Genomic DNA, 71,885 nt, shown 5'->3' with positions numbered 1-71,885 from the left:
TCTTCGTAAGAATCTAAAAAACACTCAAAATACTTGTTTTTCGTTAAATTTTATGTTTTTTCCATAAAGTTTATTTTATTTATTTATTTATATTTTCTTTTTTCATATAGGGAGTTTTCATGTTCTTTTTCGTTTTGGCGGTGAACACTCATAAACACTAAAAAGATATGTTTTTGGAAATCTCGTTTCCTTACCCCATATATGATGCGTTGCATGCATTTTTGGCATTTTTATATCTAACAATGTGAAATATGCTTAAAATTTGGTAATGTTTTTCTTTTTTTTTTCATATAGAGTGCTATTCATGCGTTTTCATGTTTTAAAGAATAAGAACCTCAAAAATGCTCAAAATACACGTTTCTCGTAAAGTCTTTTCTTTCCTAATTTAGGAGTACATTTTTGTAAGGTTCAAAATACTTTTATTTGCTAATGTTATTGTGTTACTCTATATAACGCGTTTTGCATGCGTTTTATCGTTTTCGTATGTAAGTAGTTGAAAACACTCAAAATCTTTTTTTTTTTTCTCCATGTAGGGTGCTTTATCTTCATAAACACTCAAAACATACGATTCTTGAAATCTAGTTTTCTTTGCTTAATGAGGATGCTTTGCATGTTTTGTTACCTAACGATAAGAAATACACTAAAAATACACGTTTCTGGTAATTTTTTTTTTTTTTTTTTTTTCAATATAGACTGCTATTTGTGGCTTTTAGTGTTTTGTTACCTAAGAAACTTAAAATCACTCATACGAGAAATACGTGTTTCTCGTATCGTCTTTTCGTTTCCCCATATAGGGTAGTTTCCATGGATTTTGATGTTTTTCGACGTAATAAAAACAAAAACACTATTTCTTTTATGATAATGCTATTCTCTTTTTCCATAAAGTATGTTTTGCATGCCTTTTTAGCATTTTTGTACTTATAAAGTTCAGAAAGACTGAAAAGACACATTTTTCGTATCTTCATATTCGTATTTTTTCGTATGGTTTGTATCGCCATATAGAGTAAATTCCAGGCTTCTTAGCGCTTTTTGTGCTTAAGATTCTCCAAAACACTCAAAAGACACGTTTCTTTTAATATCGCTTCGTTTTCCTATATAAGTAAGAACTTTGCATGCATTTTGTCGTTTTCGTACATAATAATATGAAAAACACTTGAAATACACGCTTTTTGAGAATTTTCTGTTTCTCCATATAAAGAATTCTTTATGCGTTTCAGCGTTTTCATACCTAATAAGCTCAAAAACACTTTTAATACACATTTCTTGTAATATCTTTTCGTTTCTCTGTACAGGGTACTTTCCATGCATTTTGGCGTTTTTCTACCTACCAAGATCCGAAATACTCAAAATATTTGTTTTCGGTAATGTTTTTATGTTTCTCCATAAAAGCTGTTTTGCATGCATTTCAGCATTTTAGTACGCCAACAGCTCAAAAACACTGAAAAGAGACTTTTTTTGTATATTATTTTCTCTCATACAGTGATTTTCATGCTTTTTAGTGTTTTAGTGCCTAGTACTCTCATAAACACTCAGAAGATACGTTCCTGGATATCTCCCTTCCTTTCCATGTACAAGGTACTTTGCTTCTATTTTTGCGTTTTGGTACCTAACAATGAGGAATACACTCAAATTACATGTTTTTGGTAATGTTACTCTGTTTCTTATATAGGGTGTTTTTTATGCGTTTCAGTGTTTTGGTACTTAAGAAGCTGGAAACACTAATAATACAGGTTTCTTGTAATGTCTTTTCGTTTCCTCATATAGGGTACTGTGCACGGATTTTAGCTTCTTTATACGTAACAAACTCAAAACAATCAAAATACTTATGTTTGGTAATGTTATTTTGTTTCTACATAAAGCGTGGTCTGTGAGGCATTTTAGAGTTTTCGTACGCTGAAAAGAAACGTTTTTGGTAATGTTGTTTTGCTGTCTTACATAGGTTGCTTCCCTTACTTATCCAATTTTTTATTGCCTAACACGCTCATAAAAACTAAAAAAAGACACATTTCTAAAAGTCTTGTTTATTTTACCAATATAGGGGGATTTACGTACATTTTGCCGTTTTAGTACATAAGAATATGAAATACATTAAAAATGTTTTTTGGTGTTTTGTATTATTTCTCCATATAGATTTCTATTCTAGCGCTTTCGAGTTTTTTTTTTTTTTACCTATGTTCAAAAACACTCAATACACTTTTCTCATAATGTCTTTTCGTTTCGTCATATAAGGTACTTTCAATATATTTTGATGTTATTATACGCAACAAGCTCATAAACAATTATTTTTTTTTTTCATAAACAGTGTTTTGCATGTGTTTTAACGTTTTGTTACGTAAATAGATTAAAACACTCAAAAGACACGTTTTTCATAATGTTTTATCCTCGTATATAGAATGCTTTATATGTTTTTTATCTTTTTTTTTCTGGATAATACCCTCATAAAAACTCAAAAGTCACGTTTGTGGAAACGCTATTTTCTTTCCACATATAGTGTGCTTTTCATGCATTTTTCATGCATGCATTTCCATACATATAGAGTGCTATTCAATCTATTTCAAGTTTTTGTACCTAAGATGCAGAAAAACATTCATAAATACACGTTTCTCGTAATGCCTTTTCGTTTCCTCATATAAGGTACTTTCCATACATTTGACTTTTTTGTACGTAACAAGCTGAAAACACTCAAAATACTCGTTTTTGGGAATGTTATTATCTTTCTCCATAAAGTGTGTTTTGCATGCGTTTTATTGTTTTGGTACGATCGAAAACACCCAAAGGAAAAGTTTTCCGTAATTTTGTTTTGTTTTGGCATACAGGGTGAATTCCATGCTTTTTAACGTTTTCGTGTCGTACACGCTCAAAAACACTGAAAAGACACGTTTCTGGTAATGTCGTTACGCTTCCTCATATTGGAGGCTTTGCATGCATTTTCACGTTTTGGTAATTAACAATGTAAAAACTATCAAAATACACATTTTCATTAATGTTCTTGTTTTCCATATAAAACACTATTCATGTGTTTTAGAGTTTTAGTAACGCTTATAATACACGTCTCTGGTAATGTTCTCTCGTTTCCCCATATAGGGTATTTTGCATGCATTTCAGTGCTATAAATACTTATGTTTTGCAATATTATTCTGTTTCTACAAAAAGATTGTTTTGCATGCGTTTAAGAGATTTGGTATGTAAGAAGCTCAAAAACGTTTAAAAGACATCTTTTTTGTAAAAGTTTTGTTTTCTCATATAGGTTGACATTCTTTTTTTTTTTTTTTACGTTATGTTGCTTAACACATTGAAAACATTCAAAAGACATGTTTCTGGAAATTTTGATTACTTTCCTCATGTAGGCTTTATTGCATGCTTTTTGGCGTTTTGGTACCTAACAATAAGAAATATACTTATTATTCTATTTCTCCTAGAAGGTTGTTTTCCATGCGTTTAAGTGATTTAGTATATAAGAAGCTCAAAAACGTTTAAAAAGACATCTAATCCGTAAAGTTGTTTTCTTTTCCCATATACGTTAATTTTCATGCTTTTTTTTAACGTTATGTTGCTCAACACGTTCAAAACATTCAAAATACATGTTTCTGGAAAACTTGATTCCTTTCCTCATGTGGGGTTTATTGCATGCTTTTTGCCGTTTTGGTACTTAACAGTGTGAAATACACTCAATATACACGTTTTTGGTAATGTTGTTCTGTTCCTTCATATAAAGTGCTATTTATCCGTTTTTATGGTTTTGGTACCTAAGAAGCTCAAAACACTAATAATACACGTCTATGGTAATGTTCTTTTTGCTCTTTATATAGATTATTTTGCATGCATCTTTCTTGTTTTTGTACATAACATGCTCAAAAACAATCAAAATTATTGTTTTTGGTAATGTCATTCTGTTTCTTCGTAAAGGATGTTTTGCATGCGTTTTAGATTAAAAACAGAAAAACTATAAAAAAAAAAAGTTTTTGGTAATGTTTTCTGATATGTTGTGCTTTCCATGCTTTTTAGCGTTTTCGCGCCTAACATGCAAAAAAATAAATTAATTAATAAATTAATAAAAAAAACGCAAAAAATCAGTTTCTCTGAGTATCATTTCAATACTAAATGTAAGGGGCTCTTTCTATGCATTTTGTCGTATTGATATCTAACAATGTGAAAAACTCTCAATTTTTTTATTCATTTATTTTTTGGTAATGTTCTTTTTCTAATTATAGACGCGTTTTCTAATTTCCGTAAACGAGATGCTGAACACTCCATATAGATATTCTTGCATGCATTTGGGTCAATTTTCGAGGTAACAACCTGAAAATTCTCTAAATTCTTGTTTTTGGTAATGTTATTCTGTTTCTCTATAAAGTGTGTTTTCCTTGATTTTTTTTTTTGTTATTTTGGTATATAAAAAGTAAAAAAAAAAAAAACTTAAAAGATACGTTTTTCGTAATGTTTCTTTTATATATATATATATATATATATATATATATATATATATATATATATATATATATATATATATATATATATATATATATATATATATATATATATATATATATATATATATATATATATATATATATATATATATATATATATATAATCATATAGGGTGAATTCTATGCTCAAAAACACTCAGAAGAAACATATCTGTTAATTTCGTTTTTTTTCTCCCAATATAGGAGACTTTGGATGCATTTTGGCGTCTTGGTTACTAATAATGTGAAAACAATCAAAATATACGTTTTTGTTTATTTTATTCTGTTTCTCCATATCCAGTGATATTCATTCGTTTTAGATTTCTTTTTTTTTTTTTTTTTTTGCTGAAAAAACTGTCATAATACATATTCTTCGTAATGTCTTTTAGTTTCTTTATGTAGAGTACTTGACATATATTTTATAAATTTTTCTACGTAACAATCTGAAAAAAAACACTAAAAATACACGTTTTTTTTCGTAAATATATACTGTTTTTCCATTTAAGGTTTTTTGCATGCTTCTCAGCGTTTTGGTATATAACTCAGAAACAATGAAAAGAGACGTTTATGATAATATTGTTTACTTTTCGGTATATATGGTGCTTTCCATGTTTTAATCGTTTTGGTGCCTATATCGCTAATACCTATATCGTTTAATACCTAAAAAGATTAAAAACGCCCATAATAGAGTTTTTTTTCGTAATGACTTTACGTTTCGCAATATAACGTATTTTGCATGCATTTTTGCCTTTTTTTTTTTGTACGTAAAAACATCAATAACACTCAAATTAGCTCTTTTAGGTAATGTTCTCCTGTTTCTCTATAAAAGGGTGTTATTGAATGCATTTTAGTGTTTGGGTACGTAAGTACCAAAACACGTATGTAAGTAGTCGAAAACACTCAAAATTCACTTTTTATTTTTCCATATAGGGTGCATTTTCTTCATAAACACTCAAAAGACACGATTCTTGAAATCGTTTTCTTTCCTTATTTTTTTGGGGGGACGTTTTGTTATCTAACGATAAGAAATACACTATATATATATATATATATATATATATATATATATATATATATATATATATATATATATATATATATATATATATATATATATATATATATATATATATATATATATATATATATATACAATGCTATTCATGGCTTTTAGTGTTTGGTTACCTAAGAAACTTAAAAACACTCATACGAGAAACAAGTGTTTCTCGTAACGTCTTTTCGTTTTCCCATATAGGGTACTTTGTATGGATTTTGACATTTTTCTACGTAATAAGCACAAAAACACTTTTTTTTTATGATAATGGTATTTTGTCCAACGATTGACTCGTTTACCGATGAACAATTAAGGCACCACGTGGAAAATAAAAACAAAGCTCCGCTACAATATTAAAGTCAATTAGAAAATCAAATTACCTGAAAGATTTAGAATAAGAGACAAAAATGAAAAGGTAAAAATATTAACCACAATATTGAAAAAAGAGCTACACTTAATGGAAAATAGAGGCTTTCTCCTTAAAGAGAAATGTCTCTAGCATCTGAGAGAGAGATGGAAAGTTCCGTTTGTGAGGTGAGAGGCGGCCCTCCTTCAAGACAAACGTGAAATTGACTCATTAGTATTTAACTCACCGAGACAACTCACGCACTTAAACACCGACACAACCCTTTCTGAGACGAAAAACAAAGGGAACGTGAGTGTAGAAGCGTCCACGAGATAAGAGATCAAAGGGGATAATGAGCTAGCACACTACCTTAAGAAAAGAAAGTAATTAATTACAAAGAGCCAAACGTTACTTAAAGGTCGAGGGAGACTGGCAAGGGTGTACAAGGCTGAGGGCTATTTGAAGGAGCAGACGACCTGAAGGGAAGGGAGGGGGAGGGAGAGGCAGTACTTCTTTGCTAATTGCCAAACATTACAGTGACGTGCTTGGGTATACAACGAGAGCCCCGAGGATGAATGAACCTCCAAACAATGCCATCTTGCCTTCCCGTAGCCAGGTGCAGGCCATTTGTGTTTGATTAGTTGTGAGGAAGGGGAGAGACTCAGAAGGGGAAGAGAAGAGGAGGAGAAGCGGAGACACAGGGATAAAAGAGAAGGGAAGGGGAGAGGAGAAGAGAGGAGAGGAGAGGAGAGGAGAAAGGAAAGGGAAGGAAAGTTAAGAAAAGAAATGGAAAGGAAAGAAAAGAAAAGGAGACGAAAGGAAATGAGAGAGAGGGGAGGGAGGAGGAAAAGAGAGAGGGAGAGAGGAAGGAAGGGAGAGAGGGAGGGAGGAAGGAAGGGAGAAAGGGAGGTAAGAGAAGAAGAGAGGAGAGGCAAGGAAACTAATGAACAGTGAAGGAAAGGAAAGGAAATGTAAAGAGAGAGAGAGAGAGAGAGAGAGAGAGAGAGAGAGAGAGAGAGCCTACCCGATTATGCTCCTTTCCTTCCCCCCCCTCTCTCTCTCTCTCTCTCTCTCTCTCTCTCTCTCTCTCTCTCTCTCTCTCTCTCTCTCTCTCTCTCTCTCTCTGACCACGTGCACCTGTGTTTTGTTACCCCCTCCTTTCATCAGTCTTTCATTAATGCTACAAACTTCACCTATTTCCTTATTAACGTGTTTACCAGAAGCACCACCTGTTGCGTGCCTCATCACGGACACAGCGGTGATGATGGTGGTGGTGGTGGTGGTACAAGGGAGTGCAGGTGACGGATGTATACAAGTCCAACGAAAAGAAAAAAAAAAAAAAGAAGTACAGTAGGCGCAAGATACAACTGAGATTACAATATAAGGTAAAAGCAATAGCAGTAACTTAAACTCTTGAAAATGTAAAGTCGCCACGGTTGGAAGTGAAGGAGACTAGCAAGAAATAGCTTCTAGGAAATAGGTGCTAACATGCATACTAACACCAACTTTATGGGACGTTCCGACAGCTGTTTTAGCATCTTCATTCCTGATAATGTCCCCACTGAAAATTATTCCTCACACCTCACACTTCTGTCTGAATTCCGTACTCGCTTTATCAGAGAAAAAATATATAGATTCCATCCAAGACACACCCTAATTCGCCCACTCGCACCGCACACCGCACACACTCCAGCCACACACACTAACGGACCATACCTCTTCATCTTGAGTCCGCTCCAAACTTTAGGCCACACGAAACATTGGCAGACACCATAACGAGACCATAAGACTTCCTGATGTCTGGAGGGGCACGCTGCGACAAAAGGAGAGAGAAAAAAAAAACACTAAACAAACACCCACCCAACCACCTACTCACCCACACACACACATACACACACACAAATACATCAGCTGATAAAGCATCATGTGTTAAATAAAGGAAGGTACGTCAAAGAAGCGAATATTTTGCCACGTGTATTCATGTAGCAAGTTAATTAGTTACCTCCTTCATAATATTTTGCTCGGTTTGCGTCAGCCTGAGAGATCTGAGTGGCCTTTAATATTGTTTTCGCCAGAGAGAGGCTGTATCAAGGGTGAATAGGAGAAGGAGGAGGAGGAGGAGGAGGAGGAGGAGTAAAGGGAGAGGAGAAAGAGGAGGAGGAAGGGGAAGAACGAGGAAGAGGAGGAGGAGCAGAGGTTATGTTTCCTAAGATTAATTTCGAAGTTCTTGTTTCGTCCTGCTGGTCGATGACCCTCAACACAATTACAACTTAGGACCAAGTGCCGGGCTTTGTGGTCAAGGAGTGAAGGGAAACGTGAAGCGAGACAATGCGATTCCAACATGATACACCCTGAGGTGATAATCTTTATGTTGTGGTTTAGGCTGCATGGTGGTCTTTGTGTTGAGTGTTACAAGGAGGTAGTGTATGCGAGGTGACATGGCAAGGCCATGCCGCTGTGTTGACGCAAGCCACCATCACAGTCCCAAGCATGCAGCTCCTTGCCAACCGCCGCACAGGGTTTGATTCAGACAAAACACAACACAAACATGTTCTTGGCAGACTCGAGCCCAAAAATCTGACGGTCAAGGCCCATCGCCGCCTTGACACAACAGTTGAGAGGCTTGCCATCTAGCAGGGAAATTTACAGCCTGTGGGAGAGTGAAAAATTTATGGCGACTTTTACTTCTCTGTTTACTCGAAGAGCGAGTTCGAGGGAGTGACCGACGAATGGCTGAATGGACAGGTGACTGCGGGTGGCGGTGCTCTATGGCTACAAATGAAAGGGAACCTTCACAACACACTGGGTATCAGGCACTTCGGCAAATCTTACATGTCAACTGTATTATATATATATATATATATATATATATATATATATATATATATATATATATATATATATATATATATATATATATATATATATATATATATATATATATATATATATATATATATATATATATATATATATAATTACACACAAACACCCACTAGTACAACGCAAGGGTCTATGATTCCCTTGCACGCTCTCAGCTTGCCTTTGAAAGACCTATGTCCTGGCCAGAACACGTCACCCAACACACCTGGCACACAGCCACCAATCGCTAATTATTTATAATCCATCCAAGCAGTCTTGGCACTGCAGACTGCACGGTACCAGCTGTTCCTTGTCCCAATCTGGCGGACGGTAAAGCAAAATACTCATTTATCTTCTTGAGAATTATAACTTGAGCTGGTAGCAAGGCATTTATTATCACTAGCAGGATGATATACATTTGACTTCACAAAAATGACGAAACATACTGTTACAAGCAATAATTTTTATAAGTTGCAAATATAAGAACAAACACACTGGCTAGGCAATGCTCCCACTTTTCGTCTGACACACTGAACCATTCGAAGCATACATTCCTGAACCACATGTTTAGTCAGTGCAAGTCTGCCTTTCAACACCTGCTGTGGGAGTCCCTCGAGTGCCTTAAGGGTGAGGATTGCAAACCAGCGCCTCACATCCCAGCAAGGAGGTGAACAAGGTGTACAAAGAAGTGAATAGAAAGCGAAGGAAAAGAAGAAAAGAGACAATAATGAGCAATGGAGAGAGGAAGAAAAAGAGGAAGGCAGGTGGAAGGAAGAAGCCTGTTCAGTGCGTTCATTATCCTGTTCATCAACACATGCAAGTCGACGTGGAGAAGTTTTGTGGCCTCCCTGACGACTTTATTTATTCATTTGCTGACGAGTGATGTGTGTGTGTGTGTGTGTGTGTGTGTGTGTGTGTGTGTGTGTGTGTGTGTGTGTGTGTGTGTGTGTGTATACGAGAGAGAGAGAGAGAGAGAGAGAGAGAGAGAGAGAGAGAGAGAGAGAGAGAGAGAGAGAGAGAGAGAGAGGCTGACTATGATAAACACAACATATACGAGAAAAGAACATTTCCATGAAGAAACAGGCGTCAACGATGTTATTTTAATTATAATTCAGCGCAACCTGTAGAAACGTTTTCCTTTCATTAACATTTTTATGAAAGAGCGGCTCTGGTCAAAGGCAACAAAAGAGGCACAAAAAAAGGTTCATTGAAGACTGCAGTCCCTAAAGATTATCGAAATTATCCGAGATTGTGAGAAGTGTCTTGATAACTCCCTCTTGAAAAAGCGTTTGTCATGGCTTTACCAATACGGGCCAGATTGTCACCACTCTCCTCTTTCCACGGCCCCTCCCACGAGCCTCTCGGGTGTGGATCCGTACTTCCTCTTGATCTCAGTGGTGAGTTGTGCTCTCGATCTCACCGGTGACTGTAGCTGTTGTGTACATTATATAACAAGACTATTCACTTTTAGCATTAGACACAACCATTCTTACGCTATGACCTGACACTCTAAACCTAACAATTGCTATAGACTCCGCACAATGCTTTGAAATTTTTATCTTTTAAGGGAGTACTAATTTTACGGCTGTTTTTAGATATATTTCACTCTGGAAATGTGTCCGTTTGCTCAAATTAAACATAGGGAAGATGAGGAGGAAAACCAGAAGAGAGATAAAGGTGTAACTGTACGAATCCTTTATCAATAATATGAAATTCTGTTTGATATGAAAGCTTTTACGATGTTGACAACACACACATTCGTAACAGCTTCATAAAAACGGCAGGATTTCTTTTTCCTTTTTTTTTTTTATCCATTTTTTATATGATACCGACGAAACTGAAAATCAAATCCATTAACACAGACTACATCGCTAAGAAAAATGTCAGGTATTGTGTCACGTGTTGCGTCACAGGCTGAGAGATTCAAATACTCTATAGAGCTTTGGTTGATTAAAAATTCTAACACCACCACATCTCCTTCTCCGTTTTCATTCCCGGATCCTTTCTTATCTTTGAGGATGATAAACAGATGAACTAATATGTCTTGGAGGACGATAACATTTATAATTCAGTTTAATGTAGGCTTCCTTAAAAGGCGTTCTGTCTTGTGCCATACTCAGAATATCAAGGACACACTGTGCTAGTTTTGTGGCAACAGTTATATTATCTATTATTCATTTATTTATCTAAAATGTTTCCAAACCTTTACACACGTTTATGACACCGTTCTCCTGCCACCCTTGTACCTGTAATTATGTTGTGACAAACGAAATGGAGATGATAAGTAAAGTTAATTAATCATGGATCGTTTTCTGGTGATGAGGCCTGAAAGGGAAACGAGGTCTCATTTACAGTCTCATGTAATCAAATGATAGGCCGCTTTGAAGCAATGCGGTACAGTCGTGGCGTAACAGCACAAGGTTAGCCAGGCGTCCAGCTGTGCCCAAGGTGACTTTTCGGTTACAAAACAGCTGGTCATTGCCTTGCGTCGCTGGTGGGTTGTTGCTTGAAGATGTGAGGTGGTTGCTTTGAGGGGGTTTATTTTCTATTTTCTTATTTTTATTTTTATTTTTTGAGTTGTGCAGGTTATGGAAAGGCAGAAACAAAAGAGCACGGTGGATGCTGTAATGTTTAAGAATGCATGTGATGATGGGATGACGTCAGTGGTTAATGTATTTGACTGAAAACTACTGCATGCTTGTCTTTAGCAATTTATTATACACCTCCTTTTATTTCACGTTTCCTTCTCATACCCTTTGTTTTATTACCGATGACGAATGGAATGAAAAATAATTAATGAAAAAGAAGCTGACCAAGAACAATTAGGCGACAGACGAGGCTACTCCCAACACAAATACGAAACAAATACGACAAAAGAACGATTTGGAAGCTAATATCGTACATTATTCTTCAGGGATTTTCTCGTTGAACGGTTATGAAATAAGGAATGTGGAAAAAAGCGCCTCGCATTTTGTGGCTCCGTGATACATTTAATTAATCGAGGAGAAGATGTAAAAGAATAACACTTTTTCCGTCAGTCTTCATATATAGTTCCTTTGTTTACCCAGAGAGAGAGAGAGAAAGAGAGAGAGAGAGAGAGAGAGAGAGAGAGAGAGAGAGAGAGAGAGAGAGAAAGCAATATCTATGCTGCCTCAAGAGCTTTCCTGCCGGTGGTACTCTGTTTTCCAGTCTTCCACATCTCGTCCCTCTCCTCCACCCTAGCTCCGCGCCCTCACCCTCTCGGGCGCAATCACTGCCCGCGGTCCACCACTGCTACAGCCGCTCAACAGCCAATAAGGAAGAGCAATTACTGCCCACAAGTGTACCTGGAGGTGGAGGAGATTTTATCAAAAGATATTGGGTTGTCCTCTATTGTAGAATGACCTATAATCGATACATTCCTCAGCAAACACACACACACACACACACACACATAGCATGGAGCCCATGAATCCACACTTTGGAAATCCTTGCGTCAGCTTAGACTACTTGCTGTGTTCAGTGAGTGCAGCTACAAAATAGCCTTTGAATATGTACTGGCGTAAGAAAATCGTATTACATTATAAGAACCTCTAATCAGTGGAACTATTCATGCTCACGTGCAATGCTACTAGTTAAAAAGTAATATTACAGAATATTACGAAACGTCTGAGAAACGTCGGATCCCGCTGCCAGTATGGTGAGTGTTGCTGTCCATTACTTCTTGTTACTTGTAATGTGATCCTTCCTTCTCTTCTATACCAATTGTCTCTTCTTATTCTTACTATTCCTAAGCCACTCAATGCATGCCCTGTAGCACAAAAGAAATCGGCGACCTTTTTCAGATCAAATTTCATTCTCTACAAAAATAGTTCATTAATTTCGCAGATACGGCCATTCGCTCCTTAATTGCACATTGACGCCGTGCAACTCTTGTTTATTTACTTTTTCTTTAATTGCAGTAATTTGGCCAGCTATTGCACTTGTCCGACTCGTTATCCCTCGCTGGCTTTCTCTTGCGTTTAATACTAGAGCGAACGATGGCGGGAAAGCGGATCGAGAAAGGATCACAGAAACACTTTCCTGGAGGTAACAAGTTGGAAGAGGGACGTTACAAGTAAAGGTGAGCCTGGGGGGAGGTTAATGACGGCTGGTGAGGCGGACGGGAGGATAACATTAAGTAAAAGAGGCTGGGGAGGAGAGCAATTTGTTACAGTGTGGACTATGACGGCTTCAGGTGCTGGGGAAGTTACGGGAACGAGAGAACACGAACTAGGGACAGGAGGCTTGGCATTAAGAGGACTCGTAAAGTTTAAGAGGAAGAAGAAGAAGAAGGAAGAGAAGAAACAAACAAACGAATAAACAAACAAAAGGAAGGAAAGGAAGAAACAGGAATATAAAAGTATGATAAGCATATACCGTGTCTTTGCTATAAAACATCTTCACTATCTCAAAATCGATATGTTAAAATTTATCCAACTATTTGTGGAAGTTTCAGTACAAAAGCCCAGCAACACGAGGATGGGAGTGGACGCTTTTGTGATCAGTGGGGTTCAGAGTGTCATCAAGCCACTTTGAGGGCAAACCCAATTGTGGGGAAGCAGAGCCAATGACTCTCACCAGGTAAACAATGAAGTTTCCTCGCTAATAAGTACCAGTAATAGTAATGCTACTTTGTACTACTACTATAGTGTATCATCTAGTCAAGATGATGTTGTTGCTGCTGCTGCTGATGATGATGATGATAATTATTATAATGATGATGATGATGATGATGATTAGAATGATGATGATGATGATGATGATAAATAATAAAATAATAATAACAATAATAATAAAAATTATAATATACTACTACTACTACTACTACTAATAATAATAATAATTATTATTATTATTATTATTATTATTATTATTATATAAAATAATGATAATTATATAATAATAATAATAATAATAATAATAATAATAATAATAATAATAATAATAATAATGATAATAATAGTAATAATAATAAAAAACTGATAAAGGGAAAGGATGGGTGAATGTGATTGGCCAGATGGGGAGAACGGGCGCACCTGATTGGCTGAGTCCCTAGCAGAGGAGCTTGGAGCTGAGTAAGAGCTTGCCGAGCCATCATTTCATGTTAAATATTACCCCCTCCCCCATGTCTGCCGTAGCTGCCTAGCTACGGCAAGACTGACTGAATCTTGGGTTCCAGGAAGATTCTCAATAATAAGGAGAAGCAAATCACTGGCACAGATAATCCCAGCGCCTGCACAAGCATGGTAAAGCAGCGGACCCAGCAGCTTCCACCACAGGGCGACAAGACTCAATACAAGACCACGAAGAGTCCCTCTAAGACTGACATGGCGCCGCCACCGATCGGCCCAGCACGCGTGGCGTGGGCCCGACGGGAGGCCGCCAGGAAACACCGGAGGCGTGTGAAGGCAGGCGAGGAGCCCAGGAAACTGGCTCCTCCTCTGCAAGTGTGGATCGCTCCTCAGCAGGATATTAAGAATGAAGAGGCGAATTGTCCCGCTATGGAGGCGTCTCTTGGTCTAAAGGAGATAGAAGGTATCCGAAAAGAAATTCCGTCTGTTACTACAGCACTTTATCCTACTAAAGAAGTAACGTCTGCTGTTGAAGAATTACCGTCCATTCCTGAAGAAGCAATTGTAAATGAAGTGATCCCTTGCGTTAACAAGGAGGACTGTACTCCTAAAGAAGTGTCGTCCACTGGAGAAGTAATGCCTGTTTCTGAAGAAGAGATGCCCTCTCATGAAAAAGTAATGTCAAACCCTAAAGAAGACGACACACAGTTTTTGCGGCGACACGTCCCGTTTTTGACAGAGGAACAGCTGCACAGCCTGGGCCCTGGACGCCACCTGGGTGCTGGAGGCTACGGCTCCGTCAAGCAGCTGCGGTATGAGGGCACTGAGGCGGTCGTTAAAGAACTCCTGCGCGATGGCGACCCAGCGCCGTTGTTAAGAGAGGCCCGCGTTCTGGTGAATGTAAATGGTGCTGGTGGAGTGCCACGGTTGCTGGCAGTGTGCCAGACTCCACCAGCTTTGCTCCAGGAGTTCTTAGGGCAGACTTACGACTATTATTTAGACGAGTGCTCGGTTGAGCTATTCCTTAAATCACTTATTAGCATTTGTCAGCGAATGGAAGAAGTCCATGCCAAGGGATACGTTCATAATGATATCAAGTACAATAACATCACGTTTACCGGCGCCGTCAGCGATCCTGATCTTCATATCATTGACTTTGGCTTGGCTTGTCACATCGGGGAAATTCTCTATAAGCGTCCATTCGACCTGACTGAAAGGCATGCGAAGGTTTCACGGAGGAAAGCCAAATACGCAATAACTGGGGATACCTTTGAAAAGTTTTTAGCATGCTTCGATGATAAAATCACTGATGAGGACCAAGGAAAGGAAAACAAAGAGGCCGACGACGACGAGGTAGAAAAATGTCCCTGGATGGCACCCGAGGTGCTGGGAGGAAAGCCAGTGCTGCCATCTGGGGACGTGTACAGTTTTGGTTACTTATTGGAGTTTTTGATGAAATATTCAACACAGTCCTTCGTTGCGAGCCCTCTCAGGAGACTATCACATCTATGCACCGCCTGGGACGCCCACGCACGCCCCTCCCTCACCCAGGTGGTTCAAGGAATTGCAACACTGCTTCAACATTTGACTGTTACGCAACTCGCCGAAAAATTTGATATCGACGACGGCAACGAAGACGAAGAAAACAAGTCTGTCAATGATGAGGTGCCGTGTGTTGCCCAGAAAGAGTCTCTTGGTCTGGAAGAGAAAGATAATGTTCTCGAGGAAAAGCCTTCTGCCACTCCTCTTGAAGATGTAATGCATAGTCTTGAACAAGTAATACCTGCTCCAGTAGAAGTAATACCGAGCCCTGAGGAGAAAGATAATGTTTCCGAAGAAAAGCCTTCTGCCACTCCTCTTGATGTAATGCATAGTCTTGAACAAGTAATACCTGCTCCAGAAGAAGAAATATCGAGGCCTGAGGAGAAAACTATCAAAGAAGAGGTTCCGCTTGTCAGTGAGGAGACACGTAATTCTCTGGAAAAAGCAGATTGCGTACTGAAAAAGTCACTGTCTGGAACTGAAGGATTGTATGATAGTGAGGAGCCAATGCGTGTTATTGAAGAAGAAATACAAGCGCCTGAAGAAGTAATGCTCGCCGGTGAAAGAGTAATGACAGTTGAAAGCTTTGAACTGGAGCACGGCTACGAAGTGCCGTGTGCTGCCCATGAGGCACCTCTTGCTCTTACTCTTCTTCTGTTCTTCTATTGCCGAAGAGGTGCCGCCTGCCACACGCGTTGAAGAGGTTCTCTTTTTTCTTGAAGAAGTAATACCTGCTCTGAGAAACGACAATGAAGACGAGGATTGAGGGAACACTGATGAAAACCGTGATAAAAGTGAGAAAAGTGTAAAAAAAAGAAAGAAAAACAGTTGTCGCGAAATTATGTACGTGTGAGTAAAAAAATCTTGTTGGAGGATAAAAAAGTAAAAGAAAAGTTAAAAGGAAAACAAAAGAGAAAACATCTATTAGACTTTGTATACGTGTGAAAAACGTATCTTGAAGAGGATAGAAAATAGTAAAGAAAAAGAAAATACGTAGTAAGATTATATACGTGAAAAAAGTGAGAAAAGAAATATGGTGTTTCTAAATCACATAAATGTGTAAAAAAGAATAAAAAGAATAAAGCATAAAAAAGAAAATAAAAAGAATAAAAAGAAAAGAAATGAAAAATAAAAAGAGAAAGGAGATTAAAATGTTTTGGAAAAGAATGATGTATATGTGAGAAAGACGTAACTTAAAGAAAAAAAAAGTATTTAGCAAGATGATAGGTGTGTGTGTGTGTGTGTGTGTGTGTGTGTGTGTGTGTGTGTGTGTGTGTGTGTGTGTGTGTGTGTGAAAACTAACTTGTTGAAAATGAATAAAAAAGAAAAAAGAAAATAGTATGTAATGTAATAATGGATGTTTCTGTTAAAACCGTAACTTTTCAAGAGGATAAAATAAAACAAAGAAAAAAGAATAAAAGAAAATGAAATAAAGTAGTAAATTTATTTATATACGTATGATGAAAAATTTTAAAGAGGACAAAAAAAAAAAAATATTTATAGTAAAATTATTGATGTATGCGTGAAAATCGTAACTTGGAAGGGATGAAAAAAAAAATGCAGTAAAATTACGGATGCGTATATGAAAAATTTGTGTTTTTTTTTTTTTCTTACATAAATTTGAGGCTTGCTTTTCATGCAGCAAGATCACTACCTTTGGGAGAAAGAGAAAATGAGGAGAAAAAAAAAATAAAGAATGTTGCGGTAAAATTTCTACGTATAAGTGAAAAATGTTACTTCAAAAGCATTAAACAAGAAAAAAAGAAAAAAAAAAGAATGTTGCAGTAAAATTTCTACGTATAAGTGAAAAATGTTATTTCAAAAGCATTAAACAAGAAAAAAAGAAAAAAACGGAAAATATGTAGTAAAATAATGGATGTGTATATGGAAAAATACAAAAAAAAAAGAAAATATACAATAACTATGGATGTTTGTGTGAAAAACGTGACTCGTGCAAAAGGATAAAAGACAACAAAGGAAAAAAAAAGAAAAGGAACACAATCATCTCATAATGTAATAATGTATATAAATGTCAATCCATAACATGTTCAAGAGGATGAAATAAAGAAAAGAAAAAAGAAAAAAAAACTATGTTGTAGAAAAAATTATGTACATAGCATGTGTGAAAGAAAAAAAATGATGATGAATAAGAATAAGGAAACGAAAAAAATAAAATAATAAAAGTAAATAAAAAGAATAAAAACGTAACTTATAAGATAAAAAAAATAAAGAAAAAAAGAAAAAAAATTGGATGTTTGTGTGAAAAAGATTACTTGTGCAATAGGATAAAATGAAACAAAGAAAAGAACTAAAAATAAAAAAAAAGTGAAAAGTATAACTCCTTGAAGAGAATAAAAAGAAAAAATCTAAATTAAAACGTGAAAAAAAATGAAAAAAATCTTTTAATACAATGATGTGTATAATAAAGAAAAAGAAAGAAAAAAAAGAAAAAAAATAAATATATGTTCTGGAAAAAATATGTATATAATATGTGTGCAAAAGGAAACTTAATGATAAAAAGAATAAAGCAAAAAATAATAAAAAAAGGAAAAAATATGTAAGAGGATAAAAAAAAAGAATATATAGTAAAATTATAGAAATTTGCAAAAAAAGACAATTGTTGAAGAAGATGGCAAAAAAATGAAAATACAAAGAAAAGGAAACTACGAACTATAATTATGGATGTTTGTGTGAAAAGAGCAACTCGTTCAAGAGGATGAAATAAAAAAAAAATAAATAAATAAAAAAAAATGTAGTAAATTATGTACGTGTGAAAATCTTCACTTGAAAAGGAGAAAAAAAATAACGAAGAAAAAGGAAGAAAAAAAAAGATAATATAGATGTATGTGTGAAAAATTGAACTTTATAAAAGGATACATGTTTTCTTATTCACAAGAATTTCAGTTTTGTTATTTATGCAGTAAGAACATTGTTTCCTTGAAGATGATAAAAAGAAATGCAAAAAAAAAAAAAAATGAGGAAGACAGAAAAGCAAAAAGATTGTTGTTGTACAAGAAAAAGAAACAAAACAAGAAAATGTAGAAAATAATTGATGCATATTTGAAATAAAAACTATGTTGGAGAATGAAAAAAAAATAAAAGACGCAAAAAAATAAAGGAAAAAGAAAAAGAAAACATCTTGAAAAAAAAATATCTATATAGGAGTGAAAAACGTAACTTATTCGATACGATGAAGTAAAAAAAAAAAATATGTATACATCTGTGAAAGAGGAAACTTGAAAATTTGAAAAAAAAATAAAAGCAAAAATGATAAAAAGGAAAAAAAAGTGTATTAGTAGTAAAATTAAGTATACATATGTGAACAAAAAAAAATCAATATGGTAAAAATAAAAAAAAAAGACATGCAGTGGAATTATGGTTGTACTACATGTAAGTTGTTGAAGAGAACAGACTGTCTTTCTCCTGCAAGTATTTGAGTTGGTTTTTCATGCAGTAAGGTCATTAATTTTGTTGCATTAAAAAAAAAAAAAAGTTCATATGCTACTCGCCTTGAAGAGAAAAAAAAATAAAAAAATAAAAATATGTATTTGTGAAAAACATAACTTGTTGAAAAAGAGCGAAAAAGAAAAATACAAGAGTAATAAATAAAACACAGAAAATAAATAGAGGAAGAAATAAAACAGATAAAATAAGAAAATAAGAATAAAAAATGTAATAAAATTATGTATATACATATGTGAAAACCATAATTTGAAAAGGATAAAAAATAACAAAAAGGAAGAAAAGAAAGACATTATGGATGCATGAGTTAAATGTGATGAATTTCTTTTTACCAACAAAAATTTGAATGCTGTTATCCATGCAGCAAGAAAATAATTTTATGAAAAAAAAATGTAAAACAACAAAGCGAAAAAAATATAAAAAGAAAAAAAAATTGATGTAATACAAAAAGAAAAAAAAAGGAAATATGCAGTAAAATAATGAATGTAGATGTAAAAAAAATTTTGTAAGAAACGAAAAAAAAAATTATATATATATATATATATATATATATATATATATATATATATATATATATATATATATATATATATATATATATATATATATATATATATATATATATATATATATATATATATATATATATATATATATATATATATATATATATATATATATATATATATATATATATATATATGTAACACGCAATATAATTATGGATGTTCTGTGTGTGATAAACTAAACTTGGCGGCAGATATGTCTGTCAGTCGCCTTGAAGAGGTTCCCTTTGCTCTTGAAGAAGTAATGCCCGCTCCGAGAGACGCCACTGAAGAGAATTGAGGGAACAATGATGAAAACAGTCAAAGTACGTGAAAAAAAAGATTAAAGAAAAAGAAAATCAAAATAATGTACATGTGTGAAAAAAAAAATGTAATTTGTTGAATAAGATGGAACCCCCCCAAAAAAATACATAAGAAAAAAATGCTGCAGATTTATGAATATGTGTGGAAAATGTAATTTGTTTAAGAGCATAAAAGAATATAAAAATAAAAGGAAAACGATAAATAAGTTGTAAAAAAATTACATATATCTGTGTGTGAAAACGGAAATTTGTTGAGAAGGATAAATTGTTCTTTTTACACACTATAATTTAGTTTTTTTTTTTTTTTTCCAAGCAAACACATTATTATTTGTCGCAATGAAAAAAGAAACAAAAAATAAATAAACAATGTATTTCAGCATCTAATTGAAATTAAATGACTGCGTATGTTTAGCAACGGTGTGTTCGCTTTACAATGATAACAAAGGTGAGAGTATAAGAGGAGGAGGAGGAGGAGGAGGAAGAGGAGGAACTGGGGTAAAGGGATTTAGACACACCTGGCGTGTGGTGCTGGCTGCCTTGCGAGTTGAGGAGCACGTATGGAAGGAAGTTTGCGTGAGAGAGAAGCTGCCACAGAAGTTATCAGAAGAGCGAGGAGCATATGAAGCAATCACATTATCATGCTTCCTCTCGCGCCTTTTTCCGTCTCTCTTCTTTACAATGCTTTTTCTCCCTTTACTCGTACTTTCATTTTTCCCTTCTGCTATTCTTCCTTTGTTTGCTTTCGTACTTACTTTCTCTCTCTGCACGCGTTACTTTCCTTGCAGTCGTGGGTTAGTGGATGTGCAAGGCAGGGAGAAGGATTTGGTGTATATTCTTCCTTTGAAAATATCCTTATACTGTTTCCTCCCCTTTCTTCTCTCTCTCTCTCTCTCTCCCTTCTCTTCCTCCTCCTCCTCCTTTTCTTTGTCTACATGGTTTTTCTACTTTTTTTCTTTTTATCTTCCTCATATTTCATTAATTTTTCCTCCTTTTCTCTTTATCCTTTTCTTGCCTTTCTCCTTTTTCCTCGTCTCCTTTTTTTTTGTTGTTCCTCTTCTTTTTCCTTGTAACTAATTTCTTCCATACTTTCCTTTTTTTTCCTTGTTTTCTCCTCTTATTCCTTGTATTCTTCTCTTGCGTCCCCTTCTCCTCCACCTCCTTTCAGCTTCTTCTAATCATTATTGTCATTATTGTTACTATCATTATAATTACTACTATTATTATTATCATTAGTATCAGTATTAGTATTATTTTTTCCTCCTCCTCCTCCTCCTCCTCCTGTTTACCCTCCTCCTCAGTACTCCACCCACGGTATAGGAACACCCCTTTGTGCACTTTCACCACTTACACTTACTAACCCTTTGTTGACGCCGAGAGACATCCACACACTCATCCAGGACTCCCTCCCACACAACCTTCTCATTTCAGCACATTTCCCAGCCGGTATCTCCCTAATCCCATGGAACCTCCTCCTTTAAGTCCCCCTCATCCGACAGTCCCGTTTTTCTTCTTTATTCTTAGTCCAGCTTCCCTTTTCCCTGCCGCTTGTTTTCCGAGTATCAGTTTACACGTCCTGTTTCTTGCTGGCCTCGACCTCTGCTGCCCCGTGCTATATCAAAGTTAATCAACTGACGCCGTTTATAATGTAGTACGTGGTATCAGCCCCATTATGACTGTGTGTGCTTGTGTGTATGAAGGCACTGCTGTTTATGCCTCTGGGTTCATCTGTCTCTGCCATCTCATTGACTTGCTGGTTTGTATCACGGTTATTTAATTGTTCCCGTATACTGCTATCTTATTTGTTGCTGTGGCTTATGAAAAAAAAAGAAGAGAAGAGAAAGGAAAAGACTTTTGTTGCCATCTCTTAATCCCGCCTCTTTAAAAATAAAAGACTAAGAATCAAGGTACTCTTAAAATATTAGTGTATATTTTTCTCTGTCGTTGTGTTCCTTTTATCATTTTGTCATTCAAGTCAATTTTTTTTTATAAAGATAATTGTACCTTCAACCAAAAAAATATCTAACTATATAGCTTTTTTTTTTATTTGTAATACGTATGTATGAATGTGTGTGTGTTTGTTTGTCTGTCTGAATGTGGGAGAAGTAGTACGAAGCTCTGTCTAAATGTACGTATGTTCCTGTTTGTCTGAATGTAGGTATGTATGTTTGTCTGTATTGAATGTGCGTCTCTCTCTCTCTCTCTCTCTCTCTCTCTCTCTCTCTCTCTCTCTCTCTCTCTCTCTCTCTCTCTCTCTCTCTCTCTCTCTCTCTCTCTCTCAACACCCCACATTAGCACCTCAACGGACCCTAAACACAACTGACAGCCGCACCAATCATGTTCTTCACGTTTAACATCAACACGAACTCATTTCTCTGCGAGACAGAGTACTGGGCACACATGTACGTGAGTCTGGGAACAGCAAGGCGAGGAGCTAATGTATGTGATGTTCAATGTTCTATAATAAACGAAGTACATTTTATAGTTAATGTTGCACGTGAGAATGGTTTACATTTGTCTCAGGTCTTTTCTATATTAGCTTAGCGACACTTCCGGCTTACTAGGACCAGCTGCTGTTGAAGGCTTTTATGTATACTAAGTGGAAAGAAAGAATAAGACGCTGGGAAACTGAAGAAAAATATGATGAGATCTAGTAGTGGAAAAAAAAAGCAAAAACGAAAGTAATGGAAGAAAAAATTAGAGAGTTTTGAATACACTTTTCAACTCAAAGATAAATACATGAGCTCAATGGAAGAACGAACAGCAGCATACCTGATGGCCCTTACGAGACTGTTTGTGATAAGCTACAGTAATCTAATGTAAAACAAGAGATGTATGATGGTGAAGATGAAAGAAACTTGGGGGGTGTTGGTGAACATTCTTATGCTGCGACTGTAATTATAAAGTTATTAATTATTTAGTCACACCTGCGTTTACATGATCACCCCCCCCTCTCTCTCTCTCTCACCATCACCACCCCCTCTCCACCTCCTGTTACCAGCAATCACAATCAAGAGAACCACATCCTTGCTCCCACGCTCCGCCCCTTCCACCACCCCTCCTCCTCCCATTCCCAGCCCCCACCACCACCCCTTCCCCTCCACCCCGCAGGACGCGACTGGCATAATCTCTTCTACTTGTCAATTCCGTGACGAATCGCCCCGAGTCCTTGTGGCGCCGGCTGGACACAGGACATGACGGTCGTGTGTGTGTGTGTGTGTGTGTGTGTGTGTGTGTGTGTGTGTGTGTGTGTTCATGTTGAATAAAAGGACTGATAGACAAAAGAGGGGCTGTGATGAATGGGATTGCTTTTTATGGATGTGTCACAGTAGAAGTAGGAGTATTAGAGTTGCAGTAGTAGTAGTAGTAGTAGTAGAGTAGTAGTGGTGGTGGTAGTAGCAGTAGTAGTAGTATGTGCTGTTATTGTTGTAACCATCGTCGTCGTCATCACTGTTGTCGTTGTTGTTGTTGTTGTTGGTGGTGGTGGTGGTGGTGGTGGTGTATTCAGGGTTTGTGTCCAGGGTGTACACAACATCCTAACACATAATTTGATTTATATGTAATTCTTGTCTGAAACAATATTTTACTAGTTACAAAATGATCACTTCATCCAGTCTTTATCAGTTCTCCTCCCAGAACCCTTCCTTAAAAGTTTTATAAGTTTGTTGCCTCAATTCATATTCAGCTCAATGAAGAGGCTGTCATCGATGAAAGATGTATAGAACATATGTATCTTAAGAGATGTGAGTGAGTCCATTATCAAAGAGACACAGGGAGGGAGAGAGGACGGTGATTCGTGTGGCGATTGAATTTGGAACGTTTTTCTCACATAATAAATTATGTGTGGGCTATATATATTTTGACTTTACACGTCACTCTCATCCTGATGTTTCTTATTTACTATTTATCACTTTCTTTCATCAAACTCTCACTGTATAAGGAAAAAAAAAAAGCTGTACTTGGCATAGTATTTTCGTAAAAACTAACAATAAGAATAAAATATTGTTATTCCTGCGAGTAAGAGAGAAAAGGACTGATCGAGATACGGAAAGACGCAGCGACACATGGTTATAAGGAACAAAAGCATAGAAAGGACGATAGAGGAATGACTCTGTGGAGGAACAAGGAAGGGTTAGGGCGCGGCGAGGAGAGCGAGGCAGGTGTGAAGCAGGAGAGAAAACACCTTGATGTTTAGAAAAGTCAGGCGGTGGAGGAAGGAACAATTATGAGACGAGTAGCAGTGGTTGGAAGAAGACACGAGTGGGGCTGAAATTCTGTGAGAGGAGGTTGGGAAGGTGCAAGAAAGGAAGGGAGGGAGGGGCGCCGGAAGGGAAGGGATGTTAAGTGGAACCATGCTGAGTGGAGAGATGAGTGAGGCTGAGTGAGTGAAAGAGGGAGAGGGAGAGTTGGAGCGATACTGAAGCTAAAGTGAGTGATTTCACAAAAACAAAGTGAGATTAGGAAACAGGATCATGATAATAATAATAATGATAATAATAATAATAATAAATAATAATAATAATAATAATAATATGAAAGCGAGCGTCATTATTCAGAGAGAGAGAGAGAGAGAGAGAGAGAGAGAGAGAGAGAGAGAGAGAGAGAGAGAGAGAGAGAGAGAGAGAGACGCTAGGCTACAGATGTGTCATTCACTCAAGAGGTACCAAGGCCAGAGAAGATGCAAGGTGTAAGGTGGGAACCCGTGGTGGCTCATGAAGGGGGGTGCGGATGCTGTGGAGGTGGGGGAGGCATTGGGAGGCGTGTGGGTGAAGAGGAGGGAGAATAAGGGAGGAGGGTGGGAAGATGAGGAGGGTGGGAGTGCTACCGGGTGCTGTAGAGCCTTATAAGCACTTCACTGATGCCTATCGTGGATGCTGCACTGTCCATTGTATCCCTCCCTGCCTCCCTGACTCCCTCCTGCCTCTAATCCTCACTGTACCAAAGCTGCTCCCAACTTCTCACTCATCTATTTTTATCTCTCGCTTTCATCCTTTCCCTCTCTGTTACTCATCGTTTTCCTCTCTTCCTCACTCTTGTTTGTTTTTTTTTCATTTGTATATTTCTCTTTTATTTGATATTTCACTGCGTTTTTATCTTTTATTTTGTGTTTTATTTATTTTCTTATATTCGTTTTTTTTTTCGTTCTTCCATGACTATTGTGTTTTGTTTTTCTTTCATTCCTATTTATCCGTTCTATCCTTCCAGTCCTTTAGTGTATTTATATATTTTTTTTCTAAGTTTCTTTCCTACCTTTCCTTTCCTCCATTTCCCCGTACATTCATACATCACATACCTCTTTTCCTCTCACATATATCTTCCCTTTCTCTTTTTTGTTCCCCTCCCTTTCCTTCCTCTGTAATGTCTTTTCCTTTTTTTTCTTTTTTACATTATATTCATGTTTATTCACGTATATTTTTTTTTCTTCCTCCCTCTGAACTTTTTAATCCTTCCATACAGTCTGCTTCCATCTCTCATGTCTCTCTCTCTCTCTCTCTCTCTCTCTCTCTCTCTCTCTCTCTCTCTCTCTCTCTCTCTCTCTCTCTCTCTCTCTCTCTCTCTCTCTCTCCACTGCATCCCTTCACTCTTCTCTCGTATCTATATAATGTCTTCCCTTTTCTCTCATTTTACGCTTTCTTTCACATATCAAACTCCTTTCCCTTGACATTAATTCCTTCTTTAACTCTTAAATTCTATCTTATAATCTTTTATCTATATAACTCATTACCTTTCTTTTAATATTCATTTGTTTATACGCTTCCTATCATCGTAATGTGTGTCTGCCTTCACTCTACACAGCACATTACCATAACAAGCATTTATACTCTCCAAGTGGTTATAGATGTCAACTTCTTTTTATTTTATTTTGTATTAAAGTTATTTTCTCATCTAGCATTATAGTTTGTGTGATTTAGTATGGTAAAATGTAACGGCCTAATCCGCATCTAAAGGCCTGTTGCTGTTAGAAATTGTTAGTAATTCCCTGTAATAATCTTTCTACATGGCGGTACTCCTCAGTCACTACACTTAACCCTTTTCAATTTTTCTCTTGTATCTATGAAATTCCTTCCCTTATTCTCTATTTCATCTTTGCATTCTTATGTTTTAATTTTTTTTCTCTTGTATATGTCAAATTCCTTCCCTCACTCTCTAGTTCATCTTTGTAGTCTTTTTCCTATCTTCGTATTTCACTCATCTCCATACCACAAACTTAAGATCCACGTCTCAACAAATGAAACTCTTCGCTCCTTCCTTATCCTCTTCACAACACTTGCATATGCTGTTCCCTATACCTCCTTGTACTTCCAACCCTTCCCGCGCCGCACCCTCACCTTCACTTCCCCGCCAGCCTTCCCTTTCTTCACACTGTCATTCCGCTAATTAGAGGCGATGGGGTCAGATGATGTACCGCGCGGGGAGATCGACACCAAGACTATGGGGAGTCTCCAGGTTTGGCGAGTGGGGAGGGGGCAGGCCACGAATGGGGCAGCCAAACGAGGCGTGATGTGAAGCCTCTATTTACTATGCTTTCCTTCGCCGCGTGTAGCAAAGGGAAATTGCTCCTAGGGTAAGGGGCGCGGAGGTCGTGTGCAGCCTGGCGGGGTCTCATATTTTGAGTGTCTTCATTAAAATGTTACTGTTGGTCTTACTGCTTCCTCCTGTTATTGTTGTGGGTTGTGACTCTCTTTTTTGCTTGTTCTGTTGTCTTTCTGGTGCTCTCTCTCTCTCTCTCTCTCTCTCTCTCTCTCTCTCTCTCTCTCTCTCTCTCTCTCTCTCTCTCTCTCTCTCTCTCTCTCTCTCTCTCTCTCTCTCTCTCTCTCTCTCTCTCTCTCTCTCTGTCAAATACTTGGATTTCATATATTCTTTTCTCTCTTAGCCAAACATTTATTAATTGTTTTCTTGTCTTGATAATGAAAAAGAAATCTCGAGACGTTAACTTGACAGACGCAGGTATTTGCTAAGAACACCAATCACAGCCACAGCCACGCTCTGTCTCGCTCGCAGCTTCACCCTCCCTTGCTCACCTTACCCTTCCTCCCTTACAGTCTAACCATCCCTCCCTCACAGCCTCACCCTTCGTTCCTCATAACCTCACCCTCCCTTACTCACCTCCTCACTCTCCCCAACATCCTCACTCTACCTCCCTTACCTTCACCCTCCATTGCTTATACACACATCCTCCCTCCCCTACATCATTACTTATATCCGCACAATCTCACCTTACCTCCCTCACATTGTCACTAACTCGCTTACATCCTCACTTTCCCTTACAGCTTCACTCTCCCTCCCTCACCTTCACCCTCCTCAGCCATCGTTGTTCGTTACACACACACACACACACACACACACAACAACAACAACAATAACAACAACCAAAGAAGAAAATGTTGCGCTTTTAGATTCAGGTTTGATTACTCTTCGCGTTCGCTACACGTACAAAGTTCTCATTCTCGGTATTATTTTTGCGAGAAGTCATAAATACTTGTTACCCAGTGTGAATATATGAATGCCAAACACTGAGGGATAAATGTAAGAGGAGACCTGATATTTGTAGCCTCCGTTAGTAAAATATACACCACTACGTACTTCTTCCACTGGTGATTCTGGTTTGATATTCGCCTATCAGTGTTTCTACTACACTTTCGTCACACTTCCCATCCTTCCCTCAACTTAGATTTTCCCTCCAGTAAAAATAAATATCACTACTTCTTGCTCCTGTGATTCTGCTTTGTCATTCGCCTCTCAGTTCTTCCACCACCCTTTAGTCACACCTCCAATCCTTTCCTCCAGTTTTATCTTTTCCCAACAGTTCCTTTCTTTTTGAGAGTCCCTCCTTACAACCTTACAATCATCTCTCAAGGCCTCTGATTACACACTGCACCACCTTTTCCAGTCCGCCCTTTCTGGCAGTTTGTTCTCTTGTCCCTTCTTACACGCCTTTCACCTCTACTCTCCCTCCCTTCCTCGCTCCTTGCTTCCTCGCCCTCTACATCCTGCTCAGCCCCTCCCAGATCCTTAAGGGCCAGCGGGCAAATGTGTGATGTACAAAGCGTTGGGAAGGAAGCGCCATACATCACGCCAAGCAGACACCTTAGATTTACTGCTTGTTTACCTGCGAGGAGACTAATGGACATGACCTAAAATGTGGAGGCTAGGACACCATCTGAAGGAACTGTGTTTGTGTGTGTGTGTTGAGACAGAGAGAGAGAGAGAGAGAGAGAGAGAGAGAGAGAGAGAGAGAGAGAGAGAGAGAGAGAGAGAGAGAGAGAGAGAGAGAGAGAGAGAGAGAGAGAGAGAGAGAGAGAGAGTTATGAATTAATTTAGCCGCATTTATCCTTGCTCTCTCTCTCTCTCTCTCTCTCTCTCTCTCTCTCTCTCTCTCTCTCTCTCTCTCTCTCTCTCTCTCTCTCTCTCTCTCTCTCTCAAACCCCCTTTCCTTCCTTTCTCACTATCCCTTCCCCCATTAACTTTCCTCACCCACCACCCCGCGATGGCTACACAGATTAACTCATCACAGCCCTCCAGACCCCCGGCCCGGATGACAGGTATCCCCCCGCAGCTCCTCCTGAAACCACCGCCTCCTCCACGGTGACTTGGGCCAAAGCGTCCTCGATGCCGCGCCGATAAGCGATACACGAGCGAGGACTGTGTTGGTGCTCTTATCGAAGAAGGGTTTAGGGTATTGATATGTAATCTAGACGTGGGATTCTGTGACGCGTGAAGTTTTATGTTCATGTAGAGTTTGTAGACTGCAGATGCGTTGTTGTACTGTGTTTTTATGTGGTTAAGGTGTACATGATCTACACGCAGTACAATGTATACTAAACGTACACATTACCATATCAATATTTATTTATAACCTCTCCCCTAAAAACAACGGTGGCTGCAGCAAACACCATCTCTTTTTTCCGTTGACGTACTGCGGTTAGTTTTTAAGTGTAATACCGAATAGTGTTGTGGAACCAGTGAAATTAAACAGCTTATTAAAGACTTGAAGGATTTATGTTGTTATAAAACTTTCCGTAATTTTTTGTAATGAAATAAGAAGAGCAACCCTGAGATGCATAAAATATAATCCCATAATTAAATAAGGTAAACAAAACTGAGATGCACAGAAAAGAGGAGTTAGGACCCACATCCTTCCTTTAAGAGGTGAAAGGCGAAGGACGGCCACAACACCAGCACAGTTGCCATCTCCCCTCGCGGATTGCAAGACAGACGTGGAGTTCCGTTTCATGTCTGTGGTCAGCTTAACGCGGGTTACATAATCTTCCTCCTTTGTACCTCAATAACTGACTAACTCCGTGCTCTGTTCCACTCCCGCCTTTCCTTGTTTCGCTATCTCATTAAAGCAAGAACTAGCTAACCAATAATATTTTTTCACCACAATGTTCTCTTCAGCAGCGTCTTTTTATGTAACAGGTGCACTGGCTAAGGGCTACAAAACTATAATCACAATGTAATTTGTTTTTTTCTTATTTTTGCTCAAGACTCTTAGAAATATTAACGGCCTAGAAAAGACAGAATTGAACTGACTCACTTTTTTCATTCTGCATGTCAAAGCAAACATTGGTTTTACAGTAATCTGAATTTTGACAAAAGGTGCCCATAGCAGTGAAAGGGTCAAGCATCAGCGGGATAATGGAGCGGAATGTGGTGCGCAACTGTTGCGTGTATACCTGTGCGTCCAGGTATATTGACATGCGAAGTCAGGGCAAGCCACCCGGAGAATGGCAGGCGGGGCAGCAGGCGTGGCGACTAGTATGGGGGGGAGAATGAAGAATATACTTAAGTCTTCTCGACGTATTAAACTTATGACTCCATCAACACACACACACACACACACACACACACACACACACACACACACACACACACCAGAATTTGCATATTAAATTAAGCATGACAACCTTCCTGACTATTCAATCTGTCTCAGACTTCGCTGTTTCAGTTTCGAAAGTTTCCATTTTCTATAAATTTATCAAGTGAAAGAGCGTAGGTTATTTTCTGAAAGCGTCTCTTAACACTTGTCTCCTGGCTGTTTGTATACTGTAAGTTCAGATAACAAAAGTAATAGGCATATTACTTCTTTCAGAGGTGCATTATAACCAATTTTAGTTTCTTTCTTTATGCATGATAATCTTTAAAAAAACATAATTTGTTAGTTCAACGCAGACTATTGGCAATGCTCGAAGTGTCCTTAAACTATTTAACGACCCATTACCTTCCCTCGCCCTCACAGACCGCGACGAGTGTCAGGTGAACAATGGCGGATGCGAACACTCCTGCAAGAACACCGTGGGCTCCTTCATGTGTTGCTGCAGCCCGGGGTACAGACTGAGGCGTGACGGCCGCACGTGTCAAGGTGGGGCTTTCCCCATTCTATTGCTCTCCACTACTTTCTTCATTGAGATAATCAAGTAAATGCTTCCCTCTCTCACTCGCAAACTCATCACCCCTACGAGTTTATGAATAGGTGGTACTTTTAAACACGGTAAGGTTCTTCAGGGAATGGGTTGAGCGACAGTAATGACATTTATCTCTTATTCTGATACTATTGGCCTCATTTCTATATTTTCCTTTTCTTCTCCTCTACTATAGCTGATTAACTTCATTCTAGTCTTCTCCTCCGTCTTTCATCTCTTTCTTCAGTTTTTATTTTTTCCTTACTTCTTCTTTAACTTTTTTTATTCTTTCATTTCCTCCTCCTTTTAGTTGACCACGCTTCATTTCCCCCTTAATGTATCTCTTTCCATACGAATACTGAAGTGTTGGTGAACCTGAGTGTGTGTGTGTGTGTTGCATGGGAAAACACCAAAGTGAAAGCCTGAAGTTGTGAATGAATGAACGGAAGAAAACACGAATGAGTCATTCAGTGAATACATGGACCCGGTGAGCGAAAGAGTGAGCAAGTGAGCAAGTGAGTGAATTCAGTCTTCTGTTTATCATTTTAATCTATTTTCCTCTAACTTTATTCTTTATTTTCCTCTTTATGCTTTATCTTTTATCTTTATTCTTAATATTCATTGTTTATTATAGATGTGAATGAGTGTGAGTTTCACAACGGCGGATGCTCTCACGAATGTGCCAACACTGTGGGCTCCTACCGCTGTCTCTGTGGTCCCGGGAGCCGCCTGATGCCCGACGGACGCACCTGTGTTGGTAAGGCCAGGGAGGACGGGAAGACAGGACGGAGAAGGCAAAATAAGTGGGAGGGACAAGAGGAGGATGAGAGGAGAAAAACTGAGATGGTGTGACGAGAGGCAGGAAATAGAGGAGGAAGATGGCAGTGAGAAAGGGGAACGTGAGGAAGGAACGAAGAGTAGATTGTAGAAACTAGAACAAAAGAAGGGAAGAGTAGAGGGAAAACACAACGTGGAGAAAGAAGGGAAGACAAAATTTAATATATTAAAGTAGTGAAGAAGAGAATAGAAGAAAGAGACGAGAGAGAGAGAGAGGAGAGGAGACGAGAGGAGAGGAGAGGAGAGGAGAGGAGAGGAGAGAAAGAGAAGGAAAGGGTAAAGGATAGCTTAATTAATATAGGCATAAAAATCTTAAAAAAAAAGTATGACAAGAAATAAACCAAGAAATAATGAAGTACAGGAAAAGTCAAGTCAAAGGTAATCAGATGTAATCTATGGGCAAAAATGCCCACGATTTTTCTGACTTACATTCTAAGATCCACACACAAGCGCCGAGCAGTGAGTGTGTTCGTCTCGCCCTCGCAGCTTCGCCCTCTTGTGCCACGAGACGCAGGCCTAACATGGCGTGTCGTCTTGCAGGTGAGGCTTCGTGTGGCGTGAGGAATGGCGGCTGTGACCACTACTGCGACGACACCGCGGGCAGGCCAAAGTGCTCCTGCCGGCCCGGGTGAGTTGTGCAGCGAGCCGTTCAGTACTAGTGATAGGTGATCTTTATGGGAAGGTCAGCGTGCTCAGACCCGTATTCAGAAACGCTTTATTACTCTCACCATGACCATTTTCAAAGACTATAGAAATGACTAGCTGGTTTCGCAAAAGTCTTAATCTGTCACCACAACCATAAAAAAATAATAATAATAATAAATAAATAAATAAATAAATAAATAAAAACTTCTGTAACTTCAACCAAAGCATTTTGAAAGTAGTGAAGGTCCTCAGTGTCATGTTAAGGCGTGACTAGAATAAATAGCTGGTATTTGTAGCCATTCCTAACCTTTTCTTGTGCAAATGCTTCTTTTCCTGTCCATCTTCAATTCCAACACCAATAAAGCGGTACTCGTAGCTCGCAAACTTTTCAAATAGTTGGTTCTTTTCTGATAAGTTTTCATTTCACAGTCGTATATTATTATTATTTTTTTTTTCATGATATTAGCCGTGTTGATGATCAGCTACATTGTAACACACATTATACTGTATAAAATAATGCCTGTTCCCTCCTACAAACACCTGATTCCCACCACCAGTGATCATATGGTATAATCCCCAAGAGCATAGGAATCAAGGAGAACTTGTATTATTATATACATTTATTATAAATCCTATTAGTAAGGACTGGAGTATTTGCATTTCAGCCACCATTTTTAAACGCTGACAACACCGTGTGACTTATCGCTACGACATGGACACGATACACTGAAAAACCTCTCTCCTGATCTGTAAGTTGTCCATGCTCTTGGTAAGATTTGAAATGAGAGCTAGTTCCTCAGCAAATAACGTCGAATAATTATAGAAGATAAAGGATTTGTTTCATTATTTGAATATGATGCTAACAAACAAGTGTTTGCTAGGAATTTCAACGCGACGGGAACAAATGACCCAAGTGACGCTGAAGGTTTGGTATGCAGCTCGTAACCGTATTATTTGAATGGCTGCTTATTGGTACAGAAGGTAAATAATGACCAAGTTTACGTAACACTGATTTATGGCCAATTAAACGAAAATATTTATTACCATTGTGATGGGATGCCACCTCCTGCTGGTATATTGGAAGGGCCATTAATGTTTGCTGGTGCTGTCGTGAAGACCTGGCCTTTCCTGTGGTATCATTTTTTATATAGGAAAGAAATGTATCCTTGCTCTCATGGTAGCTTAAATACTATGCATTACGAGATAAGTTGATGGAGAATTCCTGACGACAGCCTTATGTTTCAGGTACATACTTGGCCAAGACGGACGGCGATGCGAGGCGGCGGATCCCTGCGTGGTGGATAACGGTGGCTGTCAACACATCTGCCTATAAGAGCAGGGCCGTGCACGCTGCACATGTCAAAGAGGGTTTACTTTGGCTAACGACCGTGTTTCGTGTGTTGACCTTGATGAGTGTAATATACCAGGCACCAGCAGTCAGCAATGTCGGAATACCTGGGGCTCCTACGAGTGCATCTGCAACTCTGGTTACCAGCTTGGCACTGACAACAAGTCCTGTTACAGTAAGTAACCAGGAAGGCAGGCAAATTTACCTTCTGGGAAAAAAAAAAAAGTCTTCAGTTAATACCACTATTTTCTAATTGTTCCCTTTCCAGTGATCGACATGGAGGTCATTAACTCTTGTCTTGAAAACAACGGTGGTTGCCAGCACATGTGCCAGCAGGGGCCAGACGGAGCCACTTGCACCTGTCACCCGGGATACCAGCTACAACCTGATGGGCGCTCCTGTCAGGTGATTGTGGGAGGCTAATATATCCAAAATTATGCACCTTTTCTTTCCATCGCAAAAAAAACACAGAATAAAGATGTGATAGTCGAGGAGCAATGAGAGTATGGTGACGGAAAATTTAGCTTTTCATGACCATCTGATCTTGTTGAATAAAGATTAAATAAAGCATAAGGATGTCGTTTCCGACCTCTAACCCACTTCTTGTTCTGAGAGGACCGCTTTTCCAATGGCAGGATGCGGACGAGTGTGAGGCTGGAAGCCATCGGTGCCAACAAGAGTGTGTGAATAGCGAAGGAGGCTACGCCTGCGCTTGCACACAAGGCTTCACATTGAGCTCTGACACCTTCACTTGCCTGGGTAAGTGCTTTCGACAGCTGGTGACATTCTTGATCCTCACTCCCTCTTAGAGATAGAATCTATTTTTGTGCTTTCTTACAGATGTGAATGAATGTTCAATGGAGAACGGTGGATGTGAGCACGAGTGCCAGAACACGCAAGGCTCCTTCACGTGTTCTTGCCGCAGAGGCTACGTTCTGGTCGACGAAGTCCACTGCGATAGTGAGTTCTGGACTCCTGATTCTTTAGACTACACAGTTACTATAGAAACTTTGGAAGTTGGTTTACGAACACAATTATGTTCATGAGTAAGGACGTTCACGCCTAGTCTCCTCTCCAGTCTTGGGCGGTAACTACGACGTGGACTACTCTGGCTACAGCATCCGAGGCGACCAGGACATGGGTTCGACAGCCACAGAGGACTACTCGACGGTGCTGGACGGCGAGATGACCAGAAACCGTGACGCGTGGAATGACGTAACTTACATAAGAACATAAGAACATAAGAAATAAGGGAAGCTGCAAGAAGCGTCCAGGCTTACACGTGGCAGTCCCTGTACGAAACACACCTACCTATTTCCATCTGTTATCCCCATCCATAAACTTGTCTAATCTTCTCTTAAAGCTCTCTAGTGTCCTAGCACTAACTACATGATTATTGAGTCCGTTCCACTCATCTACCACTCTATTTGAGAACCAATTTTTTCCTATCTCCTTCCTAAACCTAAATTTTTCAAGCTTGAACCCTTTATTTTTTGTTCTACCCTGGTTGCTGATCCTAAGAATTTTGCTTACATCTCCCTTGTTATAACCCTTATACCACTTAAAGACTTCTATCAGGTCCCCTCTTAACCTACGTCTCTCTAGAGAATGTAAATTTAACCGCTTCAACCTCGCTTCGTAAGGAATACTCCTCATCCCCTGTATCCTTTTAGTCATTCTCCTCTGTACTGATTCTAATAGACCTATATCTTTCCTGTAATGTGGGGACCAGAACTGCATAGCATAGTCTAGATGAGGTCTGACCAGCGCCAATTATAACTTTAATATTACTTCCGGCCTTCTACTTTTAACACTCCTAAAAATGAATCCTAGTACCCTATTTGCCTTGTTTCTGGCTTCTATGCATTGTTTCCCTAGACGGAGTTCAGAGCTAACTATAACTCCTAAATCTTTCTCGTACCCTGTACCTACCAGATTTTGGGTGTTTAATGTGTACCTATTGTGTGGGTTTCCTCTACCTACACTAAGCACTTTGCATTTATTGATATTAAATTGCATTTGCCATCTATCCGTCCATTCATTCATTCTATCTAAGTCTGTCTGCAAGGCGATGGCATCCGCTTCTGACCTAATTAATCTACCTATCTTTGTGTCATCCGCAAATTTACTAACATCGCTACTAATTCCACTATCCAAGTCATTGATATATATTAGAAATAATAATGGCTCTAATACTGATCCCTGTGGCACCCCACTAATGACATGACCCCACTCGGATTTCGAGCCGTTTATTAGCACTCTCTGTCGCCTGTTACCAAGCCATGACCCTATCCAACCTAACACCTTCCCATCTATCCCGTGCGCCCTAACCTTTCTCAGGAGCCTTTGATGGGGCACCTTGTTGAATGCTTTACTAAAGTCCAGATATAAGATATCATAACTATCCCCATTATCTACTGCCTCGTACACCTTACTGTAAAAACTTAACAAGTTTGTCAGGCAAGACTTCCCCTTCGTGAAGCCATGCTGTGACTGATTTATCAAGTTATGTTTGTCTAAATGTTCCCTAATGTTCCTGGCTATTATTGACTCTAACATTTTACCTACAACTGAAGTTAAGCTGACAGGTCTATAATTAGACACTAAAGTTTTATTTCCTTTCTTAAAGATGGGTACTACATTAGCCTGCCTCCACATTACTGGTACCTCACCCGACTCCAGTGATTTCCTAAAAACAGAAACTAACGGCTCACTAATAATCTCTTTACATTCCTTCAGTACTCTGGGATATATTTCATCAGGTCCTGGTGACTTGAACTTTTTTAGCCTATCTATCTCCTGCTCCACTATCTCCCTAGTTATGGAAATATCCGTCAGCTTCTCATACTCATCTGCTGTAAACACCTGTTCACTATCTGGCATATCCTGCATGTTTTCCTGAGTGAAGACAGTTAAAAAATAATCATTCAGAAGTTTACTAATCTCCTCCCCAGAACTAACCAGCTCCCCATCTGCTGCCTTTAATGGACCTACAGTATCCTTATTTTTCGTCCTGTATACCTGATAAAATCCCTTGGGGTCCGTCTTCGCCTGGCTGGCTACCTTTAATTCATAATTGTCCTTAGCTTTCCTCGTTAACTTCCTGACTGTTCTAACTAATTCATTATACTGTATCCTTAAAACTTCCTCACCTGCTTACGCAGAGTACAGCAAGATCATTACCCTCCAGACGCGTAAGTCAAGAAGCGCACAGCGCACACATTTGCTGTGTCTGCTTGAGTGTGTGATGTTAATGTTTGTCAGTATCACAATATCTCATTAATTTCAGAATTAGTAAAACTAAAACGAACACTTCGTGTCATACTCGCATTTTCACTGTTTTACGTAATTCTCTGATATCTGTTTATGTTTCTCCTCAGTTTTTAAAGATCCGTGCAAATATTACTTTAATTCATCACAAAACTTTTAAACATTCGTGCTTACTTATAATGACTGACGAAGAGTGGCAGGCGGAATGAAATTGAAGGAATGGAAGACGAGTGAACATCAATATATTGTTTGAAACGTGTCCCAGTGTCAGCATGAGATTCTGTCCTACAGGTTGCGTCCCTGGACATTTTGTACCTAACTGTTCCCTTATGTGTAACGACTGTCCCGGGGAATGCGACTGCTCGGGGTGTGTGTGTCCCCCGGGCAGGACTGGACCCATCTGCGAACTTGAGTGTCCCTCGGGTTTCTACAGACCCAGCTGTAACGAGGCGAGTCCTGCTTGCCGAGTATAACTAAATATGGCCCGATGGATCCATCACTACACTTGTAAAACTGCAGTAAATGTTACATAAAAATTACAATTGGCCATTTTTCTATCAACACGCTTTTCCTTATGATCATAAAGGTTATTTTTTCCTGATAGGTGTGTCGCTGTGAGAACGGCGGCACATGTGATCCCGTGACTGGCAACCGCACGTGTCCACCAAGTGTGTCCGGAGAATTTTGTGAAGACGGCTGCCCTGCAGGTGCCTTGTTTCCGTCCTTACTTTTTTCATTGCTGCATTGTATTGAAATAATCTATTCAACGGGAAGCACAGGAACAGGAAATAAAAAGAATGTTAAATATAATTTGTATAAATTATCTTTTATAATGAACTTTTAGCTCCGCAGACCGGAGTCAATATTATACTCGAGCACACAACCATGATGATGATCGTAACCTTTACTTCCCAGAGTGGGGTGTGCGAGTGTAAAGCAGGATATGTTGGCATTGACTGCTCCAAAGAGTGCCCAGAGGGAAAGTGGGGCGCCGGGTGTCTGCATGAGTGCCAGTGTGCCAATGGAGCCACGTGTCATCCCGCTACGGGCGTCTGTGGCCTAGACTGTCCCCCAGGATTCATGGGAACCGAATGCAACACACGTACGTTATTTTCATACTTTCATGAGAATATCCCTAACACGTACATACAACACGAGTAAATGATGACAACACTCTCTTGACAGCGTGTCCGGCTGGTCACTATGGACCGGGGTGTATGAAGGCGTGTATGTGCGGCCTGCGACCCTGCGACCCAAGCACAAGCGTGTGTCTCTGTCCGGCGGGGAACAAGGGACCAAACTGCAATCAAGGTGGGTCGTTGTACAGGCGCATTCGGCTCGCAGGCTTTTCTCTCAGGCATATACGGCATGGCTTTGCAACGTGGAGAGAAACATAATACTAACACTGTAAGGATTAACTCATCATTGACATTTAAAATATTACTCCCTCCTAGCGTGTTCTGAGGGACAGTGGGGACAAAGCTGCTTGAGGAAGTGCGAATGCCAAAACGGTGCTACGTGCAACTCTGTGACTGGAGAATGCCACTGTCAGCCAGGATATGTGGTAAGGCCTCTTTCTCTGCACTTCGTTCTTGCTGCCAAATATCGCTAAAACTATTTATGTACTACAGTGTATATATATCAATAGAATTTTTTTTTGTGACTGCTACTTTTTACTCTTCTCAGCAGCCATATTTTACAATAAAAAGAAAGTATTACTTCATCCGTATTTTCTTCTTCTATACTGTCCAATGGGTGCACTAGTGACTAGTATTTTACTAGTGACTGTCTTATTCTTTGAATACTGTAACCATATTTCACATTCGTTGAGCGCAGTTAGGACCCGATTAGATTTTTTTTAAGCGTGTACGTGCGTGTGCGTGTGTGTGGGAGGGCGGGGGCTCTTCATGATGGTCTTCCCGTCCTACAGGGCCCTACGTGTGAGGCAACGTTCCCCGCCGGCAGGTATGGTGTCAACTGTAGTGGAATATGTGGGTGCCTCAATGGTGCCTCCTGCGACCACAGGACTGGCCGGTGAGTGCTTGCTTTCGTGGAGCCTGAGTGTTGATAATTCAGTGACGGCCAATCACCAAGAACGAATGAAATATTTTCCAGCTTAATACCTAATGCCAGTTTGTGTATTCATGCTTATACTGGTATTTTCATCATATTTTAGAAAAGTTTCGATTTATCGTATTTCATTCATATAATTCAACACCAGACATGATAAAGAAATAAAAAATCAATCTACATAACATTCCCTTCTCCACGTTCCTGAAGTAATTTTTTGGAGGCACAACTGTTTATTCGACTTGTGGTCATCCCCACAGGTGCCAGTGCCTACCGGGATTCACGGGTCTTAGCTGCGGTCAGCCCTGTCCCCTGGGACGATTCGGTCAGGACTGTGTACAAGTATGTGACTGCAACGACGGTGGTGGGTGTGACAAGGTGACCGGGGAGTGCACATGTGCGCCGGGGTGGCGAGGGTCTCAGTGCAAACTCAGTAAGTACGGCAGAGCTAACTACAGTAAGCCATTTCATTGCAAATATTGCAAACCCTACGGACCTTCTTAATATCTGATGTAGGAAGTTTAAATATTACCGCTTGTTACATACACCATGAATTACTTTCAGAATGCGAGGAGGGTCGCTATGGAGCAGGTTGTGCCATGAACTGTAGCTGTGCCAATGGAGGCGAATGTGACCACATTTCAGGCGCCTGCATGTGTCGTCCAGGCAAGCTAACTACTGTACACTGGAAAACACACACACACACACAATCAATGTAATGATTCAACATTTATATAAATCAGATTATTCTTGCAGGGTGGCGCGGGACATTCTGCTCCAGGCCGTGCTCAGACAGGTTTTGGAGCATAGAGTGTCGGTACCAGTGTGACTGTGATGTTGGCGCGACCTGTGACCCCGCCACGGGAGTGTGCTCGTGTCCGCCTGGCAAACGCGGCCATCACTGTTCCAACAGTGAGTACTTAGTTTCATGTCTCTGATGGATGTAGATATAAAAAAAGAAAGGGTGTCTAAGAAAATAAGAAAGCTAAAGAGATTCGTATGTTCCTGCTTTTGTTAATTAAATAGGGATTGGGAGGACCTAATTCTCATCATTAATGACTCATGGAAATGACCTCATGCCTCTCCTCGGCTGCTGTTGACACGCACAAAGGACACTTATGGGAAACATCTTGAAAGCCGAAATTTTGTTAATCATTCCTAGATCACGTAGAAATATTCGTACGGTATGAGGGCGCACCAATGACCCGCTGTACCTACAGCTTGCCCGGAGGACCGATGGGGAAGCGACTGTCAACACGTGTGTTTGTGTCATAATGGTGGAACGTGTGACCGCGTGTCAAGGGCGTGTGTGTGAACCCCGGGCTACACCGGTGCCACGTGTCAAGAGAGGTGTCCTACGGGAACCTTTGGAAGTGGATGTCAACATACCTGTTTGTGTCAGCACGGTACCAACTGTCAGCACGACACCGGGGCGTGTGTGTGTCCCCCCGGGTACACAGGCACACACTGCCAGCGAGGTAAGACCACAATGCATAATCAGGAAAACTGCGTTTTTAAGCACTATGGAGTTCTTGAACATATTTATTTATCTTATTTTATTTATTTATTTATTTATTTTTTTTTTTTGATGAGATCAGTATAAAGTAGAAATAAAAATATTTTGAGTTACGTACCTCATGTATCCCTTTATGAATACTCGAATATTTGCTTCTCATTTCAAAGACTATAAAAGTATTTCAATGGTATTCACTGGCACTCCAATACTTCGGCCTTTCAATTCCAAATTCTACTTTCTTCTTGACCTATAGTCATTTCGAAAGGAAATAAAAAAAAGTCTATTGGGACTTCTCGGATTAGTGAAAATGTATCATTCCACCATGCCGGTACTGCCTGGGTGTGAACTTTGTAAGTCAAGCGGTGATGTGAGATGTTCATTACATTTATACTAGACATTTTCTTTACAATTACTACTGTTCGTCAGTTGACTGTCTGAATGTGTGTACATCCTTTTTCTTCATGACCCTTAAAATCAATGATAAGACTTTCCAACCGTGTTTCATTAATAAGCACAAGTATAATCTTAATATCGAATGTTTCTGAACACAAGCATAATGTGAAAATATAATGACACTGGCTTGATGTTTCAGAATGCGGGCCGGATAGTTACGGTGCAGGGTGTGTCTTCAAGTGCGAGTGTCGGCACGGAGGTGAATGTGATCCTGAGAGTGGGGTGTGCAAGTGTGCCCCAGGATGGCGGGGACCACAGTGCCAGAAATCCTGTCCTAAAGGTTACTTTGGTGTCTCAGTGTACATATTCTTCAGAATTGCTACGCGGTACTTGAATTTCACAAATGATAACAAACACATGAATACTCTTATGATTTCCAATATGATCACATCAGACCTCTGAAAAACAGCCAACATAATGGCGTCTTTCAGGGAAGTGGGGAGCGGGATGTGAACGCGTATGCGACTGTGAGCAAGAAGCAAGTTGCCATGCGATCACAGGCCAGTGCCAGTGTCCTCCAGGCTTCATTGGTGACAGGTGTCAGTTCAGTAAGTAGTTATACATACCTACAGTACTCAGCAGACTAAAGGCACTGTCACATGATTAGTGAACGAGTGTGGTGGCCAAGCACGCTTCTCAGCAGCTTCTCTGACGAGTGTGGTTCAGCTGGAGTTTTGTATCGTTGACGAATCTACTCGAGCAATGATAGAACTTCAGTTCCGCACGTCTACATTGTCAGTTTCCTCGCATTCTACACCACACTTACCCACTGATCGTGCGACAAGGCCTTAACGTAACGCATTGCAAAGGTGTCGACTAAAAACGGATGATATTGATAGTCCGCCTCTAATTGTTCCTTGGGACATTGCAGTCTGCGCTCTGGGTCAGTACGGGGAAAGCTGCAGCAAGGAGTGCCGCTGTGGGCCGTCTCAGCCGTGTGACCACGTGAGCGGGGAGTGTTCGTGTCGGCCAGGTCGCGAGGGACAGCAGTGCCACCAGTGTAAGTTAATCACACTCCAACGCCTCAGTTATCTGTTGATAGTGAATGTAATATTTGATTACCTATTCCATAATTTGATGACCATCATGAACTCTGGCACAGACTGTGCCGAGGGGCGGTGGGGCGAAGGATGTCGCCAGCAGTGCAAATGTGCAGGATCATCCCTGTGCGACCCGATGAGTGGGGAGTGTTTCTGTCCCGCGGGACTCAAGGGCAGGAAGTGCCGCAGGGAATGTCCGAGGGGCAGGTACGGCGTCGACTGTAAGCAGGTGAGCGTTTCGGGATTATGTGTTCGCTAACAGTCTTTACACGAAATTTCTCATTATGATTGGCAAGTATTCTATGAACAAATAAATGAAGAATAAATATATGAATGCTTCATTTGTTTTCGCACAAAAATGTCAGTGTAAAAATGGTGGGACGTGTGACCGCGTGACTGGCCAGTGTGAGTGTCGCGACAACTACTACGGCGCCACCTGCTCCCTCACTTGTCCCTCCGCCACTTACGGGCCAGGATGTAATCAGGTATACCATTCCATCCCCGTTAAAATGTTTTAGTATAATACTAAGTCATCACATACATATGCTCCTACAGTCGGTTCTTTCATCGACAGACGTGCGAATGTGAGCATGGCGGGGTGTGTGATGCGACAGGGGCGTGCAACTGCCCAGCAGGGTACAGTGGCACGCTTTGCGAGATCTCCTGCCAGCCCGGTACTTGGGGCCACCGCTGCAGCTCTCAGTGTCGCTGTAAAAACGACGCTGTCTGCCATCCAGGTGATGCCTCATCCTGTTCAGGTCTACTGTATATACGGCACCGAGATATCTCTTAATTTACTCATCTATCGTTGTGTTTTCTAGTTCCGTATGATTTTTCGGTAAAACATTCGGCATTTATACATTTCTGTTTATATATTATGCAAATACAGTGCATATATATATATATATATATATATATATATATATATATATATATATATATATATATATATATATATATATATATATATATATATATATATATATATATATATATATATATATATATATATATATATATATATATATATATATATATATATATATAAATTTTTTTCTGAGATCTCATTTTTTTTTTTTTTTTATGAAGTAAAGGACAGACCGAGGATGTTCAGTGTAGAAGAGGGGGACAATTGAGTGTCATTGAAGAAGAGGGGATAGTTGTTTGGAAGGTTGTGTCGAGTTGATAGATGGAGGAATTGAGTTTTTGAGGCATTGAACAATACCAAGTTTGCTCTGCCCCAATCAGAAATTTTAGAAAGATCAGAAGTCATAACAGATATGAGTTACAAAGCGGATATTTTTGTCATGACCACGCAGCTACTGGAGAATGCCAGTGTGGGCTGGGATGGACAGGACCATTCTGCGACCAGGCGTCCGATCCAGGCATGTATGGACCTGACTGCCGCATGGACTGTGCCTGTCACCACAATGCTTCTTGCGACCGCTTCTCTGGCTGCTGCGAGTGTGGTCCCGGCAGATACGGGCGTTATTGCGAGTTAGGTTAGACTATCATCATTTTTTTTTTTATCTATCGTCTAAAGTTGACGCGTTTCAGTAATTCACAATACGGGCACGTTACTTTTTTTTTTTTTTACCTAATTTGCCTTTTTCTATGCCTGCAAAATAAAATTACCATTGATAAAAACAAAGAAAAGTTGTGCCAACAATAACAATAGCGGCATTTCTCACGCATGTTTTCTTTGTGGCAGTGTCCGGCAGGGTTCTATGGGGCGTATTGCACTAGTGTGTGTGACTGCCGCAACGGTGCCACGTGTGACCCTAAGACTGGCCAGTGCCGCTGTCCCCCGGGTTTTATGGGTGACACTTGTGGAGAAATGTGTCCACAAGGTAATTCAAGTTATGTTACTGTTGCAGTTGTGCCATCACCAACAAAACAGTTAATTCATTATCAAATATTTTACACAACAGGAAAAAAATAATAACTGTGTGTGTGTGTGTGTGTGTGTGTGTGTGTGTGTGTGTCCGAGTGCAAATATTACTGTGCCAATGTTATGAATATAATGATCGACCTTGGCTTTCCTTCACGTATGTTCGGCGCCCACTGCCGCCAGAAATGCCACTGTGGTCTCTACCCGTGCCACCGGGAAACCGGAGTATGCCAGTGTCCGCCGGGCAGGACGGGACCAAATTGTGCCATGCGTAAGTACGAGTACAATATACACTTCCACACCTCCATTCATGCACGTTTGTATCGCAGAAGTTATACATCTCTATGTAGGATGAAAAAAAATAAATAAAAACAACAATTACAATCAATCCGCTCGTGGTGTCTTTTTACAATTATATTTTCGTCAATATTTTTTTTTATTTTACAGAATCAAATAAAAGAAACGTAAGATTTTAAAGAGAAGTTCATATCTAAGTATGTAGCTTTATTATACCTTAAAAAAAATTCGTACTCTGTGTACTTGATATATATATATATATATATATATATATATATATATATATATATATATATATATATATATATATATATATATATATATATATATATATATATATATATATATATATATATATATATATATATAAAGTAAATCCATTGTAATAACAATGTCGCGGAAAGCCTTTTCTGTACTGATACCATGAAAAAAGAATCCTGTACACTAAAGATATGTTTATGTAAGAAGGCATCACATGGGCTGTCGAGAGAGCTGTCTTTGTATTTCAGCTCAGTTTTCCAAAGCTTTCCACTACAGTATTATGAGCAGAAGCACTTCCATTATCCTGTCCCCTCCTGTCCCTGCCATCAAGTCTTACTTTTCTCCACTGAAAAAGTCTCGCTATTGAAAACCAATGGAATCTATGTAGCAAGAAGAAAAATGTGATGTGTACATGACTCCACATAGTCCCGTTGCTGCAGGGTTTTCATCAATCAAAACGTGTGCTCTCAATAAATCTAACATTATTGCTGTGTCTTGCAGCATGTGTGGAGGGCAAATATGGTCCCGGTTGTCAGCAAGTGTGTGAATGTTACCATGGCGGCAGCTGCCATCCCGCCACTGGCCACTGTTCTTGTACCCCGGGTTGGCTGGGACCCACCTGCCGCGAGGAGGATGGTGAGTATTTCACTCCTTGCTTTGAGAAAAAATGTATACTTATAACGCTAGACATCCTTCAACGCTATTAACTAACGTCTATCTCTTTCCTTCCCACACGCGCATTCAGGAGATCGAAGTGAGTATTCCTCCAGCCACTTACTCACACTTGGCGATACAAGCTTATCAATTGCAATATTAGGAATAGGTATACCACAGGTAGATGTATTACAAAAACAGTACAGAACACATTTATTGATAACTGGTTTAAATATTATGTTTCCTCTCTCCCATGGTGCTTCATCTCATCACTAGTCTCCTACGTGACGACCAGCGACCAGCGTGGCCGAGCAGACATCCCAGTGGAGCTGAGCTGATTTGATAGCGACCAGTCCAAGCGACGCCCAGCAAGGCCACGTGACCACGAACAATGATTCTTTTATTTACTGATCTCTAAGGAGACACTTACAGGTGTAGTGTCTCCAGGCCGTGTGTGTGTGTGTGTGTGTGTGTGTGTGTGTGTGTAAAAGGTTCAGGACAGTGAGTGACGGTGACGAGAATAGTGACTACATTGTACATAGACTAGTGTCGTGTTCATTTCTGGCAGTTTTTATTTCCTGTGTTGATATTCGCTCGATATGACGCGCACAAAATTCCGCTGCAAGTCTGAATAGTGCACCGAGCGAGCCACACGTGAAATGGTACACAACGCAAACCTTGACCAGTGCGGGGAGTCGCGTGGCCGCGGACATGACTCAAGAGGCCATTCTGGTGATGCTCGGTGATCTTAGTGTGTGTGAAGGTGCAAAAGGCGCTCCTCTCATTATGATGTCTATTGCAAATATTGATAAAATTGCAAATATTGATAAAAAATGTGAATGTGTTGTGGCGCCGCATCGAGTGATCGGTAGGTCACCAGTGTGCTCGGTAATCCTAGTGGCGGAGAGAGACGCTACCTTGAAAAGGCACCGGAGAGAACTGAGGCAGGCGCCTTGGAAACAATGAAATCCAAGTGGCAAGAAAACAGCTGCAAAAGAAAGGAACGAAAAAAGATGAGAGAAGATTTTTGTCGTGAAAGAGGCAAGTGATCATAACACAGCAATAAATTAACCATCTGACCACTTGTTCTCTTCTAGGTCATGACTTTCATTAAACGCCTAAGGGCAAAAGCAAATTGTAACAGAGACGCCTAGGAAGAAAAGTACGCTTGCATTTTTTGTTAGGCAAATGAGACGAGAGAAAATGGCAGCTATGAGCCTGAAATGAAGGAGGGACTACACTAAACTTTTCCAGCTTGTCGGAATGTATTTAGGCGTGCAGTCAGTACATAAATTCCCTGCTAACTAGGTCGTATATTAGAGTGAAGAAATCAATTAGGTAAAAGCTACATCATAAATAAAATCAACATCCGCCAGGCATAGAAAGATATTTTGACATGCAACACCGACATGTCCCTGAGTACTCCAGTCTCCTCTATGACCTGTGACCATCAATAAATAGGTGAAATTTGTTTTTGAGCTTCATAGCCCTACTAGGTGAAGGAACTCAGGATGCAAGGCCCCAATCAAGAGAGGAAACGTCCATACAGATCAACACATAAACGCATTTCCCGTCAGGACGGTACTAACACAAAAGCGAATAGGTAACTAATAACTATTCATGATGCAGCCGCTCGTTAACTCTAGCAGGATAACAGCACACATTCATTATTCTGCTATGTATTGTATACTCAAATACCTTGTTGTCTGAATTGTACACCATCAGCTATTTATTAACAATAAATCCACATTTTTTTATTTGAAATGAATAAAAGAAATTAAAACAGTATCTAATATAATTTTAGATAAGTCTTGCATATAGTTAGCATCACACACACACACACACACACACAAGCGGGAACCCCTGTGCAACACACATTCAGAAATGCATCGCTCTACTGGCAATGAAGTGAGTAACGTCTAATGCAGTTCTTCAGGTTTTCTTCGTGCGACAGCCGCCACTGGGTATCATCTCACCTCACTTACTACTCAAAATTTCCAATATATATATATATATATATATATATATATATATATATATATATATATATATATATATATATATATATATATATATATATATATATATATATATAAGTATATCCTGAAAAGCTCTGATATTGGTAAGGAAACCGAGACACCAACACCCGGTAATCTGTAGTTAGGTTTTGTCAAATACCGCTCTGCCCACACATTATCTAAGGTTTCTAGAGCCCATCTGTTCCCTGATATAAACATCTGACCTTGTTTACCCTCAAGAATCCCCTGACGTCAATAAAGAAAATATTATACAAAAATAAGCACTATGAACACCATGAACGTTAATTCTCTGCCGTTCATTTCACTTGTTAATCATGATTTTCATTACTTACCTGTTCCTGCTTAGAATAAATCAGGATTTATAGCCTTGATCATTCTCTGATATAATTAGAGAAAGGTTATTTTTGGCACAACAGACGGAGTGCAGAGATGAGATCACGACAGCCACCGTGGCCACTGGAGATGATTGAATGGCCGGAATGGCCTCACGAGTGGCAGCGCGTGATTGGAGGGATCAGCTGTATAGATACCATGATATCCTAATATGCTGCTACCCACAGATCCCAGTTATAAATAAAAGAAAATAATTTCAATGTTTATCCTTGGCTGATGCAGAGCTCGCTGGACTTATAAAATATCAAATTTCTCCACACTCGACGGCCTCATGAGAAGTTACCGAAGTTACCCTTACAAGTCAAGAATCACGAACCTTATACATTACTTGATGGTAAACCTGAAAAATTAGCGGAAGATCTGAAACTATATACGTCATAAAATTAGCCTACTCCAACACTTTAATACTTAGATATGACCTGAAAACTAAGTGACACTGCCTCTGAAATGCTTAGTTCTTCCCCAGTCAGTCCTCCAGTCCAGTTGCATCTCGATGATCACCGGACTCTGCAGATTGACTGTGTATTGGCTGCAGTTCCTGACCTGGCAGGCTAAATGGAACGCCTCGGTTCATAGCAGCGAGTGAAGTGAAAACGAATCCGTCTGAATGAAAGAGGTGTCAACATAAACGCGTTCATCGCGGTGTGGCGCTGCGAACAAGTCTGGAGTTAGGACGCAAGTCATAAGAACATAAGAAATAAGGGAAGCTGCAAGAAGCCATCAGGCCTACACGTGGCAGTCCCTGTATGAATCATACCTACCTATTTCCACCTATCATCCCTTTCCATAAATCTGTCTAACCCACACTGTAATGGATGGTGGTGCACTGTGCACCGACAGTACGTGATACGATGATCGTGGAGAGTAGTCTAAATTCCTTGAAAACGAACATGTTAGGCAAAATTCTCAATTTTAAAACAGTGTAAGGCTAACGCGAAATTTAAAACTCGCTGGCTAGTTCAGGATTTCCACGAAACGCTCCTACACCAGAGATCGCCGCTACAGCTGTGTTGTGACACGCTTTGGAAAGTACGACAGGTATACAACCAGATTACACTGCACAAGTTAACATGCGCCAGGCTTTCCCTAGGGGGAGGAGAGGGAGGCCCGCCAGAGTGCTTACCAAGGAAGCTAATGAGAATCTTGAGCTTCCTTGGTGCTTGCCTATGGGTTAGAGTTAGCTGGAAGGCAGAGAGCTAGAGCGCATAGGGACTGCCACTTCTTGTAATGAGTTAGAATTTATGAATGCCTCAACAGTTGAACTATTAACAGCATAGTCAGGTGGTTTCCCTTAATTGTTCGGTGCCTCTGTGTCTCCAACCGTTACTTGATAGAAACGTTCTCTCGTGAGTTTATTAAACCCTGCAGTCACAAACTATACAAATCTTATGAAATACAGTGTGTGTACTTACCAAACACTAAGGTGGATGACTACATAGACGACAATGATCGGAAGCGTATTATGTTTCACACTGACCTAAACCATTCATCACTGAGGACTTCATTACATGTCTTCTTATTCTGCTGTTGTGAAAAATATATGCAAAATCTAGTGGTATAGGATACTTAATTCTAAAAGTAAATCATTATTCAGACACCAAGGGCTACTTCGTAAGGCGGATTAATACTGTCACCCGCCTCTTAGCTCGTAAGCTCCGAGGTGATTTTATGGTTAATTTGTTATTACCAATAAAAGTAATAATGATTGAGTGTTGCTTTTATACTCACGCTCATTACATACTAACCTACCGATGTGATACGCAGATAACCTCTTTCGTTTTTCCCAGTGGCGATGACTTACGCAAGTATGGAGTCCCTCCCAGTGGCCCGGCAGAAGAAAAGTCCTTCATTGTTTTATCTCGAATGTATTTGATCCATGGCTTGGGAGGGACGGGACGGGGAGACGCACTACTTTGGCTTGCCTCGCCCACCAGTACCACTTCTCCCATGGAATGTCCGGGAATAAATTTGTTAATGCTTGATGTTAACTGTACAAATTTCTTAGGGCTACACTGTGAGGTATAGTAACAGTTACAAGACAACAAAAAACGCTAAAGGATGAAATTGTTACATACTGTAACATCTGTCCGAGGCACCTGGAGCAAAGCTTGTTTAGTTTGGCTTTTAGTTTCGTCTCCGTATGAAGCACGTGGTTCATCTTTCATTGAATTACAGTAGTAAACATCTTACAAACAAATGGAACCTGTCACGATAAAAACTTTATATATATATATATATATATATATATATATATATATATATATATATATATATATATATATATATATATATAACATTGGTAGTATGGATACATGGTATAAATAAACTCGGTCCACTGAGGTTATACCGTGAAAAAGACAATGTTCCTTGAAAACAGAGCGTCACGTTAGTTTCAAGAATTCTTAAATACACGAGGAATCCAAAGGAGGCAAGGAGTGAGTGAGGGGCAGCGGCCTCCACCAGGTACTGAGTGGCTGATGCCAAGGCAGGGGTGCCAGGGAGATGTGGACGAGAGCAGGACCTTTCTGTTACCCCTACATTTTCCAGGTAATTGCAAGAAGGAAATACCAGATCACCTTGAAAAGTAGACAAATTTCGTTACTTTTAATGATATTTCTTAAATCCACATTGAATAATACTCTCAAACTCTTTATATATGATGTATATGAACCCAAAGTTTGTCATCTTGTAAATAAACGTGCATACATTTACTATTCGACTCAGTCACTTAGGCAAACAACTGCTGCAGACTATAACCCCGGCCACCGGGATAAATGAACCAGCGAATGACTGTCTTGATTGCACCACACAGAGAGAGACGAGATAGCTCTCATGGCGTCTCATGTTGCAATGATTCGGATTTAGCATTTGACAAGGGAACTGTTAATTTGCTGAATGGCGAAATGACCTTCAGGCACTTATTCCTTAACAACGGGGTGTAGAACCACGAGGGGCAATGGGTGCGGAAGATGTAGGGAAGGTTTGGTTTATGAAGCATCAAGATAACTTTTCTAACAAAGTGAACTACGCGACCAACTGAGTTCCTCACGCTGAAGTTAGACCGGTTTAAGGCACACACGGATCACTAGGTTGAGCTACTCTGATGGACTGGCGCGCGGTGGAGCCTCACTGGACGCTGAAGGCAGGAGAGGCTTGCTGGTGGGTCTTGTCAAGATACATGACACACCTGGAGGGAAAAATGAGGGGAGATCACGGCAGGTGAGGTCTGGTGCCTTCCCACGGTGAGGTAGGTACCATATGACCAATACCTGGCCATTCTGTAGGAGGGAGGGTAGCACTAGCTGGAGCTTCATCGCGGATCTCGCCACACGACACTGCTTCACGTCTTACGTACGAGTGCAGGCTGAAGAGTTCACAGTGTTCCTCGGCCATGCCCTACTCCCTCACACTACCGGTCTGACCACTTCTGCCTTGACATAGACCTTTTTTTAATATACCGAAGGAAAGAAATTGCTTACAACATTAAGAAACACGTAAAACACTGGCGGCTCTAACGAAAAGCCATAGTAGTAACACATTTTTCACTCGGCTCGCTCACTCTCGAGCCAACCTGCTCATGTAATTCCAAGCAGGGGGAAATACAGTTCATCCCTATCATTACACAGTAACTGACGGCAGCACTTTACACTGAAGGATTCAGAATACATTCTCCTGCAAATTATGATTGGCAGCTTTTCAAATATAGAACTGCATGACATGATTAACAGCTTCTCAAATATACAAGTACATGACCTTTTTTTTCTCATCATCTACATTACAAAGGCGAAATAATCACAGTTTTAACCTTAGCTGAGTTCTCACACTCTTCATCCCATTCAGCTGTGTTCCCTCCCACTCATTCATGGGACGCACAGTTTTACACACTTATACTACAGAAGCAATTCATTCAGTTAATTCAGTTTCACAGGAAGTGTGATCCGAGTTTACCGAATTTCATTTTCATACATGCTTTATTCTGAACCCTATACGAGATAATGTAATACACTTTAGACATAAGTTTCATTCCTCTCCACTAGACCATATATTATACACAGCTATATTGGGAAAAGAAAAATGGAGTACATGCTTGAAGGAAAATGTAGTCATTCTGAAATCTAAGTAATAAAGAAAAATCTCAAGTACATCAGGATCCTCGACTCCTGGGAAGACGTCCCTACACGAGGAGCAGAGAACCCTCAGAATGTGAAGTCAGATGTTCAGTTAGGAAAGTCTTCAAAGTGTGGATACAGCGGGAAATGTTCAGCAACAAGGTGCACATTTTCTTCTTGGATACAGGAAAAGAAATGCAATTTATTGGTTTAGGAATGGTTGTAAGAGAATGGTGCTTGGCAGTAACTTGTGAGAGGCTGCGCTGGTCGAATGTCCGTCGTTTTAAGATGCATCATTTTCTTTGATTTAATAGTAACAAGTATTTTTCCAGCATATATAACGAAATACAGGTGAACAAGTCATCCCTTACGCCAGGTAATTATCCTTCTTAACCTGGCTTTCCTGAGACATTTTATATATTTATACTATGAGGCTACATGTCAATAAATTCTAACTACGGTATGAGGCATTTCTGTGAGATTTGAAACATGGAACATCTTTAAGTCACCCTGAAAACATCCTTGAATTCGTCCAGGTCAGAACTCTTGCCTCCCACCAAGTGTTGGGACCTCACCACCACAAGACCATGGCTCGTCGTGGACGCTGCTCAGAGACGCCAAACTCAGCACAACTATGTGGAAAAAGTTACGAATTCGACCTATGATGAATAAGTGAAACTGAACTTAAGCCTAGAAAGAAGTACTGTACGGTATGAAAACACTATGATACAAGACGGTGTGCCTCTGGGTCAGACTGGCGCGGGGACATCTGTAATGGAGATACAAGGAAATGATAGTTTAGGTTTTGCAGGAAATATTTTTTTTTCTCCCTTCCCATAATGTATAAAAAATATTCTATGGAAAACAAAATAAATTCCATAAGGATGCAAAGGAAGAGAAACTATCACGTCCTACACCCACGCACCTACTACTCACTTTACATAGCCAAGGATAATTTTTTGGGAAACTATTCATAGTTGGACGAACACACTGCTCTCGGGGAAACAATCCATGCCCATCGCCAACCCATCGGCTGTCAAACTTCGGTACATCTATAAATCAATGCTATAAATCAGCTTATCTACATGAGGTGATGAAGCCTTCTAAATGTAACCCAAAACGTGGTGCTGAAAAATAAGTCCCCATTCTCTTTAATAAGGGAGTCGAGGAAATAATGGTAGCAAGGGAGCTCAGACTAGTCTGTGTTACAGTATAACCAATAACTAATAAATTTTCTTATGCTATTCTACGTATTTGGGTCATCCTGTACAAGTCTCCAGTTTCGACCTGTGGAGAACGTGTGTATTGAAAAGTAGCAGAGGCGACTCTGGACTTGCTTTCTGTAGGAGATATAAAACTATCACTGATGTATGTATGCTTGGAATAAGAGTTTTTGGCTCTGCTTGCAGCGTAACGCCTGGCAGGAGCTGTTAGCCCTTCAGGAAGTGTTCTAAACCAAGATAGTGGCCATACCTGGCGTGATAACTGGCTTACTGGTTTGAAAAGTCGTCTATTTCACCTATAAGGCTCTCCATGATGGAGAGCAACTGCTTGTGTGATACAAGTGTAACCCATGTGTCTGTGTGTGTCTATATATATATATATATATATATATATATATATATATATATATATATATATATATATATATATATATATATATATATATATATATATATATATATATATATATATATATATATATATATATATATATATATATATATATATAATTCAGTCCCATTTCATTTTGTCAGTTGATAAAATTCATTTCAGTGGATTACTTTCATCACACGAAGTGCGGACACATGATGGTGGGCAATACTTGGTGTGGCATCGGGATGGCCAGGTCCAGAACCTGTCTCGTATTAGTATCAACAAGTAAATTCTGACCAAAGTTAAGTATTAATCTTAATCTCATGCCACAAGTTAAACTCCCTCCCAATATACATTTATTTCTTACTTGGATGGGGTTCCTCAAACCCCCAACTCGTACTCTCTAAACCCGTGCCTTCACCCGTGAATGCAATTCTAGGAGGAAACTGCTGGGGCCACCCCAGCGCCATCAGGTGAGGAGTGGTGGTCAACCTGAGAGGAGTTATACATAGACCTTAGGTTGAATTCTTTCATATTCTTGAAAAATACCGCTTGTGTTGTGGAAACGGTCTGCAGCAACCTCTTGGAGCCGTCATCAACATCGTCAATGTCGTCCAAGATGTCCAGCATCCTGTGGTGGTTGAGACCGTCCCGCAAAGGACCCATGCCCTCGCTTGTCCCGTCATCCTGGAGGTGTGAAGGGAAAGTTAAGGGTGGCATCAAGCACCACTCACACCCCTAGTCGAGTGACTCGTATGGAACAGCAGAAGAGTGAGAGCTAAACGCTACCTGGTTCATTTTGCACTGGGGTCGAATAAGCTGTCAGCCACAATGCCATCGTCATGCGAACCAGGACCTCCCTGTAGAACATTAACACTTGTCATTAATTCTTTAGGGGTGATGAATATCTTGGGTTTCTAATTAACATCTATCAGGTGTTTACACTGTACGAAAAAAGTTTCAAGAAGAGGGACAAAACATCATTAAGGATTCATGCGCTCTCATTCGGCTTACTTTTGGCAGGGTTAAAGCTTCCTTACCTTCGTATCTCAGTGTTGGTTCTGTGTGGCGGGAGGTAGAGTGGCTAGCATGGGCTTGTAATCATCAGGTTCTGTTCCATGATCCCTGCCTGAGGACTTTACCCCATTGACGTACACCATGCGGCATGTCCCATTACCCTGAAAGTTACTACTTCATCACCACCACACACCATTCACATGTTTATGGTCATCCGGTTCATCCTCAACAAGCAGATTAAGGCAGCAAGGGAATCAACAGCTGTAGTGAACTCTGTAGTGTTTATTTTGGAATCTGCCTCCACTCAAAAGCTAATTATTAATAGACGAAAATGTGCCTGAGTTCAGTATTCATTTAAATCATGCTTGCTTAGGGGAGGCATCACTCATGGGTAGTTTTTTGGTATTGTAGCAAATTCACATCTCATTCATAGGCAACAAACCAAAAATACAGCACGTTCATTATGATTAATCTCCTCATCGTCAGCATCATGACCATCAGCAGTAGTAGCAGCAGCGCAAATGGTACTGAGCTGGACAAGACACTCACCTGAAACACTGATGGAGAGTTGTTTCTGAGGCGCAGGATCCTGAGGCAGAGCAAGACTGCTACAACACAGGTTACTATCACCAGGAAGGACACCACGCTGATCACTGCCACTGCTGCCACACACACACACACACACACACACACACACACACACACACACACGCGCGCGCGCGCGCACGCACACACACGAAAGGGAAAGCAGTTAGTACATGGCACACAGCCTCGGAAGCGACTTAACACATAAGTTACACAGGCATATCTACATATGCTATTTAATTAAGGGAAACAGTGATAAAATAATGAACAATCAGAATTTCCATGTAAGATTATGAACATGAATAAATTGACAATGTAAATAGTGCGCTATGTTGGCACCCTTACCAACACACACACACCCACACACATACATACGGATAAAGACATAGATAGATAGCTAGATAGATATATAGGTAGGTAGACAGCTAGATACAAAGATAGAGACAGATAAAACGAGATAGATAAACAGAGAGAGAGAGAGAGAGAGAGTTTAGGGGGAATATGAGTGTAAGCACAAAGTTGAGCGCTCAGCAGACTTACACTCAGTATTTCTGTGCAGTTCGGGTTCCAGGGTTGCCCGGATGTAGATGTAGACAGTGGTTGAGGCGCCCACGCCCTTCCCTGTCCTCCCAGCAATGAGCACCGTGTAATTGGTATTGGAGACCAAGTCCTGGATCTGAGAGTAGCCGTGAAGTAGGCGGTCAGTTGCCACTACTTAATGGTCATTGTTGATATATAACTTCTTTCCTGCCTCTGTTTTCCTTTCACCCCTTCTCCTCGTCCTACTCCTTTTAATTATTTTTCTTCTTCCTTTTATGTTCAATCAGTTCTCAATTCATTCATTTATTTATTTAATATTTTCTGTGACTCTCATGTAAGGAAAACGAAATGGACGGAAGGTAATGGAGGATAGAGAGGTGGCCTGGAGGAGTGAGTGGGCGTCGGTGGAGAGCTGCGGGACTAACCTGAGTGGTGGTGGAGTCAGGAGGGACGGTCTGGTTGCGCCACTCTTGCTGATTGTTGGGGATTCCAAATGTGTAATAAACCACAAATCGTAACAGGTGTTTATTGCTTGAAGTGTTTCGACCTGCAAACATGGGCAAATCAATACACATCCACATATCATAGTACACCCAGTTCAATCCCTCACAATGGTACCAAGAAAATAACACTTCATGTAGAGATTCTGACATCCGTTACAATCATATCCCAAATATAAAAATAAAGCAACAATCAGTATACAAAATCCAACTAACTTCACTTGTATATCACTCATAATACACAATAAATTCCCATAATGTACTCACTTCAGTGGCCCACACTGACGCTCTTCGAATCCCCGTAGCACACCTGACATGTCACCCCAACTATCATCCAGTCCAGGGCGTCCTCACAACTCTGTCTGGCAACAATATATCCCTTGTACATTACCCTATCTTACTAATACATCCTCTATTTGTAACCTTCACCAAATTATACTAATCACAGCACATGGCAGGTAAATAAACACAACTAACCTGTAGCACGGAGGACCAACCAACACACCAACCGACACGAGGTCCAGGGCGTCCCTACATTCTCCGTCTGGCAAACAATAATATCACTTGTATTACCTTAGCTACTAAACACATCCTTTGCTTGTAATCTTCACCACAGTATACTAATTCACAGCACAAGGTATATAAATAAACACAACTAACCTGTAGCACAGATGACCACCCAACACAACCACCCACAGTACATTGGTGGGCCGGCTTAGACAACCCGCCAGGCCGACCATGTTCACAGGTAGTGGGTGTAACAGAACACCACAAAGAAGCGTACCAAACTTCTCCCATTCCAACAAAACACAACTTACATTTTCTTTAACACAGATAACAAAAATATATTGTATAAATAAATAATAGATGGTTAACATATCATTTTAATGATACACTCCACCCCGACCAAAGTGAACATACAATATACACAGGTAGTACATAGAATGCTTTGGTACACATAGATAAATCATATCTATAATGATCCTACACGCTCATCATCACTCTTGTTCTTCCTTAGGTAATAACACTATTAACCTATGCACTGACCTACTCATGACTTTGTCTGTCACCCCATCATATCCTTTACCTTCCTTGACTATCTTATACCTTAAGTCTACATCTCTTACAGCACCATCACGACCTGGATCTGCCTTTATTACTTGAGCTAATTTCCAGGTTCTTATAACTGCATTAGCATCTTGAACTAAAACCACATCACCCACTCTTACATTTCTCCTATTGGTGTGCCATTTTTGTCTTACTACCATCGTTGGAAAGAAATCTCTCTGCCATTTTCTCCAAAATGATTCAACAATTTTCTGAATAAACTCTAATCTTTTTTTATGGTCTCCATCTGATTCATATATTCCCTGTGGACATTTTACACTAGCTCGTCCAAGCAATAGATCATTAGGGCAGAGGTAATTACCAAGTTCTAAATTAAAGCAAGGTTTTACCCCTATGGGTCTTTCATTCATCATACTGGCTACATTAAATAAGGCTGTCTGAAGTTCACCAAAAGTTAATACTGAATCCCCAATTGCAATACAAAGATTTCTTTTCACTGATTTGATAAGGGATTCACTGGCACCATTGTACCACAGTGCATCACTAGGTCTATTATATTTCCAAGTAACTCTTTCATTTTTTCCAATTCTTTCAATATTCTTTCCAGCTGCTATCAGCTGGCTCCCTCTGTCAGAATACAGTATTCTGGGTGCACCCCTGACTGAGATGAATCTTTGATAAGTTGCCATGAAATCACTTGCACTATATCCTTTTGCCAAATCTACATAAACTGCCCTAGTAACTAAGCAGTTGAATATTACCCCATATACCTTACCATGAGTTCTCCTTTTAACAGTGTCCTTAATCGAATGGTCCAAACAAATTGACAGCAGTATGATAGAATGGTGGAGTTGGCTTCATTCTTTCTTCTAACACCTGACCCATACACTGGTTCTCAGTTTGTTTTGAGAGTTTTCTACATGACACATTTATCTTTAATTGACTTTATTAATTTCCTGGCTCCCGGCACCCAAAACTTACTCTGTAACTTGGCCAAGGTGGTTTCAATACCTGCATGATCTCTACTATGTAAGCTGGACACATACAGTCTAGTAACTGGGTGGTTAGCTGGTATCAACATGAAGTGATCTTGATTCCAGTTTTCCTTTAACCATTTTGATATTCTTTGACCCACTAAAATTACTCCATTGTCAGATTCCATGATGTTGATACTATGATTCTCATGTTGCCCACTTACTATCCAATGCTTCACATGAAAGTTTCCATGAGATATTACATGTTCTGCTCTTTGTATCAAATCAAAAGCCTTTTCTACCGTATCAATGGAATAGAGAATATCATCAACATATGTGTTGTTTACAATTATGTTATAAACTTCAGGATCTCCCTTACCAAATTTTTCACTAGTATGCCTTAATGCTAGCACAGCTATGGTCCCACTCGGCCTATCCCCGAAAGTCACTGAGGTCAGGGCATAGTGATCAGGTGGTTTGTTACTGTTTAAATCTCTCCAAAGAAATCGGTGTGTGTGTTGGTCCAGTGTGTTGATTTTCACAGAATGATACATTTTTGATATATCACCAGTTATGGCAACCCTTTCCTGTCTAAATCTTAGCAAGACTCCAATCATGTTGTTAAGAACAACTGGTCCTTTTGCCCAAAAATCATTAAGTTTTTTTCCCATGTATGATGAAGATGAGTTAAATACAATACGCAGAGGTGTTGAAGCAGAATCTGGTTTCAATACTTCATGATGGGAAATGTAGTGAATTGGGCCATTGTATGACTGCATTACCTCTTCACTTAATTGTCTCGCTACCCCCCTTTTCACCATGTCCTTGATTTCATTGTGATAACTCTGGGCATACTGGATATCCAATTTTTTCAGTCTATTTTCTGTAGTTTTTAATCTAGCCACAGCCACTTTTACACTGTTCTTAAGATGTCTCGGGTCCCTTATCCAAGGATAGCTTGCTGTCCAATACTTCCCTTCTTCATGATATACTAATCCCTCCTCAATCAATTTCAGTTCCCTTTCTTCCTTAATATTGACACAGTCACTTACAGGGCAACCCTTACACAGGCATTTAAGGCATCTTGTGTCACACTGCACCCCACTCTCCTCTAAAGCAAAGAATTTATCTAATTGTGACTTAAGTTTATCTGTAGGTTCTACCTTGATCTCATTGAGGCTTATTGAGCTTGACACCTTGTGAGTTCTCACAATCACATGGTTCGTCGTGCTCCCTGAGGCTGTTATTTTGCTGTGTCTGCCACGTATACTGAACCCAAATGGATTCTCTAACAATTGAAGACCTTCATTAGTCTGAACAACTTTAGGCAATAATTCACTGTAATTGGCCCCAATCAGCATGTCAATCTCACCACAAGGGCGATTAATATCATGGTTTGATACTCCTACAAATAACTCCTTAACTCCTGACACATCAAATTCATTGATTTTAGCAGATATTTCCTCTATACCAATGGCATTAATTTCCCATACATGCCCAGTCCTATCAATCAGTGGTATGCAATATTCTTTGGTAGAATGATGTTCAATTACATTGCCAACCTTGATCATGGATAAATTCACATCCTTGCCCTTCAAACTTAGTTTTTCTGCCATACTGTGTGTCACCAAGGTTATGTCAGAACCTGAATCCCACAGTACTGTTATAGGTTGAGTGTTACTGTACACAGTACTGATATTCAATAAGGTGTTCAGAGTGTTTGCAGATACTGTATTATGACTAGCACCTTCTTCCTGTTCAAAATGCACCAGTGGATGATGATGACGGTTACACACACCTTGACCCCTGATCCTGACATCACACAATTCCATGCCTGATGATATCCCTTTAAGCATTTAAAACATATTCCATTGCTTCTAGCTAACTCAAACCTCTCCTTGTTGCTGAGATTCTTAAATTTATAACAATCAAGAGTATCATGGTTCCTGGAATTGTGAATCCAGCATCCTCCCTCATTATTTCCAGTCTTCAAGTGGGTACCTTTCACCATCTCCGTCAAATTTACAATACATGACTCTAACTCTTTATTCTTTAGTTGTTGCTCTTCCTTCATCTGTTTTATTAGTATTACCAGATCTGACTCCATGACCTTGTCAGCTGAATTATTTACATGATGTACTGAACTTCTATCACCGCCAGTAGATCTGACACTAGAATTCATATACTCCAATACCTTTCTCTCCCTTTGCAGAAATTTCAATAAAGTGGGAAAGAGATCACTAGTAGCAGATACCTCTTCTGCCTTTATTACCCACTCCCTCTTCTGAAGTGTGGGCAACACCTTCTCAATATGACTGACTACATTAGCAGTATTAAGTTCCTCATTCAAGTTTATATTTTTTCAAATCTAGCCAACACTGTTCCACCTGATCCACCATCCTTATAAATCCTTTGGTATCACCTTCATTGATCCTTTTCAAAGCCCTAAGGTCACTTATTACCAAGTCCACCACCTTTCTTGCATTTCCAAACTTGTCATCTAACCTTTCAAACATTTCTTCATAATTACCTTCTGCACCTCTGACAGTCTGAAGGGCATCACCACTGAGACACATTTTCAATGCATACGCATCTTCACCATACACACTTTTGACTAAATTTTTAAAGTCCTCCTTAAAACGAGGGTACTCTCTTAAATTCCCATCAAATTTAGGAGGCTCAAATGCCTTTATCTTCACTTTAGGCTTGACACTGTTCTGTATGTTTTCAATGTTACTAATTTCTGTTAGTCTTTTCTTCATGATTCTTTCACAATCTAGCATGTATTCTTCAGCCTCCTTAACTAACTTGTCTTCTAATTTATTATCACACACATATTTTAATATCACATCATTACTGTCTTCTAGGTGTTGAAAGGCCTCAGAAATCTGTTCATAGTTATTCTTCAATACTGATACTGGCTCACCTTCCCGTACACCCTCATCCAGCAGGGTCACCTTTCTTGTGAATTTCCCCTTGGCAATGGCCCTCTTCCTCTTTAACAATTCCATCTCCTCTTGCCAGCCCATTGTGGTTGAAGTCGAAATGTTGGGGATTCCAAATGTGTAATAAACCACAAATCGTAACAGGTGTTTATTGCTTGAAGTGTTTCGACCTGCAAACATGGGCAAATCAATACACATCCACATATCATAGTACACCCAGTTCAATCCCTCACAATGGTACCAAGAAAATAACACTTCATGTAGAGATTCTGACATCCGTTACAATCATATCCCAAATATAAAAATAAAGCAACAATCAGTATACAAAATCCAACTAACTTCACTTGTATATCACTCATAATACACAATAAATTCCCATAATGTACTCACTTCAGTGGCCCACACTGACGCTCTTCGAATCCCCGTAGCACACCTGACATGTCACCCCAACTATCATCCAGTCCAGGGCGTCCTCACAACTCTGTCTGGCAACAATATATCCCTTGTACATTACCCTATCTTACTAATACATCCTCTATTTGTAACCTTCACCAAATTATACTAATCACAGCACATGGCAGGTAAATAAACACAACTAACCTGTAGCACGGAGGACCAACCAACACACCAACCGACACGAGGTCCAGGGCGTCCCTACATTCTCCGTCTGGCAAACAATAATATCACTTGTATTACCTTAGCTACTAAACACATCCTTTGCTTGTAATCTTCACCACAGTATACTAATTCACAGCACAAGGTATATAAATAAACACAACTAACCTGTAGCACAGATGACCACCCAACACAACAACCCACAGTACATTGGTGGGCCGGCTTAGACAACCCGCCAGGCCGACCATGTTCACAGGTAGTGGGTGAAACAAAACACCACAAAGAAGCGTACCAAACTTCTCCCATTCCAACAAAACACAACTTACATTTTCTTTAACACAGATAACAAAAATATATTGTATAAATAAATAATAGATGGTTAACATATCATTTTAATGATACACTGATCGTGAGAAAATTTCACCAGGTAGTGCACTAAACGGCCGTTGATGAGGCGTGGAGGGCTCCAGGTGAGAACGGCATCTTTCGGGCTTGCAGGAACCCACGTCACGTTCAGCGGCGCCGTGGGAACTGAATGGGGAATGGAGATTTAGAGGCTTTTTTTTATTGTTTTACATTTTTCATGGTTCTCAAGCAATGGATGACATCAGGGGGGTTTGCTTCTTAAATATGCTAAACATGATGCACATTATATGAGTCAAATAAAATGGCATTAAATTTTTGTTAAACTTTTAGATAACACAAAGGAGCACTGTATAAATTCACTCTATTCACATGAAACTTATATTTATTTTATCATTGCTGTTGTTGTTGGTGGTGGTGGTGGTGGCGGTGGTGGTGATGGTGTTTTTATTATTATTTTTATTAATTTTTCATTTTATTTAGTAAAGCCACACTCCTAACAGTGTCCTGAGCATTAAAATCGCGGTGCTTACCTCCTTCATCTGGAGTGACGTAGGTGGTGGCGGAGTGACCTGTGAGGGTGGTGGTGGAGGCCGTGACGGTGACCTTGTAGTTGTGGTCCTGCTTCAGGCTCGTCACCGTCAGCTTCCGGTTGGTGACTCGGTACAGCTTGACCTCATGGTCCTGTAGGAGCGTATAGCGTGCAGTGTTAGCGAGCGATTGCAGGGATTTGTATGTGTGTGTGTGTGTGTGTGTGTGTGTGTGTGTGTGTGTGTGTGTGTGTGTCATGGTGTGGGACTCCTTATCAACACACACACACACACACACACACACACACAGAGAGAGAGAAGCACAGTTTGGATACCATAACTAACTATATATTCATCATGTTACATATTTACGTCACCAAATGTACATATTTTTATATTAGCCGTGTCTCGGGAATCTTCGTATTTCGTCGGCTGTGGGCTGCGAGGACCTCTTCCCGCGGCCTCCAAATGCGTCCCCTTCACCTCACTCCGCTTGTCTTCGGGTGTTTCCGTTTGGCTGTTCGGGTCTGATTCAACGTTCTCGACCCTAATGGTGTAGAAGTCGACCTGGATCTTCCGCGGCGTGTGTTTCCAGGTGATGCGCATGCTGGTAGTGTTCAGCACCTTGGTCTGTGATGGAAGGTGGACTTAGCATGAAGGGTAATACTTTTCTCACATTTTTTTTTTTTTTTTCGTTCCTCAAATCTAATGCAGAAAATTAAGCTTTATCATAAGTTTACCGCCTAATTCGACCTCTTGGCCTTGGAAATGTAAGATACACATGAAAATTGATATTGTGAACAAAATGATCTGTGAAAAAAAAAAAAGATTTGTGTTCTAGACCAAAAAAAAAAAAAAAAAAACACTTAAAATTGATATAAGAGCAATGCTAAATGTCACACTGAACAATATGAAGTAGTATGCATGATGAGATACTAGGTCATGATACTAATATGTAAATGCTACGGTAATGCCCAGGAGTTGTCCAGTGCAGGGAAGGTGGAATGATGATGATGATGATGATGATGATGATGATGATGATGATGATGATGATGATAGCGGCAGTGCTGGTGGTCATGATGATGATAATAGTGGTGATGATGATAGAGATGATGTAGCAGTTAAAAAAAATATATATACCTTAATAAAACAAAGCCTCAATTATCAATTTAGACTATAAGTATAAAGATCAGCTGATCATGTGACAGTCTTATAGATAGACATTGGCGTACATATTTCACAGAAAGAGTTATAAAACAGATTGTAAAAAGAACTGGGAATAAACACTAACCCTGAGCTTGTTCACTTTGATCCTGTTGGTGTTGGAGTGTTGGGAGAGGATGTGGGGAGGCTGTGGCAGTGTGCAGATGGTCTTCAGGTAAGACTCGGTGCTGTTTCGCCCGGTGCTGTAGGTGGCTCGGACCTTCACGCCGTAACACGTTCTCGGAACTTTAGGATAAGAGACATGACACATATAGCAGCGGTTCAGTATAGTTAAGTATATGAAAATTCAAACAAATTATCATGGATATAGAAAAATGTACAAGGGCACTGTTATCTTTCACTGATTTCATTAATTTCTATCACAGTTACCTAGATCTGTGAGTGTTAGGGAAGTTTCGGTCGTTGGGAGTTCTTTTTGCCAGACAGAGGTGGAGGTGTTATACAACACATGATAATTGGCAAGATCCTTCTGCAGTGAGGCGTCCAGCGTCCAATTTACCTGTGGCAAAAATAAGATTCATAAATCCTGAGTATCATTAATGTGGTAATGTAGAAATAGTGAGTGCAAGTCACAGAATCCTGGAAAGGCTCCTAAGAAACTGAAGATTTTACTTGAAGCGTTAACTATGACAGTGTTGTTAAATAGCCGCTTAAGTACACCTCTTCACACTATTGAAGACGAAAGCTATCACTTCGAGAGGGCGTTTGTTGTTCAACAACGGCACTCACCAAGACCTCGGTGGGCCTCTGGCTGCAAGTGGAGAGATGAACGATGAGGAAGACATTATCCCGTGGCAAGTCAGAGCTGCTGCGTGGCATCCTGACGGTGTACCAGGGCAGCCGAATCATGTGTTCTGGGTAGCCAGCACTGGTAGCCAACAGGACTCTCACTTTGTAAGATTTGTTTGGCTGCAGATCTGCCAGAACGAAAAATAACATCGATTCTTCAGTAAATTGAAACCATTCATATCTGATAACATTCCATATTCAATGACTATCTCCCGAGAGAGGAGAGACATGAAGATAGAGAGGGTGGCAGGACAATTCTTTCCCTTTCCTGCATGTAGATACGAGTACATCATTGTTATACATTAATTCAAATATATTTTTGGCTAGATACAAGCACGGAGCCATTGTTACTCTAACCATTCGCTCGCACCTTGAGTTGTAAAGCAATGGACATGAATGGTTAAGGACTAAAAAAAAAAAAAAAAAAAAGAGACACATTCGAACTGTGTAAGAGCTTACTTTACCTCCAAATATTGTACAAATGCAAGTCTAAAAATTGTGACTACATGATGAAGTGCAACGAAAAACTACACACACATCTTCAGTAATTATGAGAAAAAGAAAAAAAAAAAATCAGCAAATGTAAAATTAGCGAAGTACAGGCCAAAAAGTGTGCTTGTGTTTGATGTGTGAAAAATAAATGGTCGATAGAAGAAGAGGCAGACCAAAGCCAACTACACCAGGTGGGGGACTGTCTCTGCTTTACGAGATAAGCTTGGAATGTTAAGGAGCACTTGTATGGGGTGTCCAAAACATCTGTCTCACCTAATGAGGACTAAGGGGCTGCAAGACTCACTCCCCATTGGTTCTATACAAACTGATAATAATATGATCTCACTCCAAGTCAGGTCTATATAAACTGTTAATAGTATGATCTGAATGTCGACATCACAAGTAGTAAGTCATCAAGCTTCAACACAGTCTTACTATTAATGGTGTACTCCGTGACGTTTGGCTGCAAGAACTCCTCCAGATGGTAGTGTTTTCTTTTCCTCTTCCACTGAATGTTCTGCTGCATGATGGGACATTTGGTCTTGCACTCCACGAGGGTCCAGTTCGCGTACAGTTCGGTGGGCGATTTAGGGTATAGCGTCACCACCGGCATTCGGATTTTATCTGTGTTGTCAACTATACAAACTAATAGTAATATACCAGCAGAGAGCTGCATTGCTAGCATTAATTTATCACAATACGGGTGGAGATTATAACTTGCAAAAATATATACACATTTCTTTACATAACTTCGGAATGTTAAGTCAATGTTCGCATGTCTTCATTCACACACAAAACCTATAAAACAAAATCCTTTTTTGGACTGCTTTCCATTCTTCTATTCTTAGTTTTGCCCAAGAAAAATTAGGTGATATTTACCCTCCTCTTTCAACTTGATGGTGATATAATTTGATATAATTTGCCGCTGAAAAATAATGTCTTGTCTTCAGTTACTCCCGAGGACTGCGCTAGTAGATATTTCCGGGACCACGCTTCTTAACACTAATACAGAAGGTGGGCTACACTCCCTCGCTGGTGGTGATGACGACAAACCTTACACGATTTATAGATTAGAGCTGAAGACATTAAAAGTTACTCCAAAATTACGAAGAAAATTATGTTTTCTTCTAAAAGAATTTGGTGGGATGAGACAACGAGACACTGGCGTCTGTCGAGGTTGAAAGATCACTGGAATTGCAAGAGACATCAACCGTGGCGGAAGTATCACAAGAATCATTAGCATGAGGGACCACAGGTATAAAACAAAGAAATAGTTGAAGTGATGTAGTTGATTAAGATTTAGTCAGAACTGCCACAACAAATATGGGTAAGTCTCACTCATAGAGAGATCGAAGATGCAGTATCTTGTAGGATCTTTACAGAGTACTGGGAAGTAATGACCTTCACCAAAATAGAGTAGGGAGAATAGGAATAATCAGGGGGCAATATCACTTGTAACCGCCTGCACCACACCTCCGGAAACAGTGGATTCCAAAGAAGCAACAGCCTCCTTCTCACAACCTTCTTGAAAGAGCAATAGTCTCAGGGGGGAGAAAGAGAAGATAATCTTTCATCAGAAATAGGTGGCTCTTATGATGACGGGGTTAGGAAATGAAGAAAATAGACGCAAAATGAATCGATTGCACGACCAGATTTTTTTCTATCACCTATCTATGGTCAAGTCTGTGACAATATGTGCTTGTCAGGGAACGTGTGGAGATATGTGAGTGGTGGTGTATTTGTGTTGTGAGACACAAGGAGACTTACTCGGCTTACAGGTTTTCTGTTTGAAGCTTTGAGGGGGAAATTACATAGTGGGCTGGGAACGGTCTTGGAGACAAAGTTACTTTTATTTTTTATTAGACCAGGAAACAGATACCAGTCATCAGCATACACAACAGCTTGAGCGGCTGTTCTAACTCCCTTGTCTGCAAAGTCAGTAAGTCTGGAACTCTAGGTCAATTTTCGCCATAAAATTCTCCAAGATAGCCAGTTCCGCTAACCTCTCATAGCTACCCGACACTTGCTCACAACGCACCCATAGTTTGAATGTATCAGCTAACTTTGAGGACACAACATTAATGAAAGTATCGGTATACTTATCAGTACAGTCTAGGGAGGTCCAACCCTCAAAAGCACCAACTGGAACAACACGGCACAACTTCCCAGAAGTGTCAGCTGGCCGCGCTTACATGACCTCGCACGACCCTACTACTGGTTCACACCGAACCAGTAATGAGTTTTCGAGACACTAAGTGTGGCACTTCGAACACCCTAGTACTAATTCACTGCCGACACACACACACCAGAAACTACCAAACATCAGAATTAAATACGTGGTTACAATGAGGCGCGCGAAACAATTATTACGGTATAAATATCAGAAAGGAGATTATGGCGTCAGCTCTGTAGATAAATATGTATTGTTATGTAAAGAGTCACGTTTATGTAATGCTAAAAACCTCCGAAACTGCATGACAGCTGCTCTAGCTGGGGTGGGGATGGAAGTGGTGTCCGCTTTCGCTCCCCCAAGAAAGGAAAGCACTTTACGAGTGTGCTAACCCTATAAAAATACTACATTAACTAAGAACAGAAAAAAAGAAGAAAATGAGAAAACAAGAAAACAAAATAGGAAAGAAGAAAGAAGTAAAGTAGGAAGGATGCAATAGTACAAATCCGTGGAAGATCTCGGTCACGACACGAGTAACCTTCCCTCTGGTGGAGAATAATGACGCAACTTTCGCGATGTTCTACAGATTATGGTACTTTATTTTGTGTTCCTGATGTTGCTGAAGCGGATTGCGCTGAACCTCTACAGTACTGATGCCCGTAGCTTTTCAAAACTTCTGTGAGACTATGAGACTATTACATATTGTAGTTGATGCAGTACAAAGGTCAGTGAGAGTCAAGAACGCTACAGAATCAGCATTATTTAAGAAATATGTAGCTGAGGTACAAACCAAAAAGCTCTGTGTACTCTTTCTATCTTCTGGGTTTATTTCGGTTTCATGGCGGTGATGCAAAAAGCAGGCATCAGATGTTAACAGAGCCCACAATTATTACAGTATACAGTCATTGCTTTCGTTACATTTTAACATGAGAACGATGTATTTCCTATTCTAAAAACACTTAAGTAAGAGGAGAAAGTTCTAAAGATTTAAAGGCTTATGGCCGAGGAAGCATTGTGTATGATTAAGCCTATGAACGCTCCACAACAGCCTCGCTTACAACTAAAGTCTTAAGATGAACAAAAGGCGAAACTTGGTATTTACAACTTCTCAGCTGTAAAATCGTTGCTACCAAGTCAATCAATCACACTTTAAAGCATTCAGTCTAATTGACAGCCGGCGGTGCACAATTAGAAAACGCCAAAAAGGAACTTTGCACAAACACACAAAAGAAAGAATGCACGTCAGTTTAGCTCACCTGGATTTGTTTACCGGCAGTGCGGCATCGTCTTTGAGCCAGATGTAGGAGGCCACGGGTAAGGAGGCCATGTGGCAAGTTAGACGGACAGCACGACCTTCCTCCACCGTGTTGTTCCTCGGCTTTATCTGCCACACGCCTGTGCCTGCGGAGTGGAAAACGTGCCAGAAGTTATCACAAATCAGCTTCAGGATTCAGTCAGACATCTCTAGATGACAGTCATGAGGAGATAATAGTTACAAGATCTTCACCATCACGAAGGCACGGCTCCTGGAAGGCTGTAGTTAGGTTTCCGACGTTAGAGAACCATTGTTATAAGGTCGTAACATACCTACAATTACCAGTTACGGTTATCACGGAGGGTAATGAGCCCATGACACGCAGTAAATTATAAAGGAGATTCTGAGAGCGCGCTGTCAAGGACTCTGCGACGCACTTCATCACTGGCCTAAATGACACGCAAGCAGCGCCCACCCACCGCCACCAGCCAACGCCGCTCACTCGAGACTTGGAGACGCGTTTACGACTTCCTTACAACACATAACAAAAGTCCTCCAGTAGTCGATATACAAAGCGCACACACACACACACACACACACACACACACACACACACACACACACACACACACACACACACACACACACACACACACACACACACACAGATAGAGGCAGATGAGTTTATTGACTATAAATTGAATACAGCTATTAATTACAGTTGCAGATACTTCTGTAGAATGATTCCCATTATTACACATTAGTTAGTCCTGTACCAAGAACAATGATCCTACTTTAAAACAAACTCAAACGATAAACTACTACTACTACTACTACTACTACTACTACTACTACTACTACTACTACTACTACCACAACTACTACTACTACTGCTACTACTACTACTACTACTATTACCACTACTACTACTACTACTACTACTACTACTACTACTACTACACACACGAATTTTGTCCAAAAATGATTTTTTTGTCATATAAAAAAAAAAAGAAACAAACTCATTATCTAATAAACAGAACACTTCACTGAAGAAAAACACCCTTGCAGTGAAGAACAAGGAACGACGTGCTAATACTGGCACTGAAACTGGCGAACTCTGGCAGGGCAATGACAGGAGGCACCTTTCGACAACACTATCATTGCAAGACAAACAGAATACTACCACGCACTCCAACATTCTCAAAATAAAGTAACAAGGGAAGGCAACACTGAGACCGCGGCTTTCAACTATTACGAGACATTGTATATATATAAAAGATAGTTAGGTATGTGAATGTAAACAGTGGAAGAAAAAATGTTGGAACGTTACTTCCTCTCTCTCTCTCTCTCTCTCTCTCTCTCTCTCTCTCTCTCTCTCTCTCTCTCTCTCTCTCTCTCTCTCTCTCTCTCTCTCCGGGAAATGCATCAATAAAGCAGATGTACGAGTTTTGGAAGAGGGGTTTCAAACTGTGCACTGAGACAAGAATAAAAATAAAAAGTACCGGTTGCTCAAATTTTCCAGCCTGCACTGATGAACTCCGCTTGGCAATCATGGAAAAATAGGCAGAGAAAAAGTAACGCGCCGCTCCTTGCAATTAGCGTCATTTTCACGAGAGAGAGAGAGAGAGAGAGAGAGAGAGAGAGAGAGAGAGAGAGAGAGAGAGAGAGAGAGAGAGAGAGAGAGAGAGAGAGAGAGAGAGAGAGAGAGAGAGAGAGAGAGTAACAGAAAGAAAGATAGAGAAGGAAAGAGACACAGAAAGACAGAGACAAACAGATACACATGTAAACCAAAACAAACAGACAGACAAGCAACAACTGCTGATAATCCAGGAAGTTTGACACCACAGTTTTGTTAGTCTCCCCTTAGCCTTTCCTTTCCCAGCACTACCATGACGCAGGAGTCACAGGACATCATCTAATCGACATGTACTTACCAAAATCTTCATCGACGCCAATAGCTGGAGAAACTGCTCCTCATTACCTCTTTGTGTGCGTGTGCGTGTGCGTGTCTTTGTGTGTGTGTGTGTGTGTGTGTGTGTGTGTGTGTGTGTGTGTGTGTGTGTGTGTGTGTGAAGAGTAGTAGAATTCAGAGGCTGTATGTTTTATCCATTAAGGTGTGATACTGTTTAAATGTTGCTTTTTTTATACTCTTTTGTCATAAATGATAGCGCCAATAAGAAAATTATCATATGCATTCGTTTATTCGCACTAAAAAGGAAGGGAGTTGTAAAATTTCTATAGTTTTGTTAAAGCATCCCGCCACGATGTAAATAAATGTGAAAATTAATAAAGCAAGCAAATTACTAAGTGAATGAACAAATAGGTAAACAAATATATTGCATAAACATACTGAGTTATTGCTATAAAGCCAAATATTGCCTATAAAAAAGTAAAGAGAAACGAGATTTTTTTTTCTAGTATGTGATAAACTAAAACTGGCGCGGCAGGCCTGGCAGTAATCTGCGGTTCCTGACTGAGGGTCACTGGCCGAGGCTGTCAGTCCCTCCTCCATGTGTAGGGATTTCACCTGAATGGCACCTGTCCCAATTAATATACATTCACCCAGTGCTTGAAATCACACAGACTTTGGGAGTAAATCAGCTTTGATGTTCTTTATTCCCAACCCAGGAACACTCACCTGTGGTAAATCAAAGGTCGATTCTAGTGACACGATTGCTTTCCATCAAGGTTTATTAACATCAATATTTTTTTCGAATTTTTCGTAAAGCAAACTTCATGTATTGCAAGAGAGAGGTTTTCCAGGTCAGTCACATCAGCGCCCCTGCCACTCCATGATTAACTAGTCCCTTCCCTGTCCGCGGCACCGCCATCGCTTGTCCCACCAGTCATCTTCTGGCCGGATCGTCCCTCTCATCCCCATGTTATGAGCAGTCAACCTCTGTCACTCTCCCTCCCTTTCCAAGAACAGTTCTCGCCATTCTCCCTTTGGTCAATGTCATATGCGCTAGTCTCATCACTCATTTGCTTTCTATAAGTCAATGTGAAACGTGAAATGATCAGCGTCAAATGCAATGAGAGAATAATATGAGTCATTTTACGATCTCATTGTTCTATTGTAGTATGACGAGAAGTAAATGTAACAATTTATGAGACTACGCTTTTTTTTTTTTTCGTTAGTTATTGTTTTGTAATCTTCATGTATCAATTACCATCTCTCTCTTACCATGTGTTGCCTTCAGCGAAATAAGTACATTAATTCACGTGTGCAAGTGTATCATCTGAGCACATAATTCTTGCACGCCATTGTGTTTTCGCCTCTCCCCTCCCGCGCCCCTCCTCCCTGTCACTCATTCTCTCAGGCACACCGTCATTCACACAGCCACTTCCTTGCCACTTTCTGTCACTTTGCCCCTCCTACAATCGCTTCCCTGCCACTCTCAGGCATTCCGGGAGTGGCAAGTGGCTTGGAAATCACTTCTTCACTGCTCCTGGCATTCCGTGGACACACTCTCTCATTTCCCTCTTTGTTCACTCCTTCATTACTACATTTTGTAGGCGTTTCGTTACCATTCCTTCAGTTATGTCTTAGTAATGGATAGTTTCACTTCTTAGCATGTTGAAGAAAAGTTTATCCCTTCATCACTTTATCTTCTGTAGGGGTTTCGTTACCATTCCTTTAGTTTTGTCTTAGTAAGGAACAGCTTCATTCCTGTAGATATTGAAAAATAGTTATACCGTAACGCATGAATGCAAAAGATAAATGGATTTCTTATTAATTATTCACTGGACAAGGGCAACAGAAAATAGAATAAAAGGCCTACTAAGGTGCCAGTCCCTTAGTATAACGTCTACTAAGCAGGACCCTGATGGCTTCTAATTTATTTTTGCCTTGGACACGTGCTTGACCACCTTCGTAAAGATCTCTACAGTTATTACAAACATTGCTCTTTCGACTGGTTTTTAGCACACTTCCTAACATAGTCTGTCCTACCTCACGCTTTACAACCACAATGAATACGCGCCCCTCCAGATGTATTGGTGCAGTAATGCTCACTAAATTCTTTCAGTCCAATACTTATGCATTTTTTTCCCTTTTATTTCATTTATTCATACAATTATGTTCATCAAATTCTTTGAATAATATAATCTTATGTGTTAATAGTGTTAATGGCATTATGTGTGCACATCAACATAATACAGTGAAGATACAGACAAGGTGGGCATAACAGTGAACAAGAAGAGAATACAACAGGCTGAAAGAAACACTCGTATAAACATTCACAAATTTTTCTTAAATGTGCATCTGTTGCCAGAAAATAAATATCAATCCTTCATATAAGTT

At 39.9% G+C, this 71,885-nt stretch overlaps 5 protein-coding genes across 11 annotated transcripts in view; 3 read left to right on the top strand and 2 right to left on the bottom strand.

Annotated features, from left to right (window-relative positions):
- Positions 1–12,397: 12,397 nt before the first annotated feature.
- LOC135102193 (multiple epidermal growth factor-like domains protein 6) lies at positions 12,398–32,965 on the top strand. Its single transcript, XM_064007020.1, has 5 exons — positions 12,398–12,410; positions 29,934–30,056; positions 30,731–30,853; positions 31,474–31,561; positions 32,824–32,965. The coding sequence occupies exons 2-5, from the start codon at positions 30,002–30,004 to the stop codon at positions 32,909–32,911; spliced, it is 354 nt and encodes a 117-aa protein (XP_063863090.1). The 5' UTR covers positions 12,398–12,410; positions 29,934–30,001; the 3' UTR covers positions 32,912–32,965.
- Positions 32,966–37,248, top strand: LOC135102192 (signal peptide, CUB and EGF-like domain-containing protein 1). Its single transcript, XM_064007019.1, has 7 exons — positions 32,966–33,101; positions 33,195–33,331; positions 33,562–33,685; positions 33,767–33,886; positions 34,005–36,645; positions 36,801–36,903; positions 37,112–37,248. Coding segments are annotated over exons 1-5 (540 nt in total). The 5' UTR covers positions 32,966–33,100; the 3' UTR covers positions 34,163–36,645; positions 36,801–36,903; positions 37,112–37,248.
- On the top strand, positions 36,676–43,437 carry LOC135101776 (multiple epidermal growth factor-like domains protein 6). The gene is made up of 19 exons (XM_064006068.1): positions 36,676–36,714; positions 36,801–36,903; positions 37,041–37,298; positions 37,382–37,507; positions 37,651–37,760; positions 38,127–38,230; positions 38,527–38,699; positions 38,831–38,981; positions 39,048–39,178; positions 39,580–39,744; positions 40,375–40,515; positions 40,667–40,783; positions 41,107–41,235; positions 41,338–41,504; positions 41,641–41,760; positions 41,850–42,012; positions 42,595–42,777; positions 42,987–43,125; positions 43,350–43,437. Exons 1-18 carry the CDS (start codon positions 36,676–36,678, stop codon positions 43,019–43,021), a joined length of 2,415 nt encoding a protein of 804 aa, XP_063862138.1. The 3' UTR covers positions 43,022–43,125; positions 43,350–43,437.
- Positions 43,438–56,025: 12,588 nt separating this feature from the next.
- On the bottom strand, positions 56,026–61,125 carry LOC135102189 (uncharacterized). Of its 2 annotated transcripts, none has more exons than XM_064007010.1 (4): positions 60,928–61,125; positions 60,745–60,811; positions 60,535–60,629; positions 56,026–60,314 (listed from the first exon to the last, which is right to left on the bottom strand). In XM_064007010.1, the coding sequence occupies exon 4, from the start codon at positions 59,053–59,055 to the stop codon at positions 57,142–57,144; it is 1,914 nt and encodes a 637-aa protein (XP_063863080.1). In that variant the 5' UTR covers positions 59,056–60,314; positions 60,535–60,629; positions 60,745–60,811; positions 60,928–61,125; the 3' UTR covers positions 56,026–57,141. The 2 variants fall into 2 exon arrangements, with proteins under 2 accessions (XP_063863080.1, XP_063863081.1); XM_064007011.1 differs by having other exon boundaries at positions 60,535–60,625.
- Positions 61,126–61,137: 12 nt separating this feature from the next.
- LOC135102190 (uncharacterized) overlaps positions 61,138–71,885 on the bottom strand; it is a 59,270-nt gene continuing 48,522 nt past the window's right edge. For 2 of the 6 annotated variants that reach the window (XM_064007012.1, XM_064007014.1), the window contains exons 2-9: positions 67,584–67,728; positions 64,593–64,793; positions 63,606–63,793; positions 63,246–63,375; positions 62,944–63,101; positions 62,043–62,282; positions 61,656–61,806; positions 61,138–61,290 (exon numbers count right to left, since the gene is read on the bottom strand). In XM_064007012.1, coding sequence (XP_063863082.1) covers positions 61,139–61,290; positions 61,656–61,806; positions 62,043–62,282; positions 62,944–63,101; positions 63,246–63,375; positions 63,606–63,793; positions 64,593–64,770 — 1,197 coding nt within the window. In that variant the 5' untranslated portion in view covers positions 64,771–64,793; positions 67,584–67,728 and the 3' untranslated portion in view covers position 61,138. Of the gene's footprint in view, positions 61,291–61,655; positions 61,807–62,042; positions 62,283–62,943; positions 63,102–63,245; positions 63,376–63,605; positions 63,794–64,592; positions 64,794–65,036; positions 65,339–67,583; positions 67,729–71,885 lie in introns of those variants that run through there. The other 4 variants (XM_064007013.1, XM_064007015.1, XM_064007016.1 and 1 more) reach the window with 4 other exon arrangements.

Source organism: Scylla paramamosain, chromosome 7 (genome assembly GCF_035594125.1).
Source record: "Scylla paramamosain isolate STU-SP2022 chromosome 7, ASM3559412v1, whole genome shotgun sequence".
Taxonomy (NCBI): Eukaryota; Metazoa; Arthropoda; class Malacostraca; order Decapoda; family Portunidae; genus Scylla; species Scylla paramamosain.
This window is presented reverse-complemented; position numbering and strand designations above follow the sequence as displayed.

Coding starts and splice junctions, on each gene's coding strand:
- LOC135102193 (XM_064007020.1), top strand. CDS start 30,002: ATGTGTTGCTGCAGCCCGGGGTACAGACTGAGGCGTGACGGCCGCACG. Junction 30,057..30,730: donor TGACGGCCGCACGTGTCAAG/GTGGGGCTTTCC, acceptor TGTTTATTATAG/ATGTGAATGAGTGTGAGTTT. Junction 30,854..31,473: donor CGACGGACGCACCTGTGTTG/GTAAGGCCAGGG, acceptor GTCGTCTTGCAG/GTGAGGCTTCGTGTGGCGTG.
- LOC135102192 (XM_064007019.1), top strand. Junction 33,332..33,561: donor CTGATGGGCGCTCCTGTCAG/GTGATTGTGGGA, acceptor TTCCAATGGCAG/GATGCGGACGAGTGTGAGGC. Junction 33,686..33,766: donor TGACACCTTCACTTGCCTGG/GTAAGTGCTTTC, acceptor GCTTTCTTACAG/ATGTGAATGAATGTTCAATG.
- LOC135101776 (XM_064006068.1), top strand. CDS start 36,676: ATGGCCCGATGGATCCATCACTACACTTGTAAAACTGCA. Junction 37,299..37,381: donor GGGAACCGAATGCAACACAC/GTACGTTATTTT, acceptor CTCTCTTGACAG/CGTGTCCGGCTGGTCACTAT. Junction 40,784..41,106: donor TGGTGACAGGTGTCAGTTCA/GTAAGTAGTTAT, acceptor GGGACATTGCAG/TCTGCGCTCTGGGTCAGTAC.
- LOC135102189 (XM_064007010.1), bottom strand. CDS start 59,055: ATGCTTAAAGGGATATCATCAGGCATGGAATTGTGTGATGTCAGGATC.